Raw genomic sequence first — 70084 nt, forward strand, 5'->3', positions numbered from 1 at the left:
TGTAGCATCTGATGCCTTGCAATCTGTATTTAGTAATACCTTGTGAAGGTATCCAGCTCCTGGGGGCTGGACTAAACGATCTCCAGAGGTCCCTTCCAACCTCAACTAATCCGTGCTTCTAAGAAATAGAGAGATCCAAATTACAGGTAGCAAACCAAACCGTGGAAAATTCAAATGACTTGCCCATAGTAAAACCTGAAGTTTTTCCTGCCAGAACAGGAAAATTGCCCTGGCTGTGATTATTTCCAAGTCTTAAGTCTTACCTACTGGACCATCCCTCCCCTACCGCATAATGAAAGAGACATTAAAGACAGGAAATAACCAAAGCATGTGCACTTCAACTGAAGCTTTTTGGAGAAATAATGTGGTTAAAAATCATCAGAAGGCTGCTAATATCCTCTAAAATTTTCATTCAAATTGTTTGCACATTGTGAAATAAACACATATGCAACATGTCCATGTTTTGATATGTATTTTTATTTCCCTGCAGTTTTCACTTATCAAGAACAAGTAACAGGGAAAGTTGTCTGAACTAGTGCATAAACAAACATTCTGAAACACCACTACACGTATCTAATTTACAAGAACCGTATAAAAAAAGTCACTAAAACACTACACTACGAAGGTGTCCAACGCTTACAGTCAGACTTTTTCCAACCCGTTACTTGCCTTGTAGCCACAGGAAAACTCTCCAAAATTGAAAAGACAATCTTGCCACAACCCTCCCTCCCCCCCACCACCTGGGATGGCTCGATATCTAGACATCCAATAATTATTGCAATGATATATAATGCAATACATACCTGGTAAAATATCCTTTATGTGGTGTGTTACAGTTTTAAAGCCGGTTAAAATATGCAGTCTCCAGATAAAATGAAATCAGTTGAAAATTTTCTCATATCTGCACAACTTAATATGTGCTAGATGCATAATTTTCCTAGACAGTTTTTTCCTGTGTAATTATTTTTTATAAACTGGTATTATAAATAGAAATATACATTCAAAATATATGGAAAAGTGAGTTACTACATTAAATTTGCATGTATCGATCCATCCCTTTCCCCTGCACAGTAATAGAAAATACTATTTTGCCTTGAACTTCATATTTGACAGTGAAATGCCACTAAAGTATTTACCAAAAAGTCCATCTAGTCAAATTGTGAAACAAAATGAACCAAGTGAAAACTTTACATTTCCTTTAGAAAAAAATTACAAGAATTTTGTTTCCTAGCTATGAATCTTTAACTTTTCTTTTTAGACACAAAGTTGGATTTATTTGTACAAGATACAAAATGTAAACATGGCAAAATAAATAGTTAAAACAAGTGATGCAGGATCCCATTTCATGCTCATGATCCCATTAAAGAATTATTTTTTAATCCATTCAGTTGCAAATTCAAGTGCAAAAGCATGATGATGAATATCTACTATTCAAGTAACAGAAATAATATTGATGATACAAATAAACTATTTTACAAGGTAGTGATTTTCCCAATTTTACAAAATTTACATTATATATCGACTTAATATACGATATAATGATAGTCCATTTAGGTCCATTTTAGTTCTCTGTGATCCACAGAGTGCTGTATTTTGCATTCAGTTGGAATATAAATGACTACACCATTAGCACAGGTTGAGACTGGTTTGAGGTTATGTCACTTCCATCGCTACTGTTGTCTCTGCTATGCCATTTAAACCCAATCGTTCTGGTTCATGGTTCTCTCTGCAATAGAAAACAAATATTCAGTAATTACAGGTAGAACATTAGTATTTCCTTATGCAAGTTTAATTATTTCTTACAGGCACTATGTATTTTTTACACAGCTGTTACTTGGATCAGGGACAAACCTTAACATATACAACAAACAGGCAGAAATAGATTTTTTTTTCTTTAAAAGTGAATACTAGCATTCTGCCTTTACTGCACCAGTACTACAATCCTTTTTATAAAATTAATATAGTCAAATTTTATTGCACTTAACTGTAAATTAATCAGCTTAAGAGTACTAAAGTCTTTTGAAAGAGCAAAGCCAAGATACACTCCGACGACTCCGTATCAGTTACCAATCATTCTGTTGGTGAGCAAAGCACTGTTCTAGCATGATTTTTTTTTTGTCAGTTTTGTTGCAGCACTAGCACAAGAAATCTTAATTTCTTTCTAAATTTGTCATTACTGTCCTCTGTGCACAAGCATAAGACCTATTCAGCTAGGAGGAAGGTACTACTTCAGACAGTGACTTGAAATACCCCTCTAACCATTATATCATTAGTGTGATTAGCTCTTACTTCCCTTAGGTATGTTTCAAGACATGATTGCTATTTTAAAAATACCTTTCTCCCAATCCCCAAATACATAGCTATACATACAATCTTCCATCTCAAAAGCCTTTAACATCTCCAAAAAATCTTGTGAAACAATCCAAAAGCCCAACTGACTAATGTCCATTTTCTATTTTCTGATTCATTAACAAATGCGACTTTCATAACATAATACAGTCCAAAGACCATTAAGAAAGCCAAAACATTGGCACTGGCATTTTCAGACAATGTTATCTAAGTGCAAGCTCTTGCCACCCCTGTGTAATATCCATTAAGTATCCTGAAATGATAGTGCCTTGGCTGGTCAAAGGGAATAAACAAAAGTCTTTAATGGATGTGTGCCAGACGGCATCTTACAATATGGGTACACAGAGCTCTGGAGAGAACGTCTGCACAGCATGACAGAACCTACGGGAAAGTGCTCCATGAGAAGGGACAAATGAAAGTCCTTAAAATGAAACCAATTTAAATCACACTGAAGTTTACCAAAAGTAGTGTGCCCAGCGTAAGTATAAATTATTTGAATGTCAATCTGCAAAAAGATATCATCGCGTGAACTCTTTTGGTTTCTCATAGTCATTCTGAGGATGAGCTTCATCTTTTTGTGAGGCTGATGCTATACTAGAAATCTAAGAGGAAAACGCTTCAATTAAGTGCTCTACAGTGGAGTTGGACACGTCTATGGAGACGTTCGTGTAATGTAAAGGTTACTCAGCTTCTGCTGCAACTTGCTAGGTAGGCGCTTACCTTGCTATACTGCTGATAGCACTGCTCGGAGTTACCTTTGGCACCCTGTCCATACTGGCAGCAACTGTGGCGAGTTTTAAGGCTGTTGGCGACGGTGCTGAAGTCCTTGTATTGATATGCACATTGACTGGAGAAACAACACTGACATTGTTGAGATGCACTGCGTTGGTCAGGCAAGAATTGTTCATGGGAAGCGTTTGAGGGCTGCTTGTGCATAATGCTGGAATTAAGTGGTTTGTGGTGGTGTGGCCGACTGTCCTTACAAGCTGTACAGCTGAAATCCCTGGGCTGGATGATAAAGCCATGTTGGCGGAGTACAAAGTTCTAGAGGTTCCTGTTACAAAACAAAATGTTACCATTTAAAAAGAAAAAAAAAGAAAAAGCTGTTACTAATCCCAAAGCCAAAGATCCCCCTCAAGGGTAATGGTTTTAATTACATGCGTTACTGAAACTGTGCAAGAATCTGCTTTGTAAAGATTCAAAAAATGTGAAATTTTAAAAAGGTTTCTAGTTAACACCACAATTTTCATAGCTTTTTCATTCACAAAAATAGAAAAGAAATTGCTACTGTATCACAAAGAACTTTTGCACTGTCCAACTTAATGCACTTCATTTTAGGTGCCTTTAATTTAAGGGGCAATATATCCCATAAAAGAAAATCAACTGTGAAACACCCTAGCTAGCCAGCCTCAGGAGATGGAACGAGAAAGGAGCCAAATTCAGATGCCTGGAATCACTTTGAGTTCTGCAGATCAGTCTCTCTCAAAACACCAAAAATTAAGGGCATAAGACTAGGCAATGTAAAATAAAATAAAATAAATAAATAATAATAAAAAATCCCTCTCAGCTTACGTTCCAACATGCTTAGTTTTAAAAATTCCAAATTAAAATTCCAGCTTCAAATTGGACACAGCAAATATTTAAACCAGAGGGTCCCAAATTTCATCTTGGTATCCTAGCTATTTATCACTCTGGTTTTGACCACAATTAAATCAGAAAAGTTTTCCCCCATTTTTTTTCCCCCTGCAAGAATTTGTTTTCGGCTGACTTCTAAAAAATTCATTCTATCCTAAATAGCAATAGCTGTCCTACATCAACCCCGTTTACAGCTTTGGAACGGTCTAATTTTACATGCACAATATTGCAGTGGTTTTCATCAACTGTAAAGCTGTGTACCATGCGTCAACACGGCACACTAATGTACCACTGCCAAATTTTATACCCCTCAAAATACTACCCTCTCAGATATAAAACAATGGAGAGTTATATATAGTTTTCTTTTACTTTCCTGGACCTGTTCTAGCATATTGATTTCATTCAGTTGTGTTCCTCCCTCCCTCCCCCATTCATTCCTTTTTATCATTAAAACGCCCTGGCAAAAGGTCTGTAAAACTAATCACATTGTTAGCTGTTAAACAACAATTTACTGTAAAAGCATATTTGTGACAGCAGTCAAACTTCAAATAACACATATCTCAGTAAGATGGCAAATCTAATATAATGGTACATTAGCATGGCTGGCTTTACTGCCTTTTGGCAAAGGAGTTCCAAGAGGTGGCTGGGGAAAGGTAGCAAATACCCACGTGTATACTTTTGTTCTAATCCGGGAGGAATCTTAAATGCAATAAAATCTAATATATAGATATTAAAAGAATTGCTCTAAGCGCCTTATTTTTGTCTGAACACACAACTTAATAAGCAAATAATGCAATAACTTTGATAAAAGTATCTTTAAGCTTTTTTTTTTAAGCAATTGGTGTTTTTAATTACACATTCACACTACTTCTCACATGGTATCACTTACACTTTTCATTGTAGCACTATTATATTGAAATATAGAGCCTATCAAAAAAAGCCCAGAAACATTGCTCTTCCAAGTGTAAAAGAACACTCAGTAGTTTTATTATTGTATTAACCTGAAAGCCATTGCACAAAAATATGTTAAAAGGCTGTAATATACAAATAATAATATTTGAAACTATTACTAGTGAATAAAAAAATGAAAATATATTATTTTAGAAATCAGAAATAAGAACAGTTCACATTCTCAGCTTTGCATTAAACTATTAGTTTTAAGAAATCATCACCTGAAGGCTGGACAACACCATTAATATTGTTGTGGCTGGTGTTTTGTTCCTTCGCCACCTCACTGCGACTGGGAGCAGGTGCACTGACCACTGCCGATGCAGCAAAGTGGGCGCTGGCTGAATCAAGTGTTTTCGACATACAGTCGGAGGTGCTTGAGCCCTGTTGGGGGGAGAGGGAATGACAAAGTTTTTCTTTATAATTATGCAAGTACAAGACAAAATACCGTGCTAGAATCAACACAGTGCAAAACTACCAGCAATCAAATCAACAGATACCTCTTCTAGAGGAGAAATATTTCTAGGTCACAATACTTACTATACATATCCTTCCAAAAAGTTGAAAATTAGTCTCCAAATAAATGCAGAGCCCCAGTTCAACCAATCAATGCAAATGGTATCTTAGAAGGGTATATCAGTTTAATGCTGTGTTTGAGCAGTTTCCTCCAGGAAAATAACTGACACTAAGTTTCCTTCTATCCATCTCTTCTGTGCCTGCCCAGCAAATGTTCTGCAAGGCTAAAGTATTTTTAGCATTTACTGTATACTAGTACCCTATTGAGTAATTTTTGCCACAGCATAATGGCATACCTAATACTGGAAGTTTACATCTTCTAATAGTCCAGGTCCTCTGCACTGGTTTTAAAATTCAACCATACACCCCGCAAGGGCAAATCATCTAACTGTTTCATTCTGCAGTTCCAGTTTATATTAGCTGAGAAAATGACTTCACATAAATGTTCAAAGCCTCCTGAAAATTCAAGATTTATCCATTCTGCTTAAATATAGCAACTTTGTGTTTTATAGAAATAGAAATCAATAGGCACTAACACAGAAGTATTAAGCAAAGAAAATACTGGGGGGAGGGAGGAACACCCCTGGCAATCAGACACAGAACACTCACAGTATGTACAGAAAAAAAAAAAAAAAAAAAAAAAGCGTTCCTAGTAGTAGAAAATAGCTTCTAAATTTTACCAGTAGGAAAATACCAGGCAACTAAGTATGAGAAAAAATGTACGTTCTTCCCTCACTGGGTATTACAAAGGAAAAAAAAAATGCAATTCATTTAGAAGATGAAGCAGCACCGCTGGCCACTACAAGGGGAAGGGAAAAGAATCAAAATATGTAAGGCTACCTTTTTCCTCCCAGAAACTACCAACTTTCAGCACTCAAACTTTTGCTCATAACAGAGCATATTACTTCATAAAGTAATTTTAACAAAAAAGTCTTCTCCAGAGCATGTCTAAATAGGAGCATAAGAACAAGGATAATAGTATGTATCTACAGAGCACTGACTAACCCTGTGCACCACTAACATTAAAACATGAATTGTCTTACTCAACTTTAAGGTACGTCATGGCTACACATAAAAAATATTTTAAAAAAGTTTTAAAAAAAAAGTTTTGATGTTGAAACTTCTCATTCTGCAAAGAAAAATTAAAAAGAAAAAATATTCATAGTGGCCAGAGCATAAATTACCTTCCAAATACTATACATCAAACTGGAAAAAAAAACATTGTGACCAAAACTTGTTCTACACTCCCTATAAAATTCAATGTATTTATTGGAGTGTTACATTTAGCTTGTAATAGAGATGAACACAATAAGCAGAAAGAAAGGGAGCATTAACAACAAAGAAGATATGAGCACATGAAAACATTTTAAACGTGCAGTACCTGTGCTTTTGGATGCGTTTGTTGTGAGGAATGCTGAGATTGCTGTTTCTGCTGAAGCTGAGCAAGTTGTTGCTTCTGCATTTGAACTAACTGCTGTTGATGTGTCTGAAATTGCTCCTCTGTGATACCCCCTGTTACTATAAAAAAAGAAAGCAACACCATTGTTAAACGGGCCCGCACAAGACAAAAACATCTAAATAACAAGCATAGACCAATGTTGGGCAACAAGAGGGTGAAAACAAGATATATCAGTTGTGGTTTAGATGCTCAACAGCAAAAGCTTACTTGTTTCTGAAAATGTGGAAAAGAATTTGTGTATCCTAGAAATCATAGCTGAGAAAGTACACTGATGGGGGAATTCAGCTGGGTTTCTTCTCACTCCCACAGCAAGCACCCTCAGTTTATTCTGCACAGTGCTCCTTCCCATATAGTCTCCGATACCAGAACTGGCCTTGCAAAGGAAGCATAGGCCTGACATTCCCAAACCACCTATTTCAACAACACAATCAGATTGCATACTGTAGGTACTAGCATAAACGGAACACCATTCGACATATTTAAGCTGTAAATAGGGAGCTATAAACTAATCCTCACTTCAAAGGGAGAGAAATAAACATACAGTGGCAAAACTAATCTTCAGATCTAAAATGCAATACATTTGCAAGTAACCCAAAGCATTGCTTAGGTCTGCTTAGCAAATCCAGTTTGACCTTCCAACTCGAGCATTTCCTTCAAAAAAGGTCTGAAATTTCACCTGAACAGTATGTTCTACCCTATTAAATTTTTTTGAAACAAAGCAGTTTAAGAGTGACATAAGGCATTTGTCCATTTGTGAGACTGTTTGTTTGCAATCCCAGTAGTACCATACTCCCAAAAGTGAGGCAGAGAAGGTGAAGTCAGAAAAGTTCTTTGCAATTTATTATTATTATTTTTTTAAGAAACAGGACATAAGATGATAAATCAAAAATACTGTCAAATCTTTGATGTTAAACCTGAATTTTGTGCAGACTATGCTCATTTAAGAACAAAGTTCTTCTATGAGAAAGGAAAAAGAATTCACTTCTCAAAGATTCCCATTTTCCTAAAGATTCCCATTCCCAATGCCTTTTAGCAGAATATCTATATTCTGTAGGAATGAAGGAATATGTAAAAGGCATTTAGCCATAACTAGCTATTATTTGGCTGCAATGAAACAGTACCAATCTAAACTCAAAGTTACACTTTTCCACGAGCTACGCAGAGACAGAGGACAGCCTCCGTCTCAGACCCTCCTCTAGTTAAGCGCCAGCCTATGCACCAGTTCCATCTCTCCGCTCTCCCTTCCCTCTCAGTGCAACATGGACCGTGATGAAATCCCATTTCAGGGTACAAGGACAATCAGGGTAATACTTGTCTACTCTGCTTTTACATGTTGCAACAGCTCAGTACCTGGTAATTATTCAGTAGTCACACTGAACTCAACCGCAGCCTGTTACAATATTGTATTTAACTATTATTTGCTTCTCCCAAAGTAACATCTGGAGAGTCCTAGAGGAGCTCAAACTTCTACCACACCTCAAATTAGTCTTTAAGGCCACTGTTAAGTGCAAATGCTCTAGTGTTTTTTGCAAAAGGCTCTACTGACCAAAATTTTAGTTTCCAAATTCAGGCTCTTCCCAGCAGTATTTCAGTACAGTTAGCATAAAAAGTCAATGTGAAATTAACAGTCTTTTAGTCTCCACCCCTAGATAGCTTTGGTTTAGGTTATTATGTCATTTCTCTTAGGATCTGAAGGCTTTAATCAAAGCCTCAATAAGACTCAATAGTCTTATTACCTCTACATTGTATTTCACCCCCCCCCCCAAAAAAATACACATACCACCCCCCACCCCCAATAAAAGGCAAAAGCTCTCACGCCATAAGCAAAATTCCTCAACAGAGGTGGCCATCAGCTGCAGGTCTCCTCTGCCTGGAGGGACACAGAACCCAAACAGGTAACTGCGAGCGGGTTCCTGGCAAGGGCAGGGGAAGCTGACTGGAAGCCAAACACAACACGTGGACTGCAGTGGACCGTGCGAGAACTTTTGCCCGAAACCTGCTTTTGCCTTCAGTCCCAGAAGGGCCCCAAGCCGCATTCAGCATTCACCCTAGGAACTAAGCAAACAAATTAAGAACTGGCTCGCTGTCCTAAGCCGCAATATCCATCACATTCCTGAAAGCATCTTCCTCCACCATTCAGACTAATTTCCTCCTGCATCCCTATGGTTTATCTGATTTCAGCGTAAACAGAGAATCCTTCCAAAAATGTCATTGCTAAGGAGGTCATCTTGCTTTTCTAGATATAATGTACAAACATACAAAAAAAGCTTAAAGAGTCCAGCTGTGTTGCTGACCTCAGCTCTTAAGAGTTCCTCAAATTCAGCTCCCCCATTTGCACTTGTTATAACAAGGGCAAGAGCATAATTCAGTTTGGAATGGTGGCTCTTTATTCATGTGCTGATTTGACGCTCTCCAGAAAAGACCGGTCATACATTTATTTATTTTTAAATAAAGCTTACTTTCTGATAGTACAATGCCTAGCATCTGAGGAAACATCAACACACTCTCTTAATACAAGTGAAAATATAATGCAGAAGTTAAAGTATTCTTGTGCACTGAAAACTAAGGCAAGCTACTTCAAGTCTTCTCTAAGCTGAAGAAATAATCTTTCAAAAAAAAAAAAAATCAATTTACTTAACTATCATCATTCCCTCTAAAAATAGGCTACAGATAAATCTGTTACCAAACCAAGTGCTTTTAAGAATTTTCTCCCAAACAGAATAATGTTAGTAAGCAAAGTGACAGAACCTGCACTGATTTAATGCATAGCCAGCCTTCGACACCTCTTCTAAAACGTCCTCGCTATTTACCAAGAAGCAAATCTAGAATAGCAGTGTCTCTTGTTGGCTCACTTAGTACTTGGCGAATGATTTTGCTGGTATCGCATCTGATCCTTTCCCACAAGGACAGGATCTGCTCTAGAATCTAAATCTGAAGAGAGTCTTCTACAACCGTAGACTTCTTTGCATAATGCACTCTTTCATAAAATACTGAGTGAATTCTGTTCTCATCCAAATCTAATCTTCAGGGAGATTCCCAGAATTTATACAACAGACTCGCAGGGTTACATATCAAATGCATTTAATCTGTTTTTTTTTTTTCCTTATAGTCTCTCCCATCACTAAAACAGGTATTTCTCTACCTTTTCCTTTAGTTCTCTTTCCCTAACAGGGCAAATCCTAAAGTACCCGAGTGCTACCCCACATGTTATCACCTGTGGGAAACTTAACATGTAGCACCAGCAATCCAGTTTTTTTATTCTTGTTGTGTGTCATCTGTCCTCTACCTATGGAAGTTCCTTCCAGTGGAGTTTCACTTATTTGTACTAAAGCCAGGCACGGAGATTTCGTTAAGTGTCTTCAACTTTTCCTTCACTTAGTTAACATACTACTGTAGAACAAACACACCAGCTTCCATCCCAAGATATTCCCTGGAGTCTTTAGGTAGATGTCATGCTCAGGGAAAAAAAAAAAAAAAAAAAAAAAAAAAGTCTTTCTAATACAGCACAAGTTCTGAAGGCCAAAATTTTACATTTAATGAAGCATATCTCATTCATTCAAATAGAAATTCTGCCATATTACTTGATTATATAAAGAATTATCAGCAGCTTTTGTTCCTCACAGGTTTTCTCCCCATGTCTTCAACTCTGACAAATAGTATTCACTTCAATTTTCTGCATTTGCTCTAACAGCAGATCTCTTGACGCTTAAAAATAATCCCATCACACAGAACTGCTCCTCTGCTACAGATGCAGCTCTCCAGCCACTTACATTCCCCACAGAAACTTATAAAAGTGTCACAACTGCACATTGTCTGCTCCCCCAATACATTAGAAAGTGTTCTTGTGCAAAAGCTTTCATGAGCAGAAGAACAATATAGAGGTTGCAATGACTAGCTAAAAATAAATTGTTAAAAATATATTGCATAAGAAATATTAGGCAGTAAGAAATATTCTGTGCATATGTCAGTACTATACTGATGTTATGGAATGTTAATGATGAATCTTTTAAAACTATAATTCAAAGAAAATTGCTTTTATCTTTGGGAAGTTTAATTTCTATACATGAATTTCTACACAGGTTTGTTATTTAAAGCCAGTTGCAAGACTGGGAATTTAAGAGACAGCCCGTTATACATCCACATAAGTTAATTATAGGATTCAGAATCAGCCTATTATCTAATTATCCTGTTTTACAATATCAAGTTCTACACATGCAAGAGTGGGAGAATATTCAAATACTGTTGATACTTGGTAATAGATGTCTTTTGGCATATCCCCAGTTAATCAGCATTTAAAGCACTGTACATTCTTTTACTACTATAAAAAAGTTACAATGTTAAAAATTATATAATTAAAGCTCCTAATATGTGAAGCAAGTGATGTAAAATTGCTCACTTAAACTTCTCCGGTGCTGGGAGGTTTTATTCAGTGTAGCTTCTATATCCAAATCACAAAAAGTAAAAAGTAAAGGGAAGGTCTGCAAGGATTGCTCATCTGGAGCAATCGGTTCATAAATCTGAATGGTAAGAGACAGCTGAGCTTGCTTAAGACTTAAGAGATCACCTTTAAAAGGAACAAAATCTCCTATCACTCTTAATCTATGGTTGTTGATTTTATGCCAATCCTTACAGCATACCTGGCAAGATTTGCCTCTTACCTAAAAAGCACTGCCTTCGATTTCTACTGTTTATATTATACTTCCTAAACGCACAGCTGTGGTAGGCATACCACAGTTTTAGTGTGAGAGGATACAGAAACAAATGCAGAATAATTACCCAAGTGTAAACAGAAAAAGCATTATGCTTTTTAAATTATAATGTTTACAGTGGTTTAAGATACAGCCCACAAAAATCCCATCATATATTTTATACATATCAAATTGGAGTCTGACGAATAGCAGCATCTATTAAGATTATGCTTTATTACCTGCCTTTCCCTGTTCCCACAGGATGACTTGGTAAATGATTGCCTTGTCCAGTTCCACAACCCAACTGCACTGCTGGTGGCTCAGCCCATGAGTGTGGAGTGGAGATTACGGCACATACAGTAACCCACGGATGCCAAACACATGGCTTTCCTGGGGCAAGTAACTTCTTTAGTTTGAGTCATTGTGGAGCGTGTGGCTGACAAGCACTTTCTACTCTGGAAGTTAGATTTCATTTGTCAAATGCAAACTGAAAAGCTGTTCTTGCAGCTTGGACATCTGAGGTAGTTGCATGAGAGGTCGTGCTCAGCAGAAGTCAGAGGTTTACTCCATACGGCTATTTTACACATCCTCAATACTGGCAAAATTCCACAGCAGGCTTAGGACACTAACTGTGCTACGGTGGAACATGCCACAACATTTCAGGGCAACTGCTCACCAACTGTGCTACAAGACACATAATATGATCCACTTAAGAGAAACTCTAACAGGAAAGATCAGTTGTTTGGCACCTGGCTAAATGAAAAAGATGGGGAAATAGTGTCTTAAGTATTAGAGGAAGTTTCCGGAGAAGGTCAACAGGTGCCAAAGATAATTTCAGACAAGACTGGAAAAGTACACTTCAATGGAGTAAAACTAGGACCTGATTAGAATGACTTTAGAGAGCTGCTTTGGAATCCTTTTGCCCTGATTGTAAATAAATGACTGCATTATGCATATCAGAGAGAAGCCACCAAGACCTAACTGAGCACTGAGATAATGGGAAAGGAAGCCAACTCCGAGCCAAACGCCACATACACGCACTCACTCGTCAAGTGGTATTAATCCTACAGCTCCCCAAGCAACATCCCAGGCCTAAAAAAAAAACCACTGTACCAGAAATGGATCAAGGTTTGCATGTGTTTCAAAGAGCAGTTCAGGAATTTCACAGAAGGTGAATAAAAATTCTGATCGTGACAGGTATCAACAGCAAACGCCGTTCTCCAATTTCTTCACATCTGCTCAGTATGCTTACTAGCTCAGTACTAAGATATTTTGAGAAAAAAAACACAAACAACCCCCTCCCGCCAAACAAAACCAAAACACACTCTGATTTACTTTGCTTTTACATTTATGAAAAACATTCTTCTCTCCAATGAGGTTAGATCAATAAATGTCTTTAAGACTCAATGCTTACGCGTATGAACAATTCTTCAATAGAAACAAAACCTCTGTGTTATTCAACACAGTATCTGGCACTTTATCAAGGTTCAGTATTGAAGCTGAAATTAAAGCAGGGAGAAGCAGACTGCTTGTGGAAAAACTCTGTATCTTCTAAGAAAATCAAAAATAATTAGCTTGTATCTTGGGGCATCTTCATGCATCACTACTGAAGATGTTATCAGACCAGACCCAATTGGAATTTAATATTTTAAGTTCTATATGAATTCAAAACCTTGCCTACCTGATATGCCGTTCTTGCTGGTGTTCAATAAAGCTACAGATGCTGCAGAAACTCTTTTATTATTCACAGTCTGCCCTGGTTTCCTTGAGGTACATTCTTCACTATCACTGTCCTGTAGATTTAGTAGCCTTGGCTGAAAACACTGCAGTCGACATGATCTGATATTGCTTAGTATTTCAGAAAGGGACAGTCTGTTTTCACAATGTTTATTGGAAGCATTGGTCCGTGAAAAATTAGAAGTAAAGTCTAAAGTCTGGGAAGAGCTCGAAAAACTATTCAGCATTTCCGGGTCAATCTGTCTCAAGACAGGATCATGCTCGGTAGATATTCGGTCCATTAAAACCCTAATTAAAGTAGACAAAAAAAGAAAAGAAAAGAAAATTAGTTAAATTACCTCTTTTTAATACTCTTATGCTTTGAAAGGAACAAAGAGTAAAAATAATGCAACTTTACCTTCCACCCCGGCCAACTCGTCTTCTTGCAAATCCTATACATCTCCTTGGAATTGTAAGGGTTGTAAGGCAATGCCTGAACCTCAGCTTGTCCAACTCTGCCAACTCTGAATTTTCACAGGAAGAGTTAGTTTGGTCCAAACGAGGCTGCAGAGAAGAAAGAAAAGGCAATTTTGCACTAAATTTAGAGTGTATGCTTTGGCAAAGCTAGACTACCCATACTAAGTGACTTAATATGCATAGGCTACATTACAGTAATAAAAATGCTGAAAACGTGCAAATAAGTATCACTTGACTAATATACTCAGACCATAGAAGAACTTGGAAGTTTTGTGAAAAAAATAAGGTATGAATTTGTGCAGCAGAATACTCTCTTTGCTTGATTATACATGAATCAAAACAAAAAAAAACATGAATCAGCACAACCAAAACAAGTCAGAAATTAATTCAGGCTACTAATAAGCACGTGAAACTGTCCTACTCGGACAGACAAAGGTCCACCTGGCCTGGTATCTCTTGGCTATGCCATTTAACAAAAGATATAAAACACAAAGCCTATGGAGTGATTCTTTCCTTGTTCCAGCCTCTGAGCTCCAGGCGGTTAGCAGCCTACAAAATACCTCAACGAAAGGCTGCACACCCTGACCGCTTTGCAGCCAGCCTTCAGGAATCTGTCTATCCCCTTTAGCAAGGGTCAGTAGCGTAAGAGGTTTTGTCTATAAAAATAAGCTTGTGAAAAATAATGAGTAGAAATCTAAGAGTATCTGCACAAACTCTTCTGCTAAAAACGACAACGTAAAGTTTTTGGTGAAGTAAGGCAGTACTTTCAGTACTTAATTGTGACAAAGAAAGTAACAGGACGACCTGTCCATCCATTTGGCATCCCATCAAATTACCAGCTGTACAAAAGCAAAGTTTCCAGTTCAGAGCTTACAACCCAAGTGAATAAAGTATTATCAAAAGCAGTTTCAAAATTCGCAGTTTAGCTTTACTCACGAATCATGCATTGCCAAAGGTAACAGACGCCGATTTTAACAGCCTTTGTGCTGGTACACAGCGTTCAATTACAAGACCTTGAGAATGTGCTTGCTGGTGCACAGCTACATTAGGGCGTTTTTACTAGTCCATGAAAATATTCACTATTACAAACTCAAAACTGCATAATCTTCACAGGTGAAAATGCTCTGTATAATCCGGAATACTTTATAATTGGTATTTAATATTAATTAAAATAATCAATTCTCATGAACAGGTTAAACCTTTACAGTAACAGTAATGCTTTAGACTAAATCAATTTAGAGAGTTAAATGATTAAAACTCAAATGGCTTCAGGTGAGGGGGGGGAAAAAGGCACCCAAACCCAACCCAGATCCCACAAATTTCTGCAAAAAAAATGGCTAGTTCCCAAACCATTGGTAGCTGATAATTTTTATTCCTAACTAATCATGGAACAGCACACTGTGAAGAAACCAAATGCAGGAAGATGTTAAGTGCTGTGTATGCTGGAAAACGAACAGTTTTAAAATTTGACTGTATTTTGTTCACCTTGTTTTAAAGGCTAACATCAAGTCTGTTGAATAACTTGACTATAAACAAATAACTAGAATTTAGTATTTGATTCTTTTTCTCTGTTATCTCAACTTCTTTTGGTCAACGACTGAACTCTTACAAAGGGAAAAAAGCCCCATATGCATAAAGTCAAAGCAATCAAGTAGAAAGTTCAGCTAAACCTCTGGAACTAAGCAGAACAGATGACTAGATGAGCAATCAAAAGGCAACAACAGAAAAACTCCACTTCATGAACTAAAGGAATAAGCAAGCTGGGAAGCCACGCAAAAACTGCATGGTAAGCATACAAACTAGCATCTTAAATAACCTACTGGTAAGTCTCTAAGAAGAAGAATACTTAAGGCAATGATGTATTTTTGAAGAGATCTAGTAGAAAAGCAGAAATGCACACTATAATCTCGGTACTCTATAAAACATTTTGACTTCTGAAATAACTTACCTAGTAACTGACTTCTCTACTGAATTACAAACTGCCTTAATGACCATAAAATTAAAGTACGTTGTCACCTAACTTCAGCAGTTCTCCAATGAGGCAAAAAGAAGAAGACAAGCCCATTCTAACACTGCGGTCATCTTCGCTAGCTCTGTAACCAACAGCTCCCTATCTCCAAGCACGTGCTTGGTGAAAAGTTTCAGTGTGGTTCCGAGATAACGACAGGACATCTATAATGAGAGTCAGCACTCTGCTCACTGCTGCAATCTCACTCAAATGTTTTCCAATATACTTAACAGCTTGCATCAATTTCAAAATAAATTTTTGACAAAAAAAAAACTTGATGCCTTAAACCTCTCTACCTCGATAGCAGATTCTACTTAAGGTCCCAGTAGGTTCTCTCAACAGGTCTGGCACCTGAGAGAACTACTTGATAACAAGCTCTACAAGCTGGTGAAAAAGAATTTGTCCGTAAAAACTTGGGGCAGGTGGGGTGCTCTCCTTAATGGTGGCTGAACTGGACTGCTGCCACTGCATTATATTATTTTTAGGTAGCCACAAACAGACAGTATATGGAGAAAAACTCTTGTAGAAACTGAAAATGTTTTTCTTTGGATTCATCAAGTGATCCAAGCTTTGATGGTGAAAGCAGGAATAGGAGGAACCGTTACAGAATCATAGGATGGTTGAGGTTAGCAGGGACCTCTGGAGATCACCTAGTTCAATCCCCCTGCTCAAGCACAGTCACCTACAGCATGTTTCCAAGGATTGTGTCCAGGCACCTTTTGAGTATTTCCAAGGAACAAAACTCTACAACCTCTCTGGGCAACCTGCTCCAGAACTCTGCTACCCTCACAGTAAAGTTTTTTCTCATGTTCAGCTGGAATTTCTTGTGTTTCAGTTTGTGCCTGCAGCCTTTGTCCTATCACCTGGCACCACTGAAAAGAGTCCAGCCCCGTGCTCTTGACATCCTCTCTGGTAAGACCCGCCCCCCCCTCAGTCTTCTCTTCCCCAGGCTGAAGAGGCCCAGCTCTCGCAGCCGTTCCTCACAGGGCAGGTGCTCCAGTCCCCTGATCATCTTCACAGCCCTATGCTGGACTCTCTCCAGTAGCCCCATGTCTCTCTTGTTCTGGGGAGCCCAGAACTGGACACAGTACCCCAGATGTGGCCTCATCAGGGCTAAGTGAGTGGCAGGATCACCTCCCTTGACCTGCTGGCAACAGTCTTCCCAATGTACCCCAGGAGACCATTGGTCTTCCTGGCCAAAAGGGCACAAGTACACCAGAACCCCCAGGTCCTCCTCTGCAGAGCTGCTTTCCAGCAGGTCAGCCCCCAACCTGTACTGGTGCATGGGGTTATTCCTCCCTCAGAGCAGCACTCTGCACTTGCCCTTGTTGAACTTCATGAGGTTCCTCTCCGCCCAGCTGTACAACCTGTCCAGGTCCCTCTGAACGGTAGCACCGCCCTTAGCTGTGTCAGCCACTGCTCCCAGCTTGGTAACATCAGCAAACTTGCTGAGGAGGCACTCTGTCCCCTCATCCAGAACACTGATGAAGAGGTTAAATAATACTTGACCCAGTACTGATCCTTGGGGGAACACCACTACCTACAGGCCTCCAGCTAGACTGCACCACTGAGCACAACCCTCTGAGCTCTGCCTTTCAGCCAGTTCTCAATCCACCTCACTGTCTGGTTGTCTATACCCCACTTCCTGAACTTGCCTATAAGGATGTTATGGGAGAGGGTGTCAAAAGCCTTCCTGAGGTCAAGGTAGACCACAACCACTGCTCTCCTCTCATCTACCCAGCTAGTCAGTCCATTACATTAGCATTAGGTCAACTAGAACAAACAAGGAAAAAAAAAAAAAAACAAAAAACAGCCCATACAAAACAAAACAAACAACAGTAAATCCAACAACAGATAGTCTTACAGCATAATACTGGCATCCTGCTCTTCTCCTGAAAGCACAATGTCCATCAGGATCATTTTCTTCTTCTGCTTCTGAAACTGGTGAGGGTACCTAAACCAGAAAGCAAAGTCATTTGTCTAACTACTACATTTATATTTGAAATAAGTGTTTTAAAGGATTTTAAAGGCACTATTAATGAGGTACAGCTAGAAAGCTATTACTTTTTTGACTATACTTGATTTCACATTTTGTTTTAAAAAGCTAAGTAAGCTGACAAGTTTTTTCACTCATATTTAAAAGAGATCACAAAAGAAAAAAGGCAATATATATTAATGCAATCACCAAAAGACTAGTCATTTAACTCCCATGCTTTCAAGCAACAAGAGCATAACCATTGCAGAGAATCTGCAGATGCCCTTAAAAAAAAAGTATCAGAAGGTATTTACATATTTTAAAAGTACAAAATAGCTAGGAAGAAAGATTTTCTATTATATTTGATAACATCCTAATTTGCAGTCAGTATGCCTTGACATACAGTAGAAAAAAACTCTTAAAACGAAAGCTCCTCTGAAATGTAGTTTACAAAATAAGGGAAAAACTTGAATGGTTTATGCAAATATCTTGCAAATAAAAGTATCTAACACAGTTGCTCTCCACCCCCTATCAAAAGTTCAAATGAGAACTTCTCAAATTTGGCTAAGTTATAGGTAATTTAATTTTCCATCTTCTGTAAGTTAGAATTTTGTAACAAAACGTTACCTGTGGGAACTCATCTTCGTCTGAACTGTGGAAGTCATACTGTTTAATATCACTCTTATTGACGACAGGCAAGGGCTCAGTAGAAGGCTGTTGAGGAGTTACCACACACTCTAATTTAGGTTTCTTTAGATACTTCTTCTTTTGACGTACAACATCTGACACCTCCTCCTTTAGGGATGAATGATGAGGATGCTGTTTGCGAAAAAACAACAACAACAAAAAAATTGTACAAAACTAGTATGATTTAGTCTTGTTTCCTCTTTTCATGCCCTAGAAAGAGGGACTGTTTGTCTTTCAAAGCCTTTTAACATGCAGCAACTGCAAACTACTTCAGACAGATAAAAGTAGTTTATTCAAAGCATTTTAAAAACCCAACACTTTACTTGTGACTGCCTTTACAGCTACTTTCTAATAAACAACACACTATACTTTCAACTACATGACTACATAAAATAACTTCTATCCTTTGTAGTAAATGCAGTATATACTTTAGTGAGACACATCCTGTTCCAGTTATTTCTTGAAACCTCTATTTTGTAAGCCAAGGACTGGCAATTTTAACTGCTGAAATTTGTTCCTGCAGTTTTGAAAAATACATTTCCCCAATTGACATTTGTCAATAACTATCTGACCAAAACTAACTCAAGTAATAGAACTCAGCTTCCTAACAGGAAGTGTGCAAAGTAACAAACGCATCACAAAATCCCTGCAAGAGAATCAAGGCAATGGATTTGTTTTTACTTTAGTGACCACTAGGTGTCGCAGGTGTTAAATTAAAAACTTCAGAGGTCTTCAAACCTCCAGTCTTACTTCTAAGCATTTTGTAACAATAACTAATATTCCAAGTCACTTCTCAAAAACACATCTTAATTCAAATTTATGTGATTATACTACAATAGCCACCCAGTCACAAGGATACAAATGAAAACCAATAAACTTACAGCTCTCACAAACGATTCAAGTAATTTAAAAAGTCTAGGAAACCACTGAGTAAATACAAGCTATTTGTTTAACTGTTTTTGCTGCAGACATTTGATATGGCACACCTCTGCCTAGTCTTTCTCCTAAGAATCACTTCATTCGATGGTGTGCTTATAATCTGTACTACATACACATTAAACAAAAACACGCTCTCCAATCATCATGGACTAAGCAGTCTGACCACCCCGATACACGCTCCCCAACTAATCTGTTACATTCTTACGTATTTAAAATACAAGATGACACTGCAGCAGTTGTCTTTTCATGTTAAGTAATTTTCTTCCACAGTTCAACAACAGACATGTTTAAACGTTTGGGGTGGGGAGTTATTGCTTCTTAAAGTACAGCTCTTTGCTTTGCTACACCTGGAAATTGTATGGCCTGAAAGCATCCTCCTGTCTCTCCTCTCTTGTCTCAACTCCTCATTTTCCCCCTAACCTTTAGCTGAAGATCCTGCCAAAGGGAGGGCTGGCAGGAGAACTGTAGGCAGAATTTCAGGCTCAAACACAGAAGTGCAAGCAAGTTCCATCCTTCCTCTGGAGTATATTTTTCTTCCTGACACACCAACAATTGAACATCAAGCCTTAGCCTTTTTTCTTTTTTTTTCCTTTTTCTTTCCTTTTCTTTTTTCTTTTTTTTTTTTTTCCTAGTTAAGTGACCTCAACTACAACAACAACATTGAAATGACTCAGGATGAAAAAAAATTCTTATATAACCTGACTATCTACTGTATCACAGTGGCACATTTTAAAGCAAAAAGAAAGCTCCTGAAAAGAACAAAAGATACTTAAGGCTGAAGTGACAGTTAAAGGAAATGTGTTATGAAGAAGTAGAAAAAAATACAAGTATGCTAAGGATATGGTCATTAACTGTAAATCTAATTGCTTCTGTTAACTACAAACAACTCCCCCCCCCCGACTCTGAAATAGTAATTTCAAACTCCAAAACTAAGTTGGATGCATTTTTCAGTATAGAAAATCTTCTGTAAGCTGATTACAGCTATACTGATCTTTTTCACTTAACTCTATTTGAACTGCTGGCCACCAGAACCAACTAAGAGTCATAACCATGGTAACCTTCTGAAAAAAAGCACAGGTTATCCAGACTGTCGTCCCAGAAAGACAAGCGTACAAAAGCTTGCTGATCTGATTCAGTATTTAACTCAAGCAGTGACAGAAGTAGAGATGTACCCTTTGATGTACTTTTCTTGATTTTGAGCAGAATGTGTTTCCTTGTGAGACAAGAGCAGAACAAAAGAATACAAGCTAAAGTCACACAAAACACTTGGATAAGGTGCAAGAGATTCAAAACCCTTGTCTGGTGACTTGTCTGCATGTTTATAGATGGGGATTTTCCTTTTTTGATACATTTAAACAAGAAGTTCCATATATTTACGCAGTGAGTAGTCCTTTGGTGGAGATTCTCTTACTGACAACAGTAAGAGTGCTCAATGAAAGAGTAAAATAATATTTGCAATGTTACAAGTGTTGAACAGGTAAGCTATTGCACACCATAGCTAAACATGAAGGTTCATAGTTTCTAGTTATGAATTATTTTTATACTATTAGCTCTCCAGACACTACTAACAAGGCCAATTATAAAAATAAAGTTAGATCCACTGGGCTTCTGTACACAAGAGAAAAAAAAGATGTAGAGGAAGACTTTGTCAAATAGCATGACATTTTTAAAGTACAGCATCCCACAACTGTGGTAGTTTTAGAATGACAACAACTAGCATGTGGCACACTGCAATTCAAGTCTTAACCTTTCTGTGCTCTCTCTCTCTCTCTCTCAGCCTTCCATCCCTCTGCAGAAATAAAAGGTTCACAAACTTGTCCAGCTTTTTCTTCCCCGCTATTGCATGTGCTGCTTTCTTAACATGAAGGGCAAGTAGGGGTAGGTATAGAAACTCCTGCTTCTCTGTGTTACTGAGAAGTGTACAGCCTCAGTAATAACAAGTTACTGCTACAAATTCCAGCAAGTGTTTTTTAAAAAATATTAGCCACCTAAAGCTTTTTCAGCTGTTGACAAGACATAACAGCTGTATTCTTCTGCCTGGAAATGCTACTACTAGAGGATCACTTAAAACAGTTCAGAACAGTTTTCTAGAATCCCTTAGCATTCTAGCCAAATTTCAGTAAAATCCTTTATTTGCAGGACTTATGTGCACACTGAGGTTTAACCACTACTCCTGGAAAATGCTACTGAAGAAAACTCAGAGGTCATTCTCCCAGTGAAGGGAAAAGGAAAAATGGTTCACTACACTTCATAGTTTCACAACAGTCCTGATGTTCATGTAAAGTGTTCATATTTACGCCACCTTGCACAAAAGGGACAGAACTGTGAGAAGGAAAATGAAGACTACTACAATGTTGCTGTTTGAAGAAACAAATGATGATGTCAGCCAATCATTTTAAAACTTGGTGGGAAAGAAGTCAAACATTAAACTACAAGCTCTTGAAGTATGGCACGCTCCCTTTCCAGTTTTCCAATGCAGACATCTGCAGCAGTGTACATCCAGAGGAATGACGACACACGTAACACTAGTGAGTCCAAAAAACATGTTGAGAAGATTTGCAGCAGTAGAAAGCTTACCTTAACTTTACATTCTTGAACTTTGTGATGATTTCCATTATGAAGAGTGGATGGAGTTGTGCTCATCTCTTTTTCAGGTCTATTAAGTTTCACTTCATTGAGGATTTCACCTCCATAATCACCTAGATGATACCTTCAAAATACAAAAGCAAGAAAAGCCTGCGTTTCCACTGCCTATTCTGTATTTTTAAAATATTTGCCTACAAAAACCTCCTTTTTTTTAGCTTTCTGAACTTCTTCAAACATGCACATGTACAGAAGACCAGCATCCACAGAAAAATAAATTACAGGAAACACTGCCAAATCTATTACATGGAAATGAAAACCTTAACATTATAAGTTACTTTATACAGATTTAATTTGCCATTTTACCTTTTCTCTACAACTTCTAATGTTAAATGCAATAGCTCGCGTTTTGTTTTCTCTCTTCTCTTGATCATCTCCAAAATTGTTATGGCTCTGCTAAACTCTCTTCTTAATTTCAACATCTTCTCGTAAGAAGCTTCATCGTTCTTTCGATTCTATTGAAAGATTAAGTTTTAAGTCAAAAGCATAGTCTATGAAAAAGAAATAGCACCAATTTAGCAAAACAATATTACATAATGCTGCTGAAAAAATTGCATAAGCACACTTGGAATAAACTTGTAAGTTACTTGGAAGATGAAGTCATAAAAGCAAAAGAAAATAGATTTTTTTAAATTAAGGTCAAAAAGAACTCTTCAGTCATCTTCTCCATACTTTCTCTGCTCAGATTCCGTATCAGTCCAGTGAAAGTCTGTTTCAGGAACAAAATCATGAATACATTGCTCTGACACTTTTTTCCACCTGGATTCTGCACACAGTAAGTTTGAATGTGTATATGTACAAAGCTGATGTAAAATAATGAGTAATTACAGACTTCCTAGTTCAAAAAAAAAAAAAAAAAAAAATCAATTCACACTACAAATATAAAATTGAACAATTTACTTCATAGCAAATAGAAGAAAAATTTCCCTCCCTTTCACAGAAGAGGAAGTTTATAACCTAAAAAGTCTCTCAGTTACTTACTTGTTTGTGTGACAATATCTATAAATTGGCATTTGACTTTCAACTTTCTAGAAAAATGGATGGATAACAAAGCTGACTATATAGATATACTTAAAAAGGGAAAAAAGATTGATTATAAACTCATCATTTAACAAGTCTGAAGTTTAGCTGGGTCATCCAATATTGCAGCTATTAAGAAACAGAATGCTTTAGGCACTGCAGGCTTTAGAATGACAAGTGTAAAATGACAAGATTTAAACTAGAAAGCGACCTTGATAAGTTACCTTTCTTGTCTGCATCTTCTCAGTTCTCCTCCGAAAGGCAACGTAAGGGTCATTGTTAGTAGAGCCATCCCTCTTTTCCTGTTTGATTTGGGGGATGAGAGATGGCCCTCTGCAATTCTTACGCTTTCTTACCCAGTAGTCATATACAGCCTTAATAAGGTAATCATCTTCATTTAGCAGCAATTTAGCTTCTTGAAGTGTTACAAGCTAAAAGGAAAAATTCAAAAGATGCAACTGAGATGTGTGTATGGAGGTGGGGAGAGAAAAAGGTTATCCCACATCTATATTTCTTCTAAACTTTCCAGATAAACTTCATCCTTTTTCAGCACAAGAAAGCAAAGGGAAAAAAAAAAGTACTGATCTAAATCAAATCATTTAAGTCAGTTGTCTTTATATCTTAATAGAGTTGCCAACTTTTCTGCATTTTTCTCCTCCTTCAAACTCTGTTTTACTGAGCATGATAAGAGATTTTTTTAACCTAATCCTTTTAAAGTTTCTCCAAGATGTGGAGAATACAACATTTTTGCCTCCTAACACACAGCTTCAAACTAAATCAAGATAAGTAATCAAGGTAGAGCTACAGATCCTGCAAAGGATTTTTGACCACAAAATGTCTGTCTCATTCTGAGAAATAATTACACTCATTTCAAACCTGCCTTTCAGAACTCTATCCTTCAGGTATAAGTTTCTCAGCAACTACTCCAGAATACTATTTTACATAGTCCTTAAGACATCAAGTCAAGGCACAGGTTGACAGAACAAAAAGCACAGATGGTGTGCAAATACTTTGAACTAAAAGGCCAAGAGACAGTAGAACCATCTATTTTCAGCCCTTTACTTTTCTATCCTCACAAGATCCTTTTAAAAGTCTTCACAAACCAAATGGTTGCACTGAAAGATTCAGGTTTGATGAACAACCTTTGAAAAGGCATTCTGTCTAAGTTAAAACAGCACTTTTTCCAAAGAGTTATTTTTATAGCTTTAAGACTCTTCTCCAAACAAAGTTCTCCTGGAGCACCTCAGCAACTTACTATTAAAATACCAGTACTCTGATGAAATCAGGGAATAAATATATAGTACAGGTCTGCTCTTAAGGCAGGAAAACTAGCCTCTCAATCTTAACTACAGAGACTGGGGTAAATCTTCCCTCCTTGCACCAGTGGAAAGTGCAATGTTGCAAACTGTGAGGCTGCTGATTTGTGGGAATGACAGAAAATCTTTCTACGAGAAGAGCCCAATCTTAACAAATGCTTCGCCTCGCTGCCTATGCTTCCAAGTCTAAGCTTCGCACTGCAACTTCAGTCAATATCTACTAGTACCAAGTGGGGGGGGGGGGAAAAAAAAAAATTCACACAAACACACAAAGTGTGTTTACAGCCCAAACTGTACACTTACCAATCACAGTAAAGTTTTTTCATAGTAACACTGGTAAAACAAGACATTTTAAGTCATCTTCTTCTACTAATTGATTAGTTAGGAATCAGAATTTAGAACAACTCCCCCCCAAACCCGTCCCTCTATTACATCTATTTTCATAATGCTGACAATTAGACACAATGTTATTTCTGTATACCTGCAAACTCACAAATACATACTTACCCAGTTAGTAAGATATTAAAAACAAAAAACACACACACTTATAAACCCCCCCCCCCCCCCACACACACACCACACACACCAAAAAACCTTTCACCAGAAACTCAGAAATGAAAGAAAAGAAAACATCCATTTCTTAACCTAGTGTAGTACCTGACTAGAACTGGCTTTTTCAAGCCTGTCAACCATTATTTCAAACTGCAACGGCTTGATTTCCATCTTCCGATTTAGTCTGTTCAATAAGGTTTCATCCTCAGAGTCCATATCATAATCTGGCTGTTCGTTGTCCAGATTAAAGGCTGAAATAAACACACAAGAAGTAGTGAAACGTTAGGTAAATAACATACTATGAGAACACAGAAATGTGTAGTTTGATCAGAAAACAAGAACACCAATAAAACTTCAGCTTCATTTAAAAAATTCACAACAGGTGCAAACTTTAATAACTCTTTACAAAACACAACAGCAAAAATGCTTTTTAATGCCATTATACCACATTTCTTCTATAACACAGGGGAAGTTTCTGAACAGTTAAGATTTTCATTTTCAGTAAAATCCTAGACTTGGAAACAGGTGCTAAACTGAAGTTATAAAACACTTTCAATTGCCCACTTTTAAATGCTATACCAATCCGACAGGAATACGCTACTCATTCTCCAAAACCAGTTCAACAGTAGATGTGGAAATTGACTTCTCCATACTGTCCAAATAGCAAGTTTCTTTCTTTATATCAAAGGTCATTTCTTTTTTACAGACTGCATAATTCATTCTCCATACTTATGCCAAGTTTCTGGCCATTCTAACAGCAGAAAATTATCATTCATGTAACACAGCAAAACCTAAATTTTACAAGTAGTACAAGAAAATCCTGTACAACATCAAGAATTCTTATTACACGTAATTAATATTTCACATGAAAACCTTGACAAGGTGAAACACTAACTACAACCCTCAAAATAATTCTGTCAACGAATTACTGTATTAACAGCAGTGAAGGCTTGTTAAAATACATTCTATTTGTGTTAACCAACAAGTCAAAGCTCTACCACATTTGTGATTATGCTGCTAAGTCATGCATGTATCTAAGCATTAAATTAAAGAAAACTGCCTTTCCTGGTATGTTTTGAAGTGACTCATAAGGAAAGACCTAGAAAGACCAGGTCCAAAAAAAATAGGACTAAAAGAACAAGGTTAACAAATATCTTTAAAGCAAATTAAGAGTGTTTGCTCACAAAAACTCTGGACAGTCAACTAAAAAGGCAGTAATACCCTTCTTTCCACATCTCATAGCAGCTCAAGACCACTCTTTCTGTATACTGATGCAAAGTTAGTAAACTAGCTTAAAACACTGCCAGGATGTAAAACAGTCTACTTGACTTTGCATGGAAACAGATGAGACACTCACAGAGTCAGACACAACTGTGAAGTGCTAGGAAGCAATCCCTTACCATTTTCAGCTGTGAAAGAAGAGGCAGTGCTCAACTAGTTCAGACAACACCACTTCACAGAATCCCAGAGTGGCTGAGGTTGGAAGGGACCTCTGGAGATCACCTAGTACAACCCCCCTGCTCAGGCATGGTCACCTACAGCATGGTAGACAGGGTGGCATCCAGGCAGGCCTTGAACATCTCCAGAGAAGGAGACTCCACAACCTCTCGGGGCAACCTGCTCCAGGGCTCCGTCACTCTCACAGTAAAGAAATTCCCCCTCACGTTCAGGCAGAGCTTCCTGTGCTTCAATTTCTGCACACTGCCTCTTGTCCTGTCACACAGGACAACTGAAAAGAGTTTGTTCCTGTTCCCTTGACACCCTCCCTTCAGGTGCTTACACACATTGATAAGATCCCCCCTCAGGCTTCTCTTCCCCAGGCTGAAGAGGCCCAGCTCTCGCAGCCGTTCCTCATGGGGCAGATGCTCCAGCCCTCTGGTCATCTTCGTAGCCCTATGCTGGACTCTCTCCAGTAGCTCCATGTCTCTCTTGTACTGGGGAGCCCAGAACCGGACACCGTACTCCAGATGTGGCCTCACCAGGGCTGAGTAGAGGGGCAGGATCACCTCCCTCAGTCAGCTGGCAATACTCTTCCTAATGCACCCCAGGAGACCATCGGCCTTGTCGGCCAAAAGGGCACGTTGCTGGCTCATGTTTAAGCTAAAGGGCTTTTCTGGCTAAAGATACAATACCAACATATGCTAAAATATGTTTCAAAAAGAAATTAGGAATAATAAAATAATATATAATGGTATACTTGTGCATTAAGTGGAATTACTAACATCAGTAATTCAATAATGCAATTTACATGGCAAATTCAAGACATGTAACTTAATACCCAAGATACTAGACACTTAAGTCACATCCCCTTTGATGGGGCACATGATCCCCAGCACACACTAACAATCAACAGCCATATACCAGACTAAAACTGCATCTTGCAACATTGCCACTGAAGCAGAAGGACCCAATCTATACGAATCTAAAGTTTTGAGATAAAAATTCATATCAAACTGTGAATTTTAAAAAGTATTCTGGAAAACTGCATTAAAATGTCACCAGGCAGGACTATGCAACAGACAGAGACACTCTTACAGTACCTGGGGTGACAGTCATAAGAGCCTGTTCCAACAGCTGAACGGCCAGTGAGCAGCCAGACATCACTGTCAGGATCAAAGACGCCAAGCTGCTGTACAGTATCTTCTAGTCCAATAAACTGTGTTCCAATTTATCCTATGTGGCCCTGGCAGAGTCTATTGGCTCCACTCTCCAACACTCAAAAAACCTTCTCCCTCAGGCAGCTCTGACTACTGTTCACATATGGACTGTTTATGTTTCATTCCACCTGTTACGTGCCCAAATTTCAAAACTATTCATAGCTCTCCCAGCCAAGAGCTGACAAGCCTGTCAGTTCATACTTCCCCTGCTCCTAGGTAATGACGCCCTATGTGGCACTTCCCCTCCACTAAAATCTGTAATTCGATGATCTTATAAGCATAAACTGCCACTTTCGCCAAAAAGGAAATTGCAAAAGTTCCCCCATCCCCAAGACGATCTCCAGTGCACACAGAAACAACTGCAGTCCCAGCACGCACTGCAAAAATAACATTCGAGCAACTCCAGTCAAAGTAGATGGCCAAAGTTTTCTGGACAATATATCCACACCATTTTGGAGCACATCTCCAAACACAAAGGGAAATTTCCTTAATCAAAAAAATCAGATGTTCAACCATGTTCTCACAGACGATGTGAGAAGGCAAAGACATCCATGAAAAACCTGAGAAGGTATCAGTTATTTACCTTCAGACAGAAACTGATCTTACACAAAAACTGTCATCCTGTTAGCAGGCAATTCACCAATTCCTTGCAAACAAGGTGTTTCAAGTAAAGCTTCTTACACCAGAGTATTAGTGAACAGGAGGATCCCTATGATAGGGAACAGACGATACTAGTCACCTGTAGGCAGTGCCAGTAAACTTGCCTTAGTTTCTGCGATGTCTAAATGAAAAGAGTTGCTGAAAACTCTTGCACCAAGCACCTTTCAGAATCACCTCACAGAACAAAAGTAGACAAGCTGAGATGAGGTGCAACCAACAGGAGACATCAAGACTAGCTAGAGAAAAAGCCCAACCATTCCACTGATAAGCAAATTAAAAGATCAGTCTTTCTCAGGAACTCACTTTGAAAACTAGTGATTAGGAAGTGAGATCTCCATCTCGGGTAAAGAAGGAAGAATCAAATTTTCTTCTACACAAAGACACAGGTACCGTGAAAACAGCAGTAGTAGTACATATCACGTATTATGTTTTTCACAACTCTTTTGATAACTGCAGGTCACGACAAATAGGTATCAATAGCTCATTGCCAATGAAGGGCAGGTTATATGGAGGCTGTGTGACAACAGAGTGGAAGCAATAAGCAATTCTTGCAATCTACCTCCTGTCTCAATGCAGCCAGGAAGGCCACAGAGCCTCAGCAACCTCCTGGAAAGCTACAAGTCTGAAAAGGTAAGGTTATATATACAGTGTGTCGTCCCCCCCAAAAAAAAAAAAAAAAAAAAAAAAAAAGCTGCAGGAAATCAGAGAGTTAACTCATCGACACTGAGCCGGCTTGCCTCAGCTCTGGGGAGATACTCAGAGAAGTGTCCTCCTTTACTGAGGTCTGCTCTTCGAAACACTTTAGGTGACATCCTTAGCCACCATTCTGTGCTGTTTTCCCAAACACAGAGCAAACAGGCGAGCATCTGCAGCTAGCTCCAGAAAAGACCATTTTTTTAATCCTGGAGTTAGCCTTTAGTATGGCAGCTTGCTGGCTTCTACAGCCATCACAAGACACAGGTTGTTTATGCCTCCTGTGATAAAACCACCCATCACAACCTTCTTGTTTCTGCCCCTGCTGTAGCAACGGACACAACTGTTCATTCATGCCTGCAAGAATTAGTGAAGAACAAGACTAAGTCACAGAAAGCACTGTATTTTAAATGACCAGCTACTGGCCAGCACTTTAAGCCCACCCAAATTGCTAGTCCATGTAGTTAAAAGCAGACCATCTATATCCACTCCTCTTGGCAATTCTAGGCAATTTCTTATAGCTGACTAATAATCGTTCTACTCCAAAACTTCTGTCATTCTCCACATTACAGGTTTTCACAGTGCCCTGAAGGAAGAGGCCTTGATGATCCCAGCAGTACCATGGTCTCATGTGAACACTCAGAACTTGCTGGCTTGCTACTAGATGCTGCAAAACCAACAGCCTATTTTACCTCCCCCATCAGTTCAGCCACTCCTGATGGCAGGAGCTTTCACAAAGGGATTTCTTCTGGTTAACCAAACTCCCCTAGGAGCTTGGCTGATATTAACTTTACATTTAATTTAATGCAACTTTAAACCAAATTACATTAGAGTTAGCTTAACTAAGTTAACTAAATTTAGTTAATTAAGTTAAGACTGTGGTTCCGTAGTCCTTTTAAGCTGAAACAAATGTGGGTTACCATCAAAACAAGTGGCTCCACCAGCTTTCCCTCCTCAGCAAGCTACAGGTTCCTGCCATCTTGCTCATGCTGCCACTGGCAACCACACAGTGAGCTGAGTCAGAAAACTGGAAATGTGAAAGCTAACCAAAGATAGGTAAGTCTTCTGCCAGATCAGTTCCTTAACTTTGCTCACCAGAGAACCCAACTACCACCAGAAGCGAGATGGCAGTAAAAAAGTGAGTGGGCAGTAATGGTCCTGTTGGCAGCAGATACACCTGTGCCAACCAAAAGAAAAACTACTTAACAGTAATTATAATTAAAGTAAAAACAAACCAGAAAAGCTTAAAGTCATTCTTATTGCAGAGAAGAACTGAGCGACATATCTATTTCAATTTAACAATTTTCACAGAAGTTCTTAAATTTAATTCTATTAAAGATGCATGCAAATATTAAACTGTCTTTTTGTAAACAGTAAAATTCAGATTTATACAAATCTTACTTTCACTTCTAACATTCCCTTTTCTTCTCCTTCTATAATCTTCACTCAGTCACATTCAACACTACTATCTTCCATTGTAGCAACACTTATTACAGGCTTCCTGTCCCCCTCTCAGCATTTACTGTAGACATGATAACACTAGGGAAGTTTGTAGCAACTAACTGGAAAAGATTCTAAGGCTCTAGACAAGAATTAAATACCTTAGTAGGACAGGTATCATGCAATTACTCATTTTATACATCCAGGCTGAAAGCCCATGGTCTGAAGTGATTCTGCTACAACATTCTCTAAAAATGTGGCATATATAATAAATAATAAGAAAAAAGTGCAACACTAGATTATGTGAAATGCACACTTCACATTTTAATTTAAACAAAGTAACACAACTAAGTGAAGATTATTTGATGTAGGTTTGAAAATTCTGGCCGTGTAACTTACAATGAAATATCGTTTGGTATCATTGGCTTTTTTTCTTTTTCTTTCTTTCTTTCTTTCTCTCTCTTTTTTTTTTTTTTTTTTTTTTTTTTTAAGTCACTGATATGCAACAGTGCTCAGGGGGAGCTTTCTTTGTATATATGTAAACATAAAAGTGCACAAATACACCTATGAAATTATATATACATTATATATATACAGCAGTAAATATTTGCATCCAAACATATATTTTAGGTCCCATTTTTATTACTTCCATTAAGGAAAATAATTTGCAAAACCCAATTAGCTATAATTCTAGTATAGGTGCAAACACAGTAACTTACTCCCTTTGTTGCATATTAGTTATAATGCATCTCCATGCTACTGTAAATATATTAATTCTTGGAAAACAACTAATTATACTAGCATAATTAGAATAGTTCAAGGCTTTTACTTTATATTCAGCTTAAAGTCACCTGAATTAGTACTACCCAGGTTCTGTAATGCCTAGAATCCATGCCAATTCATGTATTTCATACCTCACCAAGAAATTACCTTTTCTCTGCTTGGAACCACTGGTTCAAATAAAATAATCCCCTTAATTATGCTGGTAAAGTTAAAAATAAAATCCTTAGCTACCACATGAACTCCAAAATTACTGAGGCTTACTCATAATTTGCTGGTAATAACCACAGTAGGTACAGAATACAGTACCTGACCTCTTGCTTTCTGTCAGTTTGCTTAACTTACATGACTGAAGCCAGTTCTTCTGTTCATGCTTTCAGCATTAAAACAGAATTTCTCAGCAGTTATCATAGCATGAAGTTGCCTTGTACCGCACATACTCCAACCAGGATATGTGGGGAAAAAAGTTACCTTAAAGTAGTATCTGGTATTTATCATCAGCTCAAATACATTCTGTAATTCTAGTCAGAAAGGCTGCTTGCCTTAACAAGGCAAGGAACACTTTGGCACAATGTTTAACGCTTTTAGACATGTTTGTTATCAATATTTACAGTGTTTCTGGCACTGTCCAACAAAGAAAGGAAGAAAGTACATTCCTCACTTAGAGAGCTCACGTCAGTCAACCTGCCTTACACATAGCTCCATTGTACCTACTAAAAAGAAGAATTTGACCAATTTCTTTTGGCTCATTTCTTACATTACTAGTATGAACTTTGAGTCTTATTCATGTTACTTCCTAACATGAATTTTGTAAATACATTAAAAAAAGGAGACTTCACTGTGTTAGTGGGGGAAAAAAAAAAAAAGGCTCTTCAATATACAGTTAATTTTGAGTTTCAGCATCATTTGCCTAACTTGAAGTTTAGTTGCCCCTATAAGAATAGCAGAAAACATTCCACCATAAAATGCTTTTTCTGTCCAAATCTGCATAGAGATCAACAGCCTCAACAAGAGTCAGCTGAGATGTGTGAACAACAAACAGATACGAACATACTCTCTACATACGGCAAAATGAAATTCAATAAAATCAATACTGTTTGCACAAAACTCAGAACTAATACAGCAGAGTATGGTATTCCAAGATGCTCTCGCATAACTCTGTTGATTAGTCTTTCCAGTATGATTAAGAAAAAACAGAAATTGTTGATGAGAAGCTTTCTTTGCAGAAACCCAACACCAACCTTGTGCTTCACCATAGAGTTGTACTCACAAACTACAGCAATAACTGACTCTAAAGTTTTGATACCAAAAGTAACTCCCAAGAGAACTCCAAGTCACAAAATAACCCTCCAGAATGACATTCAGCATAGGACAAAAGGTATTCACATGCCAAGGAAAAACTGACAGCTGGGATACAAACAAACTGAACAGCACCGAAGAAAACGTTAATGAATCGAGAGAATCATAGAATTGGTAAGGTTGGAAGGACCTTTGGAGATCATCCAGTCCAAACCTCAAACGAGTGGCATGTACAAGGATTGAACCCATGACCCTGGCATTATTAGCACCACGCTCTAACCAACTGAGCTAAACCTAACCCCAAACCCATTAATTTTCCTAAAGAGACTTTTTAACATATAGGGAGCCAAACAATACAAAAGAAACTTCCTTCTGTCTGTAAAATAAGCTAGGAGTTACTTGCATGAATACACAACTTTAGCAAAACTAAGAAAATCATTGTCACCCATAGCCCAGAACATATCTGGCCCCAAAAATGTCAGATATGCTATAGTGAATAGCTTAGACTTTGCTTTTATCCCAGCTCAAACCGAACCTTCAAGACCTTTGTTACAGTCAAGAGAAGCAAGGCTGATTTTCATTATAAAAAATCTTCTATTTACTTGATTTTTGTTCAGATATATCTCTTTTGAATTAACAGTCATTCCAGATTCAGTCAGTGAACAATTCCTTTCCTCTCCTCACATTAATATAAGCAACTAAAAGGCAGCTAGGGTCAGTTATTCCTTCCCATAAAAAGGAAAAATCTGAAGAATGGTTTGATCAACAACACCAGCTGACTAACAGAACACAAGGCTTGCTAGCTGCTATATATGAACATTAGCATAGAGCCCATAAATGAATACTGTAGGCAAAATCTCATGAGCCTTTATGCTAATCATCACTTTTTTCCAGAACTTTAAAAGAGAAACTGGAATTTAGGTATGTAAATCCACCTTGGATTTCTGAGTCTTCCCACTTTCTGAATACTGTGGCAACTTTGGCTTCAAGACTGACTATTAATTTAATTAAAGGGAGTGGAAAAGAAGAGATTGTGAACTTACGTTGAATGTGAATGAACTGCTTTGGTTGCTTAAACTCTCCTTTATACAAACGATTGTAATAGTTGACATTGCTCTCTGCTTCGGGAACTGGGATAACCATGCTCTCTTTTTTTTCTCTGAAAACTTGTTGTGCTGAGATAGCCCGTTGCAAATGGTGTTCCTGCAAGAGGAAAAGTTAGAATTTGATTATTCAAATACCAGCATATACAAGTGCATACAAGAAAGTCATCCTACTTTCCTACTGTTATCCTGATGTTGTACAGGAGAACCAGAGAAAGAGTTCAGGCTTGCATCACTACATTTTAGAGGAAAGCAGAATGTTTTCTTCCAGATGAATGTAAGAAGAGTAAGTCCTTCTATGTGTTATTATAATCAACAGATACAAATTAAAAGAATAGCCATTTCATCATTCCCATCTCCCCAGCTACTCTCACCCACTTTCTTTCTTCAGAAGTTCTGCCAGTTACAAGCAACAGAAGGAGTAGTCCTCACAATACCATGTAAAAAGCAGGGACTCTCTAAATAGATATGACCTATTTCATTTTATTCTTGCAGTACAGGAGTCAGAATCACCAGAGAATCACTTCAAGCAGAATAAGAATCATGGTCCAGGTATTAGTATACCAAGACTTTTTCTGTATCTATAATTTTATTAGTTAACTTGGTGAAACCCCTTTACTGCTGGAGACCTTTGACTCTCCTCTCTCAAAGATTTTCATAAATATTTGTGTTAAATTTAGGCAAAGAAAACCTGTATGGACAGAGCATTCTGATTCATATTGCTGCCTACATATTGTATCAGGGCAGTCTGGAGAATACCCGACACACACTGACTAGCAGCCAAAGGCTGGGGCTGATCAGCTGATTTCAAATGGTGCCCCTGTAGCTGTCTGCCCCTCCTTGAGCAGGAGACTGGTGGCAATAGAGAACACACATCTATGCTTCAAATCCCCCAGTTCAGTTAAGCTATTACAGAAACCAGTCACGCTAAGACTTCAAACTACTAAGAAGCTGGCACGCCTCCTTCTGTGCGCCCTGTAAAGAAGAGTGGTAATTTTCACCAGGAGATCTTAAATCACCATAGCCATTTACTCAGTGAAAGTTAACGCACGAGTTCTCCTTCACCTGCCTAAGTCAAACAAAATAAGCAAGCTACATTCTCCTATTATTTTGTAAAAGAATTTACCCCTTTTTAAAAAGGGGTAATGAATGAAAGCAAGTCTTTTAAGATATGTAAATGAAGTTATTCAATAAATGATAGCCTCTTAAATATTAAGATCTTGCAGGATGTAAATAATGCAGTTTCTGCAGTTAGAGTATAATCACAAGTCAGTAACTGGAAGAGTAGAATTGGGAACCTCATGTAGCAGATAAAATGACATTAAATCAAACTATCAGGCTCCCAAGAGAATGCTATTAGAATTAAGACAAGCGTGCAATCAAATATCTGGTGTGATCTGCCTGAGTTACCACACACTGAGTAATACTGTCACTCCACCACTAAAACGTCTTGTAGAGCTTCACAAAAGTGAGTATGTAACTAGACTTAAAAGAAAAATTGTTTCTTTTCCTGCCTTTTTTTTTTAAACTGCTGAAGTCCCTAGAGTTGCCTCCTAACAGTTAACACCACAGTGCACACAAGAATACCACCAAAATGCTATTAGGAAAGACCTCTGCAGGTTATTTGTCCAAGCTCCCACTCAAAGACCATTATCACCAATACCAAGATAGGTCAGCCATGACTTAGTACCAAGTCTTGAAAACTTCTGATGACAGAGATCCCACAGCCCCATTAAGTAACCTGCTCCAGTGATACACTAATCCTCCTAGGAAAGCTTTTTTCCCTAATGTCCAATCCAACCCTCTTAAGCCACAGGAGGTGCCGCCCCTTGTTTGCCATTTGCCACTATCAAGACTGGCTCGGCTCTGCCAGCTTTGCAACCACCCTGCAGTTGTTGGCTGCTATTTATTCTCGTCTTTGCTTCCCCAAAATTTTTCACACTGTGCTGAGAAACTGCAAGACACTGGAAAGAGCATTGCAACTGCAGCCTTGCCATCAAGGAGTGAATGAGCATAACTTCATGCTGTCTGGTAGTCATACTCCTCTTAAGAGCCCCATATAAAATCTGCCTTGCTTATAGTCCAGGCATACCACTGGCCCTTCTTCCACTTGGCAGCGACTGTGACACTCGGAGCTTTGCAGGAGGGTTGCTACTCAGCCAAGTGATTCCCAGCCTGTACTGATGCTCAGTGTTAGCCTGCCCCAGGGGAGGAGCTGTGCACTTCTCCTAACTGCAGGTCATGAAACTTCAGCTGGCCCTGTCCTCAAGTTTCTCAGCATCCACACAGAGGGAAGTTCTACCGCTTGACACACCAACACCACCTCATGTACGAGCATTCACAAATTTGCTTGGGTTCCACTTTTCCATGTCTTTCCTAGAAAGAAGGTGAAGTCGACCACCTTGTAGTTCCCAAATTCCCTTCCTCCTTGCCTTTTCTGAAGATAAGCATAATTTGTTAATCAAGCTGTTTTTTTCTAGTCACCATGGACCTCCCATAATTGTCATAGTTCTGATAACTGATAACCACCAGCCACATGGTCTGAACTGTCAGCTTTCCCATCAGCTTTTGGCTCACTTGCCTTCATGGATTTCATCCCTAAAAGCCCAAACTGCACTTCTATATACATCCTTCGTTGCCTGTATCTTGTTTCCATCTTTTGCATTCTCTCTCCTTATATTTAAAGTTTCTTAAGAAGCTCCTTGCTGTTCCACATCAATCATCCACCTCTCAGTGCAAAAGGTTCAACAATTTGTTTGCACCATTCTTGATACTTGCAAAAGACATTAAAAATTCCGTTCAAGCTATCCTTAATCCTTCTGTATTCTGTAGGACAATCCCTTCACCTCTTCAAAAAAAATCTTAATCTAGATGATTTTTTTTCAGTCTGCTCTATGTAGCTCTGTGCTATTTTCCTCTTCTCTCTCCCAGAAAAAGATTTTAATTTACATAAATTATGTCAGTTTACACTTTAAATAAAAATACAAGTACAGGCTGTAAAGAAGACAACCATGCACACAAAATGCACCACTGAGCACAAACATATAGATATGGGTCTCCAGGCACCAGGTCGTCACTGGGACATGCCTAGCAGGTACAGTCGCAACCAATAGGCATTTAAAACCCTCTACTGGGCTCCTTTAATCCCCAGTTTGAGTATTCCACATAGTTCGGGTTTCTGTTTCTTCTTCTCAACAGACATCCTCTTACCCTGATCAAAAATAACAGCTATATCTTCATTTACCCTCAGCACAATTCCTGCGCTTGCTATCTATGGTGACACTATACTTTTAGAGGCCACATGACCTGAAAGAATCTGCAAGGTTTTGTTATACATTTTGTTATACATTATTCTAGTTTGTCCTGACAAATTCCTTTCCACTTTTTTCAGGACACATTCCCAAAAGGTAAGCTTAGGGTGCTGTATCCAAGCGTACTTCCAAACAAAAGAATTCCTGTTCCATTTTCAGTTTTGACATTTTTATTCCAAGTCACTATTGCTCAAGTGATGGTTTTCTTAACAAAAATGAACTCTCTGAAAATGCCTGAAGGCCAAAGCTCAGAGCTGGTTTAAAGAATATTATGTTACAGACTAAATCACTTCTACCAATATCCCACTGCCTCCAAAACAAACACTGACACTTTTCTAAAAAGAGATTAAATAACTTACTCTTATGGAAGACACAAAACCATACTGGCCTAAGTAATTAATGAGTAAATACGGTTTAACTTTTGGAAAAAGAAACAAGACACATTGCAAGTGAGATTCAGAAAAGCTTTCTGGCCCAAGCATAGCTCCACAGCTTGCTAAACAATACAGATGAGTAATTCAGATTCTCAGTTGTTGTAACACTGTTAGTAAACGTTCCAAGAGTTCCCAAAGAAAATCTGACAATAGGTCACTTTAATATAAAAAGCTCTTACACATAACACAACTTTCGAACAAGCAAACTAAAAAAGCCCTCAAGAGTATTACTGAAACAGCCTGACTTCAAAAGACAGACAAATAAGCTATATATTTTTTTTTCAAGTTAGGATAAAACCAAAATCTTTCTACTGAATGTGAAGGACAGAATTTGACTCCTGAAATAGCTGTGCTTAAACAGAGTTTAGACAAAACTCTTAATATCCTTATATGAAAATGCATCTAAAAGAGCTAGATTAAACCTGAAATACATTCATTCCAAAGGCTTAAATATAGATTTAGTGAATAGTGTGTGAATACAACCTCTCATTTATATTTTCCCCTCTCACAGGGTTTTGAGACACACATACTGTGTACTTCACTCTGCAGTAAGCAAGATTAAAAAGCCCTACAAAACAACTGAACACAGAGGAAACGATGATAGCAGCATAGGAAGTACAGAAGATGCTGCCATGGGAAAAGAAAAGGAGCATCTGTTGAAGAGTTATTACACAAGGATTTATTAAAAAGAACTGAAACAAACCCTTCTCATTACCTAAAATACTTTAAAACAATTTAAAATGGTCTATTTCTTCAATTAACATCACGACTGAATTAGAAATAGCAGTGTTTAATAGAGGCAATATAGCTGCTTTAGCATATTTAAAACACTTTTTTCCCCCCTTCCACATGCAACATTTGTACATCTAGATTCATTCTAGCCATTTGGGTAATTCATTGTACAATAACACCAATGACAACAGATTACAGTGGTTTACTAAAGTCACTGACCTTAGTTAATCCAGTATTGCTTCCCTTCACGCGGGCAGCATGAATCCACTCGTTGTGCCCACGGAAGAGCACACTGCAGCCAGCGGTCTTGCTCTACCACTTCAGAGGCTCCTTGCCACATGACCATTAACATTAACAAGTTTGTCCGAGACTAAACATCAGCTTTAGTCCAGAATATGGCTTAAAGTCACACCTACAAACCCCTCATCAGTCTGGCTCCGTATGTTCAGAGCCCGGCTCAAACTCAAACCTCAGAAGCAGAGCAAGATACTTTCACTGTTGTGTCCTTTGTCAAAGATTTTCACGATCATTTTTTATCTGGAAATTTCTTCACTACGTAACAAATTTATCATTAAAGAAGAAATTTTAGGAGAACATTATCTAGTGACTTATTAAACTTCAAGGGAAATAGTGCTCAATACTGAAGCCTTTTGTTTGTTTGTTTGTTTGTTTTTTAAATACCTGTTAGAGCTGTATTTACCCAGATACCCTGCTTTGCTCTACCACAGCCATACAAAGCACCTGGATCCTACAGACAGGTTTCTTTCTTTCCTTCCTTAATCTGCAATTCCCAATGGCCATTCTACCCTGTACTCTCCTTCAGTTTCAAATACTTCTGCTCATTTCAAGTACATGTGCTAAGTTTCTGGATGTGTGTGCTTGGAAATCCCTACAGTTGAATATCATCCTCTTAATGAAAAGCTGATCTTTGCCTTAATTACGAAATTGCAGCAGGCAATTCCATACTGCATACAAACATCCTAGGAGAAGAAAGTTTAGGACATACTAGATACATCTGTCCCCTCCTCTATCCCTGAAAATTGTATTATACAAGAAGTGATATAATTTTTTTAAAAAAAGAAGGCTATTTCAACACCTTTAATCAAGTTTTCCAATTTTTGTAGTTTGTAGTTTCTTTGAGAAGAACTTGTTTTGTCAGTCCTTTCACAACAGAGCTTCAGGACACATGATTTAGATTAAAATTTGCAGCACTGCAAATACTGCTAATGAAAGAAGTTTCTGCACTGATGTTACCAAGATACAAGTGAAACAAAACATACCACAATGGAGTTGACACACTGATCCACTCAACAAGATAAATGGCTTGAACTGTGTAGAACTCCACTAAAAATATATAAAGTCTGAAGGTAAAAAAAGTTAGTAAGTCTGTTTATTAACAATTTATTTACTCAAAATAAGTTATTTCTAGGGTAGCCTAGAGTCAGCCTTGTATTCTACCTGCAATCCAAAACAGTACTAAAGCAAAAGAAGGAACGATGGAGAAACTAAAGCCTAGAGATCCTATCGCCTGAATTTTGTATTAGGTCATAGAAACCTATTAGTTGACTTTTTTATATTTAATACAGAGATTCAAAAACAAAAAAACTATAGAATTTCAATACAAGATGCACATCAGACTTACCTTTTAGTATCTCAACAGCAGCTAGCCCAAAGAAAGTTTTAGGTAATATCTGTCCACAGTACTTAAAACACCCTAGTGTCAGGAACCCCCAAAGTCACCTTCCCCCCCCACCCCCCAAGGCCTTGCCCCATCTACTTCTGTAGAAATTTCCAAGACGCAAGCTCAAACACGAAGACCACCCTTGTTTTCTTGTGTGGTTAATCTGTTCAGTTCCTAACTGCCTCAGAACACATAGCCGATGTATTGTTATCCTCCTCTATGCAGAGGACCTTTGTATTTTCTATTAGGAAGGATTCATCTGCTTCCATAGGATTATCTGAAGAACTCTTCTTGAGCTAACAGCAGCTCATTAGCAAAACTTTTTTTTTTTTTTTTTTTTTTTTTTTTTACTGACTCCTAGACATGTAGATTTATGTAGTAGGGTTAAAATGATGACGAATTATCTGAAGTATGGTTGACCTAGTAACCATAAGTGACAGTGGATCTGAGCAGCAGAAAGGCTCCTTAACCCCCCCCCCCCACACACACACACACAAAAAAAACCACCACAAACCTACAAACCTGTTTTCCTTCCTTTCCCCTTCTTCTCTGCTAGGATGGAAAGTGGTTAACTGAACTAGCTAGTCAAATATGCAGCAGGAAACCTGCCTGTGCACCACAAGTAGTTTTTATACTTGAGATGGAAGTCAGCATCTTAGAGGAGAATCTCACTGCTGCATTGCCATTTATTTTGAAAAGCAGACATTTTTGTGAAATAGCCATTTTTGTGAAATAGCTTGCAAGATAGATCACTCTCTTAGATCAGTTAAAAAAAAAAAAAAAAAAGAACATCCACTACGGAGAATATGCTCAGTAGCTAGTCCTGGCTGCTTTTGCTACATGGTCCTCTCAAACGTTGCATTAGATATGGAATAATGCAGAGAGCTGGGCAAACAACAAAAATTCGTATCCTAAATTCAAGCTAATGCACCCTGAACAAAGCTGCTCTATACAATAAATTTTTCTTTCAGTAGCAATAAAGGATTTCTGACTCTTCTAGAACGAAGCTCAAAATCCCTCAGGAAGCAGGAGACAGTATGGTGATTCCTCACTGTAAGTGGAAAGGACTCATGCAACAACCTCGCAATTTCACTTTTGGCTGTAACATATTTTTCCAATATAATTCCTCAATTAAAAAAAAAAAAACTAGTAAGATGACAGAGCATTCAGCCACTCAAATCAATCAGTTCTTCTGTTAATGACTCATGCGAACCATAATTAACCCCAAATGCACAAAACCAGGAACTCCTCAACAGGAAAATATATTTTAATAATCAAGCAACCTCCCCCACTCCAATCTTCCTTACTGCCACACTATTACTACAGGAAAATAAGTGGTGAACTAACAGGCAGCAGGCTGCTATTACAAACCACTCTATGAAGAAAGAGGTGGCAGAATTCAATCAAAATGTGCTACTCTACCCCAAAAATCCACAGAAGCCCTGTAGTGGGTAAGATACTAACATAAAATATACACTTCTCAATCCCTTTTTTCCTCTTTCCAGGTCTCAAACGGCTATAAGCTCACTAAACAATGCTAGTGCTATCTGAACACTGAGGAGAAACATTTCTGTTACTGTGAATACTTCACAGACAAAAATTACCTGAGAACACTGATGTAGGCTGAAATGATGCAGCAGAAAGGCAAAAAAAAAAAAAAAAAAAAAAAAAAAAAAAATCAAAATGATAACTGGATCTGACTTACTTGTACAATACTTGCTGTCTAGATGCAACAAGTCATCATGGGACCTGTGGACCTAAATGTAGAAAGTGCAACAAGGACTAACAAATGCCAAAAGCTTCCTTCATTTCTTCTCTGACAGTCTGACAAAAGCCAGTTTAAGTGCTGTAAAACATCTACCGGCAAGGTACACATTTGGAGTGAATTAGCCCATGAGACACCAATGGAGGTATAGAAGTAAGATGAATATAGAACACCACACTCATATTCATGTTTCTTTAGCTGACCCATCAGCGCAAAAGTCTTCAAATAAATTTAACGTAGAAAACAAAAATGTAATTATGTAATTTCCATCATCCTAAGTAATAAAGGACATGAAGTGATTGCACGATGTCCCAACTATTACCCCACCCAGTGCTATAAGCAGCAATATATGAGAATAAGACATCTCTCATACCTGTAAATGTGATTGTGTACCATTTATGAACACGTTAATGACAGTCACTGTTTACCAAATGTCAAAAAAAAAATCTCCTAGAGCATTATGTTTCAAAACCACATTTAATTATTCAAATATCCAAGGTGTCAAAACTTGGATAAATACAACTTCAGACTGAGCTATTAAAGAATTCCTTTTGGATAGGCTGAATACGGTACCTTGTGAAAAATATTTTATTTTCGCTGAAAAGCAGAGCATTTTGTTCTGGAATGCCTTTTTACAGCATTTTAAGAGAAAACTTAACAAATATGTAATATCTAATTAAAAATATTTATATATACATACAGAAGGTAAAGTCTTTATCTAGTTCCATTTAATACCTTTGTATGATTCATTACATAACAAATACCGTTTGTATACACAGAAAAGATAGATCACTGAACTGCCTCTCAGGAATTCCTTTGCTTTCTTTAAAGTTTGCTCCAATTAATGTAACTTTCCCAAGTCAAGCAAAACTTAGATGGAAAGACATATACTTACATGCATATATTCTCTCTCTGATTTTTATGTAATTAAGCCTGCAGTGGCATTTTTGAAGGCTTAGATTCCAGAACACCAATTTTCTTCTTTACTAGTAGCATTACACATAAAACCCTGTCCTCCTTGCAGAGCCAAGGGGACAGAGGACAGAATGCCTCAGCCAGAAGCTGGTAGCAGCCCCTGGCTCTGAGGGCACCTGGACAAGGCAGTCCTAGGAGCAGCTGCTGCCACCTCACTTCTCCCCCCAGCTCAGGGGGCATCCAGGTTTGCTCATCTTGGGCAAACCAAGAGTTTGGGTGCCAGAAGAAACAGTCAGTCCATCAGGGATGGACTTCACTGGAAAGTTTCAGATGCAATTTTTGAGTTCATGAAAGCATCAGTGGCAGTACCTCTCTCCTACCTAGGTATTAATTCCTTCAGCATATGTGAGAGAGTTTTTGTTTACTTGTTTTTTGATGAATAAGATACAAAGTTAACAGACACACATGCAGCACCTGGCAGGAAATCATAATAATTAAAAGTTAACTATATGATGCCATTTTAAGTCCATCAAGTAGAAATAGAACTGTATGTATGCAACTTATTGTATGTATCATTATACTAAAAATTTCATCATACCAACCACACGACACTGTTGCTAGACAGCCAGTATTTTGTTTACATCCAAGTTTCACACAGGTAAATCAGACAACACCAGGGTACTTACAAGTAGAAATATTTGTTTTGCAACTCAGCTTGGTTGAACAGTAATAAAGTGCAAGTCTCAGTTACGCAAATGGGAGAAAGCTAAGATGACCAAATTACAGATTAAAATGCAAACAGCAGAAAAAGAGACTAGGACAAAAGCAGTAGAAATATTTATAAATATGTTGGTTAAAAAAAAGATACATAAATGAATTACTTCATGTGTCATGAGGGACACTGAGATAAAAAGGAAAAAGAACAGTTTATTGATACAGAAAAGTGTAGAAAACTGACACCTAGCAAACTGGAGCACATTTTCACAAGGAAGTAGTTTAAATCCCAATTTCTTGCAATTTACAAGGATGCAGACATGCAAAAATACCTTACAGATAAGTGTCTACTGAAGCAGACAGACTGGTAAGGTACAAGTGCACACTCTGCATTTCAGAGCCTAGAAAAGTCAGTCCACTAGGTATCAGCAACCCAATTCTCTCCTCAAACACTTAACAATGGGGAATGGCACTTTTTCCTCAAGTAACTTACTTCAAAGGATATGGTTCTGATATCAGCTCACCTACTCTTCCCGCTCAGAAGTGACCATTTAAAATAGTAAAAGACCAAAAGTATATCTGTAACCAATAAAGTCCAAAATTCTTATGCCAGGTACTTCATTGCTGGCTTACTTCTGAAGAAATAAGACTTATGAAACAGCGAGAATCACATAGAGCATTCTCTCCTTTTACCTTACAGGATTAGGTATTCTATTAGAGCAAATGCACCAATCACTAACTAATTAGCACTGACTGCAATTACAATTACACCAACATAGGTTAAGAAAAATCTGAACTCAGATTTTTTTCTGTGAACTTGCCCTTTTGTGAACTTTACATTTACAGCAATTCTGCTGAGTAAAGAAATATTTTAAATCAATATCGTGAGTAACATTAGAAAGTGGTTATTGTATGTTAACAACTACGTACTTGAGAAGTGGATTAAAATCAAGACTTTAAAATAGTATATTACAACACTGTGCTTCCTTTTTGACTCAGGACTACTTAAAACTGAAAGTGAAATTATGAGAGTCTATACCGATATTACAGTTAGTTTCATCAAGTGATTACCTCCAGTTCTTGCTCCCTCTACATGCAATAATTCAGTTCTGGGTCAATTCTTCTCTAATCTGTTACAGATGTTTCAGTTCTACAATTTATCTTGACCAACAACAGTTTTCATGGCACCTCATATTAAACTGTTATCTTACTTATGTAAATATGTTCTTTATATTTGAAAAAGTTGAACAGTTAGCATCTGAAAAATATGCTAAGGCACAAAACTATTCAGATAAGTATAAGGCATAGTACATTAGCTCTGTTGGCAAAATAAATTACAAATAACCTTTGAATGCTTAGCAGCCCAAGTGATCTTTCTTATGAAAGAGAACTAAAACAGAGATTAACATAACCAAATTTAATGTTTGTTAATTTAAGTCATTAAAATAGGACATTTCAACTGACTTCAATCAACACATTTTATGAACCTGACTACTGCTCGGTTTTGCCTAGCATAAGTAATATGAAATCTGGCACCATATAATTCAAAACATAACTGAAACTGCCTGAGGTATTTCTTTCCTATGCTTTCTTAAATTGAAGGAAAAGTTACTACCTACATTTGAGAAGTTCCAGAGCTCAGCCACAGAGCACTAGATGTCAAAATGTTTCCTAAGCTTTCATCATGGCATTACACCTCGTCCAGAGGAAAGGTACCTATAAGGGAAAGTTCCTGCATGATGAATGGACTCCGAATTAACTTCCAAGCGGATACCATTGCTCTCCATTAAGGACTCAGGCACCTAAACAAGTTAAGACAGATTCCACAGAGACTAGAGTTGAATGACCCTATGCATATTGCTCTAGCCTGCAGCAAAATGCAGCTTTATCTAAATTAAGGGCGTAGTTTTAAGATACAGCTTGAACCCATCTAACCTGAGGATAAGCCTAACAGGACAGTCTCACACTCTCCCACTCCCAATCCTTTTATCTCCTCATGCTCCTGCCATTTCCCATACAAGTAGAGGATGCTCATCTTATCCGTGGTGGGCTTTCACCTCTCACTATCCAGTCAGGTGGGCCACAGTACTCAGAAAAACACAAGCAAGCAAGAGCAATCACAAGGGACAAGACAGAAAAGACATCTCACCCCTACTAGCACAGACCACAGACTGGCTCAACCATATCTTAAAAGCACATTCCAAGATTAAGTTACTTGACATTTGTCATAGGGTAAGCTCATGCTCACAAGCAGTTGTCATAGATTAGCTAATAAGTGTTAATGTGATAAGCTCTAATAAACTGATCATGAGTTTGAGTCTCAAGAGCAAACCTTCCCATTGTTTAGGTTCATCCACATAACTACACCCAAAGCAAATTAAAGAACCTACTCAACAATTCCCGTTAACTCACCAGTTAAGTCACTCAGCTATTCTACCATTTAGACTGGTCCAAATTCAACAGAGGTGCTTTCATCCCCACTGCTCTGTCAAGTTCTTGCAATCCAAACTGCTTAGTTTTAAGGGTAAAATACCCTAATCAAATGGAATATCACAAGTGGTGGACTGAAAGAAAACTCTCCATCCACAAAAATATTTTGCAGGTGAAAGAAAAGGAAGGACAGAGGAAGACAGCTGAAAACTGAAATAATTGCTGGGAAATGGAGTTAAAACATGTACTTGTGAGGAATGCACAGCATGATGCAATGGGTCTCTAATGGAGGGGAAAAGTACAGAATCTGAAGGCAGGGAGAGAGCGCTTAAACAGAACTGAAGTTGAAAATTCTGTGAATAAAGCTTCCTATTACCAATAGGACTGAGGACAAAATTACTACAGAGCACTACGTTACTTGATCCCAACCAGACTTTAGTAAATCCAGCAGTCTCAGAACATACACAAAAAAAAGTGCTGAACTCAAACCAAGTAGCAAATGTCTAATGGGAGTTATTCCCCCCACCCCCATATAGCCAGTCCACTCCAACAAAATGAAAGCTATTTCTTTCCTAAAGGTAGTCTGCTGTCTTTGCATGGCAGTGTAATTTTTTGAGGTTCTGTATTTGGACTTTTGTAAGAAGATTTCTCTTTGCAGGATTTTTACTTTACAGAATATTTGCCACTTAACTTTAACCTCCTCTGTTTACCTTTTATTTTACCCTGTGGTGTCCTGGCTTCTTCTTTGTAGAACAAAGTCCCCCAATTGTAAGCAACTTTGAGGGTTCAACCACAGGTCATGTAAGTATTTCCAACATACAGAACCTGTTCTAATTTGAGATTTGTATCAGTGAGTCCACACAAGGAACCGTTTTATTTGTACAGGTCCATTTTGCTCTAATATTCCTGAACTACATGCACATTATTTGCATGGAAGAATAGTATCTGCAAGTGTTTATCTCACAAGTGACACTTGTTTAATCACTCATTAATAACTCAGCTGTTTTAAATTTGAAAATATCCAAATATAATGCAGCTTTTAGAGTACTAACCACCCAAAAAGTTATTAATAAATGTATGAGACAGATGCTGATTGCTTTTTCTAAAAAGTCTGAAGCAGTGAAAAAATATGCCAACAGCCACATTAAGACAGTAACAGTTTTAAAAAAAATAGTAAGAATTTTGTTATTCTTGAAATTGTACAACTACTCTGGAATGCTAATAGGTCCATTTGCTGTCCATTCAGAGCCCTCCCTCAGCAGATATGTATACTTATTACTAGAAGATTGTGCCTTTAAACAGTGTAACACTACTACATACAGATCCACAGCATTCAGGCTAGCTAAGAAATAAATAGAAAAGGGAGCCTATAACTTCATAGGAAAAAAGGTACTTCAGCAGCAGCTTGAAAGGGTAATATCTAGCATTTCCATTCAAATATGAACAGAAAACTTAACACTTAAATGGAAGAGCAAACAGAATTCTTAGACCTCTCTTCCCTACAAGCGATAGAAAGGGACAAAAATGGTATGGAGTTGTGAGACCACAGTTTCACAAGTTAAGCGGTGGAAAAAAACTGCTATACAAGACAGATTCTTCGCTTAATTATTTCAACATAAATTTATTACAGCATTTCTCTCATAATGTTCATTAATATAGTATCCATCTAATTTTCTTCAAGTGCTTTTTAAACCTAAATCTGAGTGCCTCAGAAGGTACCAGATAGCTACTTCTAATCAACACCTTAAATAATACTTGACTGTATTTCTTTAATAACTTGTTTAAAACTGTATGTGCCAACTGTAGGACTTGCAACAGAACCTAGTCTCTTAAAGAAGATACCATCATCATGATGTTAAAGCTATCTAAGCATTTTAAGGCTCCCACTGATCAACAAGTATAATTTAGTATAAATAATTATGTTAAGTTGGGGGGAGGGAAGAGAGAAAAAAAAACAATTAATGCAGTGAAAGTCACTATCTACAACACTTCCACATGCAAATAAGCTTTAGAAGAGGTAAGCTGCCCAGAAAGAAGTGAAAGTATCTCCCAAATGGGGAAAGACACAAGGAGAAGAGAAGCCGTTAAATGACCTCCAAGCTCAGACTTCATTGCAGAAATCAAACCAGTAGTATTGAAGTAATCAACACATTTCCAAGGAGTAGAATATGCATGAAAAACAAGGCTGCTTGCTTTTATGCTGACAAGTAACTGTAATATGTTAACATCTCCATTCATTTCCATGTATCAAAAACGACACTCTCTATTAATAATTTAATTGTAGAAAAAATACATAATCTGGAAAATGTGTATGCAAAGTTTTAAACAATGAGCAGAAAGGCCAAAAAGCTTGGCTGACAGGGTTCCTCTTGTTAAGTGATTTTCCTTTCAGAAGCCTGAGCAATAAGCAAACCTGAGTATCTTTTCTCTGCAGTGCTGTTCACTACAGCACTACTATCAACTGGAAACCTGGTCATTTCAGAACCGAAAGAAAACAGAGCACTGCTGAAGTCTCCACCCAACACGTTTATTCTCACACATACAGGATGAAACTACTCCATGAAAAAAATTAAAAGCTGATTACTTGCTCATTTTGCAACCAGAAATCAGGGAAAAACTGTTCAGACACAAAGGTATGTTCAGGAGAATGTGACTGTAGGACAGGCTCATTGTTAAATGCTTGGGGGAGTACTACCAGAAAAATAAAGTTAGTTCCTGACTGAACTCTTCCAGTTCATTTTATCAGTAAAAATATTTAGTATGCTACTCTGCGTCAGCAGAAGGATTCAAACAAAAGCGGTATTTGTGCAAAAGTAATGCTTCCTGCCTTAAATGGGGAATGAATATGCTACGTTAGAAGCACCACTAACTCCATGATGCCTGGAAAGCCAAATAATGAACTCAAGTTTCCAGTGTTACAATGGAAACGGAATGAACTAAGGGATGGAGAGTGAGTGTGAGCAGAGACAAAGCAAGAAAAAGAAATCTTACATTTAACTATTTCCAGCCTTTCAAAAATACTCAAAAATTGAACATTACATCAAATGAAAGATTATCCTGAGGTGATTACTCAAGGATTGAGAATGAAATGCACTCCTTTTCATTCTAAGTCAGCATTTTAATAACCTTAAACCACGTCCTTAACTTGCTATTCATGCACTTTTTCCTATATAACCTTATCATTTCATGCCAAATCTAGCTATAAATGAACGTATTTTCAAACAAGAATTTTCAAGTGTCGCTTCATATGGCTCTGACTGGGCAATCTATGTAACTTCCATTACCACCATGCTTTTAACTTTGTAACAACTCAAAGAAAGTTAAATCCACTTCCGAATGCCTTCCGCCTGAATTTGTCTCCTTAAACATGTTTCACCCCTGAAACCTGCAACACAACAGCAATATGTATTCAAACAAAAAAACCCAGATACTTATGGGATAAGAAACAAACCTATAAATTAGATATTCTGCAATTTTTCCCCCTTCTAGCAACAGCAATTCTTCAGCATTATGAAGTAAAACTCCTACTCATCAGGAAAACCCAAAATAAAAATGCTCCTGCTGAGCTTTAAAACTAACAAAAGGACATCTTTCTACTTTTGCTTAATTGTAACTCTCCTCTTACACGAAATGAAATTAAAATAAAAACCACACAAAGAGTTTAAATTTGGTTAAATTATAAATGCTTGCTAACATAAACACTACATACCAGAAACCTAAACTTTTCAGAGCTGGAATCTCCACGCAAGTTAAAATACAAAAGCAAGCTGCTGATCTCTAAAAGGTTGTATGAATGGATACAAATCTCTAAGATACTGAAATGGGAAATAACTCCAGAATATTCATCAAGATCAAATCAGAAGAAAAGCCAGATGAAGATGCTCACACACACACACTGAGCAGCAGCGTTGCTTGTAATGGGGTGACTGGTGGTTTATATTTTGCTTCTGGGACAACAGTGGTTGTATGTCATTTTAATACAAATAACCTTAGTAGTAGTATAAGAAATGGGTGACAAAAAATGAAATGCCCCAAACTGTAAACCTTTTCCATGTTCCAAATACAAAAATGCAGATTTTAGTCCATTTGTTTTTAATGTGGTTTATTTTTGGTGAAAAAGCTTTATTGAAGTAGTAGTATTGTATATACAAAATATTAATCATGAACAAAGCAGCTCATATGCCTGTACTGGCAAGATCAGGTTGTAAAGAACAGCAGGTCAGACAAACAGATCAACTTTAGCTATTTTAAAACTTGTAAATATAATTATTTCCTGTTAGAAAACAGACCTGGAAGACAACACTCAACCCCCAATCCACTGTACTACATGATTCTTCCAATTTCACTGAGGGTTCACATAGAGATAGTGGCACACCAAGGACAGAGGTATACTAGGGCCACAGTAACACGAACTTTGCATCTTTGTACAGCAAGTTTAAATCATGAGCTACCCTAACGGTTCAGCTGACTTTTACAAGATATATCCCTGGCAGAAGTCTGAGTTTAAAAGGGTTCTGAAGCACCTAAGTAATTCAGTTGCCAGAAAGAAGTATGCGTATACAACCCTCCCTCAAAAAGCCCCTCTCAAAATAGTAAGGTGTCACTCGGCTGTGATTTGGTCTATGATAAAAGTTGTTTAAGTGATTTTTTTTAAATATTTAACAACTGTCATCTATAACAGCCTTTCCCAGAGGTGCTTCACATGCCACTAACAAAAATCCACACGAAAAAAAATTGTGTAATATAGAGAAAGGCCTATCCCCTAAGTGAAACCATCATTACATGGCAAAAATATAAACAATCTATTAGAGTTAACAATCTTGTTTGGCTGATGTATCTAGCACTATGCTTATGTATTGCTTCAACAACCATTTCATTTGCGGCAGATTGTGGCATAATATATCAAATACAGCCACACTTCAGTGCAGAAGAAAACACCTCAATTTTACCAAAAGATAAATACTTTAGTACAACACTGAAGTAGTTTTAAAGTGTAAATCTAATCTTCTTGACAATCATTTAAGCAGCCCTTAAGCAGCTTGCTTGCGTTAACTCCTAAAGAAAATTTCAATCAACAAATGTAAAAGAGTATTAAGAAAAAAAACATTTTAAAAAATAAGTCACACTTTATAAATATCAAATGCTAACAGAGCAAGCTAGACTTCACAGAAATCTAAGAAAAACAAATTACCCTCCAAGACTGCTTCATCAGTACCACATCGTTGTGCACTTCAAATAAGTTCTCAGGTTCTAGAGCAAATTTATTCTTTTGAAGTGCTGGAAGTTTTGATCACTGTGTATTACAAATTGCAATACGATGAAATAAGCAGCAGAAGAAACCAGCGGTAAGAGAGAGGATGACTTCTTTTAATATCAATAGTCAAGTGAGAAAAACCAATCGGGAAAGCACAAAGCTTCCTCTGACAGCTGTAACCTCTGAAAAGCCAATCCACACGCGCAGAGGTTTGGCTGAGGCGGAGACAGGGATTCATTGAAGAAATTCTTGAGGGTGCCTTTACTATCAGCTTTACATGCAGACCCAGACAGACAACAGCCTAAAGCTAAGCTAGACACAACTTGGACGAGCACGAGTCAATATTAAAAGCAAATAAAAAAAAACAGTAATACAAAATAGCACATGCAAACAACGGAGCTGAGGGCATGCATTTCCAAAGTGCTGCGCGCCCTATGCTTTGAAAACCCCGAGAAACTTATCTTTACCTCAGGGGCCAAAACTTATTTCTTCCTATCACACTTTGAAAAGCAGAATAAGTATCATGTACACGTTTTTAAAGCTTACTGCTTAATTAAAAAAAAAAAAATTAAGTGCTTAATAGCATAACGCAACACGTCTTGCTGATGTGCCTGACAGCTGGTGTACGCTCTGCAGCAGGACACGCTTGGTTTGTGTGCGTGTTGTTGATTTCTTTTTTTTTTTTTTTTTTTTTTTAAGTATGAGAAGAAAGCACTCTTATAAAAACTACCGAGAATTTACAACAGAGCATCTGCCGCGGCCAACGTGCTTTCCCGCGGCGGCTCACGCCGCTGCCGGCGCCGCCGGGCTCGGCCCCCCCCGCCGCCCGGCCCGGCCCCGGCAAGCGGCGGCAGACCCAGGCGCGCTACGCCAGCGGCGGCCGCCGCGCTCGCCCGCTCATTCAGAGACGCCTCCTGCGCCTTCCTCCTTCTTACGCTAGCGTAAAGGCCTCCCCCCCCCACCGCCGCCACTAATCAAAACACTCGCGAGTCGGGACGCAAAGAAGATGGCGGAGCAGGGCCCGCTTACGGCGCCGGACAGCAGTTTACGCTGCGCTCTTTGCGCAGGGCCCCATAAGAACCGTGCAGCGCCGCGGCGGGGAGCGTGCGTAGTGCGCTTGGTGAATGCCAATGGCCTATTTCCCGTGAGGGGAGGGGGGTGTCTGATAAACAATGGTGCCCCCCCTGCGCGGCTCCCTTACCGATTCCTCCTCTTTCTCCATGCCCGTGGGCATCTGCGGCACAGCCCGGTTGATGGAGACGCAGTCGTTGAGGTCGGGCATGTCCTTGCCGCGGTAGATGGGCAGCGGTTTGGCGGCGTCTAGCGCCCGGGCTCGGAAGGAGAGTTTGCTCATTGTCTCCCCCTCACAATAACACCCCGGGGCCGGGCGGGCGGGCGGGGGGGGAACCCCTCACTGCGGCCGCGCCGCCGCCTCCCAGCCGCTCCCGCACCCGGCCCGCAACACCATGGAGGGTCCCGCCGCCCCGGAACAGCTCTCCGCGGGGCCGCCCGTAGCTCACAGCGCACGCCCCGCAGCCCTAGATCCGCGCCGGGCTCACTCGATCCGCTCCCTGCGCCATGGCAAACATGGCGGACATTAACCAAAGCGGCCAGCGATCCCGACAGCCAACGCGAGAGCTCCGAACGGGGGGGGGGAAGGAGGCAGAAGAAGGGAGGGGGGGGGGGGAGGCGCGGTGCGCGCGCAGCCTGAGGCGGGCGGCGGCGCGGTGAGGGGAGGGTGGGTGAGGCGGATCGGGACGGCGGCGGGGGGTTGTGGAGCGGCAGCGGCGACGGCGGGGGGAGCGGGCGGACACCGGCCGCCTTGTCATCCCCCCCCCCCACCCGCTCGGGCGGCGGGATAGAGCGCGCCGGCAGGGGGAGGGGGGACCGCGCGCGCGCCGGCCGTTGGGACCGTTAAACCGCGCGGCTTCACCACAGGGCAGCTGCGCTCGCCGCCCTCCCGACGGCTCAAGCCCCGGAGCTGGCGGTCGCCCCTTCGGCCAGGTAACTCACGCCTCTGCAGCCTCACTCTTCGGGTGTTTTATTCCCGAAACCATCAGCCAGAAGGAGAGGCTCGTCCGGAAACCGGCCGGGCACCGGCAAGGCGTAAGACACACACCGTGCAGTCCCCTGCTCGTATAATACACACCGTGCAGCCCCCTACTCACATAACACATTTTAAGCGTATTCCCAACTGCTCCTCCCAGGGACAAAACTACCTCCTTCTCAGAGAATAATCTCAGGTGCTTCAGCATATTCAGATCGTGGCTTCCTGGCAGCAGCTCTGAGTCCCCTGTCAGAGTGCAGTCATAGCAAATTTTGCTGGCAGTGAAATTTAAAGTCTTTATCCTTCTTTGTATTTTTATTTGGGATTATTCAGGCTCATCGGTTACTTTGGGATTAAAACAGATTTTAGCAATAAAAATGAATGGAGAAGCGAATTCACTTAGGTTGACATGAGTTAACTGGGTAACTACCCACAGATTTGCTTTGTATGAGGGATGATCAAGCGTTGTATGAGAGACAGCGTTCGTGCTGTGAAATGACGCTGATGCTTCAGCTACGCAGAATCACACCGGCCTTGCTATACTCCAAGTTCCCCCGTTACCTTTTGGACTTCAACATGTCTGTGTAAGGCAGCGTTGGTCACTGTTTAAGCATTGCTTGAATTAGAAGGGTGTGCTATGCAAAACAAGATGGGGTAAAGGCCACAGACTTCAGTTATGTCACAAACTAACAGTGCAGAAATAAGCTCATACTTAGCCTGAGTTTTTTTTGTTTTGTTTTTTTTCCTTCAGGAATTATTTCCTGTATTACTCTTTTTGTGGACTTAGCCTTGAAGAGAAGCAGAAGTTCCATAGGTACAAAATTTCTCACGTATGAAATTTTGTACTGAAGTTTTGTCGATGTATGGAGTTACTTAAAGATAGCTGTGGTATGTGTTGACACTGTTCTACTATGAAAGTGCCTTATTCCTATTTGGTTTAGCCTACTTTCAAAGTATACTAAGCTAAAAAAGAATAAGGTATCCAATTTTCAGAAGGAGAGCACCGTCAACATGGAAAGAATAATCCTGAGCTGCACATGTGAACAAGGCCACAGCCCTCTGCCACCCCAGAGCTTCCCACATCTTTTTAGTGTATTGGCTTTAGTCTACAAAGCCCTTTGTAAAAGGTCTTCAGTACTTCAAATATCTCATCACTTGCATATTATCTTGATATCTTGAGATCAGGTCATCTCTTCCTTGGAGCTCTTACAGGAGATGTCATACAATCTTCTGTCTCTGGAACTAGCTTGAACTGTTAGTCAAATAAAACTTGACCATGTTAACTTTTGGAGCTCAGTGCCAACTGTATTTAAAACTCAATTTTTTGATTTAAAAAAAGGCTGACTAAACCAATCTCTGATTTGTAGAGTGTTTGGAATTTGTTACCTGATGCATTTGTTACTTCTATAGTTTTATGTAGTAAATGCAACTACTGTTCGTGATAAACGCACAATTTACAAAATGAAGAGTAAAGAATTGCATCAACTAGAGAAAGAAGCAAGGGAGATGGAACAAGTGCAATAATGCACAAGATGAAAAAGTAAACAACAATAACTTTACATACATAGCCCATAGACCTACATTAACTTGGGAAAGAGATCTTGAAATTATGCTAGCTACTCTATGAAAGCATCAGATTAGTGTTCAATAATAGTCATATGAACAAATGAAGCATTAAAAATTAGGAGAAAAGGAACAGAGAACAAAACTGTGATACACTGCCCTTATTTATAATTTCCTTTAAATATTTTTATTCATAAAGAGACAATTTTTGACTTGGATTATAATTAACAGCCGTCATGCAGAAGCATATCATAAACCAGAGAGATAATTACCAATCTTGTGTACTTATAGCTGCTCAAACTGTGTAGGAGTTGGGCAGCTGCACTCTTCATCAGCTGAAAATTTGGAGCATATTTCAAGAGTTATGCCATGTGCTAACAGTAGAAAATGTGTAGAACTTGCCTCTGCACTGAGTATTCAAGCCAGGCAAGGAGATCTACAGCAACACCTCTCAATCTCCCATTACTGTGAATCAGGAGCAATTCTGTTATGGGAATTACTGCACAAAGATTCAGGTTCTGAACCTCTTTCTGCAGCAGAGATTTGATTAATTTTTGACAGCTGCTTCCAACAATGTTTCTGCACAAATGCTTAAAGTTGTGTTATTTACAATTTTGAATTTATAGTTTATTTAAGTATCATTTCAGAAGCAGCTAAATTTCCACCACTCAAAATTGATTTGATATCCCCAGATTGATTCACAGTTGTTTGGTAGGAGCTGAAGGTTGCCATTTTTCAAAGAGTAATTACAATGTGCTTCTGCATGAGCTTTGGATTTTCAGCCTTACTATGGAACCCTGAAAGATCAATATTCAAATCTTCAGTCAAATTCAATACAGCCTTTTCCTGAGTGGAAAACTGCATCTTGTTCATCTGCTCAGGTCTGTATAGCAATGTAGTCTCACCACCTATAGCTGAAAAAGTAGAAGTTGAAATAAGGATAAGGCAGTTGGTAAAGTATTAGAGGAGTGTGAACTCCAGTGTCAGTAAATAAAATAGATTTTCAGTTAATGGTTTGTGAATTTTCTGTAGAAACACCCATTATATAGATTCCTTACTTGTCAATTACATAGTTGCAGCTTGCTGTGCAAATAATATGCACTTTTAAAGATTAGCCTAGCTGCATGGGACAGGCAGTTCCTCCTGAAATACTTCCTCAAGTAGTTAAATGATAAGAAGAACTTTACTTTTTCTGCTTCCTTTCTAGCAAGAAAGACATGTTTTATACACTGCCATAAGATTTTTTTTTTGCTTTTTCAGTTAGCAAATTGAACCATAGCTTCTAATAACCTTAGTCCCTTTGTGTGCATATTTTGTTCTTTTTTCAGTGCTTAAACCAAAACAGAAAAAATGTAGCGTATTTAATCTCAAGGTGGCTCTTGATCCTAAACTTATGTCATTATTTTATTTTTATACACAATGCACTTTTTTTAAAAAAAGAAAAGATGCCCTGTAGTGTACTGAGGCTTTTTATATAGTAAAAAAAAAAAAAAAAATCTGTTGCACATAGCTGAGAACATGAGTAAAACTAAAGTTTCAACTTACGTTAATACTTTATGTAGCTTAACTTTAAGCCAGAACTGTACATCTTTTTAGTACTTACTCTTATTTCTTCATCTTGTAAAATATTACAGATTTTCTAAAGAATTTCAGTGGTAAGAATAATTGCCAGCTATACTTGACCTATAGATAAAATAGCTTACTTTTGATGCATGAATCAAGGAAACAATGTCTCAAACAAAATCATTTTGTTCAAATTATCTTCATGTTTTCTATATAAAATAAATATACTAGATAGACCAAAAATACCAAATTTCGTATGAATGCATATATCAGTGGAAATCTGGAAGTCTGCTAGAGTCAGGATGAAAAAGAAATCCAGGAAGAACTGGTGGTCTGGCTCACAGCAAGTACAGTAATATTTGCTCTAGCCTTTAATATTTTTTCAGATTTCCCAGACACTTGGTCTGTATGCTAAAAGATACCCAAGTATACGGTTAACAATATGACAGACAATAATGTCTATCATGTATAGTATAATGGCGTAGAACTTATAGGATACAGTTATAAGACAGTAGGAAAAGTATGTATCATATCTGAGATACAGGCTATGGTGCTTTGTTAGCTCTAACACAGCACACCCTTCTTTTTTTATTTATCTATAATGATGTTTAACACAAGGAATGCTTGGTCACACTGTAGTTGGTTAGACTGGATCATGTCTGGAGGTCTTTTTGCAAGATTTTTTCTGTTTCTTTTGCTAGTAATTTACAGCTCTCTGTATTAATCTTACATGAAGTAGAAGCATTGTTTATGGATGATTATGTTAAGAATTCTCAGTGTGCTTTACTGCAGTATGACTTATCATAAGCATTTAATAGTTCTTTGTTTTATATGTGCTGTTTCCTTATAAGTACAAGGTGGAAAGAAGTATAAAATACTGCACAGACAATATAGAAATACAGATTCCAGAAGTGATTAATGGCCTCTGAAAAAGCATGGTATAGTTCAATCTTGTGAGGTGTTTGAAACTTTAATTAATTGTATTATATTAAAAGTTAACTAGAATTTTAGGATGCTAATGACTTGACTGTAAATGCACAGAAATAATAATCTAGATACAAAATGTATAGAAGAATTATCTTTGAATGTTAGTCTTCTGCAAAATGACAAATATATAGTGTGTGAAGGTTTGAGGATAAGATTATGAAAGTAATGATGGTGATTCTGTGCTCAGAAAGCAAATGTTTCCAATGTCATTGACACAACTATTGTGTATTCAGCGGTTCCTGTCTTGGTAGCAGAAGCAGCAGCCTCATTATAAGAGATTTTTGATCTCATGTTTAAGCAGAGCTTCGCTAGAAGAGAGCCTAAATGTAGTCAGGAGGCTGTCTGAGTGACTTCAGCACAAGGAAAAGTGCTGAGCATTCTAGGAGATACATGAATGGACTAGGAGTCTTTTTAAAGGTTATGAAGTCCTTCTTTCTCCCTGTGTCTGAAAACTCCTATTGAAGTGAAAGGAACCTCTGTCCTATTCATTTCAAAGGGGGTTTTGTCAGGAAAAAGAGCTTGATCAAAGTAGCTACTAAGCATGCTTAGTGGCTAATGTTTGCAGTTAAATGTATCAGCTGTTCCAAACCATTTCTATTACAAATGTATTTAAAGGGTTTAGGGGACTGACTGCCTGCACATTTTCCTCTTTCAGGTCACCGAAGCCCATTAGCGAAAACCTAAAATCTGCTATGGAATAGCTCCTTGGGAGGCTATTAGATTTAAAACATAGAATCAGAATTAGGAGATCGAAAATTAAGTTAAAACCTTGAGTTCAACAGCAATAGGCACCATATAAAACTAATAAAAAGGCAACTATGAAAATAGCTTGATTGCCAAAATTATAGCAGGAAGATCCAATGATGAAAGATTCTTGAGCCTAGGAGGTGTTAGGAAGTTCTTGATTTAGGAATCATATACCAAAAATATCTGTGTCAAGAATTAGGTTTAAATTGGTAGGCAAGCATGCTTTATATCTGAAGGTTATCAAAGGTATTGGGGAGGTCACCAATTCTTGAAAGGAACCTAGTACAGCTGTTTCCTATTGTATATGATTTTGGATTTCTAGTCAAAAATCCACTTGGCTGTGCTATTTTATTACAGCATTTAACAAGTTTACAGTAGTACAATTATGAAACCAAATGAATTTGTCTTAGAATTATACTTCATAAACCTCTGCACTTATGTGACACACTACTTCCTTAAATGACGCAAACTACACAGACTGGAACAACTAGTCTGCCCAACGGATAGCAAAAACTAAGGTAGCAGAATTTTTCAAAAGGTCATTTTAGGTGCTTATAAAGACATTAAGTTTTTACCTTGTAGGCTGAAATTTGGTCTTCATCACTCTGAAAGTGCATACACATCTATATTAATCTCTCTCACATAGTTACAAACTTACTGAGTATGCATAGAGCACGAAGTAAAACCATTAGCCACCCTTAGAAGCGCAGCTCAGAAACACAAGAATGTAAGACTGATATTTAAAATGTGTAAGGAGGGGGTAGAATATGAGGCAAAAATGATGCATTTGAAAAGAAAAGGTTGTTTCAAAACAGCCATATTTTCCTCTAGAGAGTTTGTAATAGTAAAGGTATTCATAGATCAGATTATCATGCATCAGATTACAGAAATCACCATGTCTAAAGAGATAAGCCCACTGAAAAAGGTAAACATTAAAAAGCATTTTGAAACCATTTGTTATCATTTAATCTTGAAAATGATAAGCATTGAAGGAATTGATAGTTCTTTTGATATTTGACTTTATAAGAGATTCCAGTGTGGCATCGTTGATATCGTATGGCGTAATCTAGCAGATACTTCAGCGAAAGTGTAAAGGGAAATCACTTAAGTCAACTCTTTAAGTTACTCACATGCAGATTTGGAAGACTAGCTAATATATGAAAATGAACATAAGGAGGTAACAAAACAAAACAAAAAAAATCCCTCCTATATATTAGGAAAATGTCTGTATAGATTTTTATTATTTCCCTTAAAATAAACAACATCTCTTTCCCAATTTTTCTCCTTCCCCTCTCAACCAAAAAAAGGAAAAGCTCCTCACACTGAACAAGGCATATGATGTACTAGAGTGACTTCCTGGTCATTCTGAATAGCAGTGCAGCTTTCACTACTCGCAAGGGATGTATGACTCATGTAAATATTGCATTTTAACTTGTTTCACCACTAGGAAAAAGGCAACTATACAATGGAATGACTAGCAAAGAGGAAAACTGCTGTTATAATTGGTGCATAATAAGTGCACAGTATATGCTGTCAAGTATACTATCAAAATTTGGAAAGAAACATTTGGCTTAAAAACAGAGATTTACACAATTTTTATTTAGAAGAAACTAACAGAGAAAAACTTCCACGCAACTGCCTCTCTCCAAGTATATCAATGCATTTATAAGTCTTGTCAATAAACAGGAATCATGGATTTTGAAAAATTGTCATAATTTTTATTCAGATCTCAGAACCCAGGATGTTTTTTAGGAACATTTAGGAATGTTCCTAAAATGAAACAGATTCTGAAAAATTCTGCTCCAGCACTAATTGATACTGCCTTTCCGCTTAAAAGCTTCATAATTCTGCTGAAGTTTAACATAAGGGTGGAAGTGGGCCTGCTTTCTAAAAATATATTGCAGGCATCTGTAAAAAGAAGGAATCAGGAAATACACAAATCATAACTTTTATAATTAACCTAAAAGCCACATCCTTACCTAAATAATCTTGAAAATTGCCATCTCCTGGGTTACTGGCCCAGATACAACAGTTTTTCTTCCTGCTCTTCCTGCTTAAAATGGTAACTTTTCCTCTGCCCAGCTATTTCTCCCAGGACTGATACAGAATTACAGAATTGGTAAGGTTGGAAGGGACCTCTGGAGATCATCTAGTCCAAAACCCCTGCTCATGGTCACCTAGAGCATGTTAGACAGGGTTGCATCCAGGCAGGCCTTGAAGATCTCCAGAGAAGGAGACTCCACAACCTCTCTGGGCAACCTGGTCCAGGGCTCTGTCACTCTCACAGGGAAGAAATTCCCCCTCACATTCAGGCAGAGCTTCCTGTGCTTCAATTTCTGCCCACTGCCTCTTGTCCTGTCACCTGGGACAACTGAAAAGAGTTTGTTCCCATCCCCTTGACACCCTCCCTTCAGGTACTTATACACATTGATAAGACCCCCCCCCCCCCAGCCTTTTCTTCCCCAGGCTGAAGAGGCTCAGCTCTCGCAGCCGTTCCTCATGGGGCAGATGCTCCAGCCCTCTGATCATCTTTGTAACCCTACGCTGGACTCTTTCCAGTAGCTCCATGTCTCTCTTGTCCTGGGGAGTACAATAAGGTACAATCCATGGCTTCTAGAGCTATACTGGAAGAAAGCCTCTAGTGTGAATGCTATTTCACCGTTTGCTTCAGATTGAGCTGAACTAGCAGTCCTTGCTGGTGTGGGAAAGTAGTATTTAATGATTTAATACAGTGAAAATCAGAACTATGGTGTAGCTTGCACCAAAGTGTCAAGCCATAGAAAGACACTTATGGCTGTGTGAACTACCTTTTTTTTTTCTGCTGTGGCAGAACAGCCTCACGGGGAGCTTGATGTTAGCCAGATTGTTTGCAGCCAGCCTGACATCAAGGTACCTTGGCAAATCACAGTGACACAGTCTGGCTACTGGTGTAGCCTGTGGATACCGTGAATTCAGGCTGAGCAGGACAGGGTACAATCCATGGCTTCTAGAGGTATGCTGGAAGAAAGCCTCTAGTGCGAATGCTGTTGTACCAGCAAAACAATACCTTTTTAGTATTGCTTGTTTTCCTTTTCAGAGAAGTGGGATGGAAAACACTACTGTGTCAGTACGAAGTCCCACATTATATTTGCTTTTATACTAGCAATAGTGTATTATTAGCCCTTTAGTGTATAGACCATCAGTTCTCTCTCTCTCTTTTTTCTTTTCCTTCCAAGACTCTTACATTCTTCGCTGATCTTTTAAAAAATAAAATATATCTAGTTTTTCTCTGCAACTGGGATAGCAAAGCAGTTCACCACTAGAGCAGTGAGATGCTCATGGTTGCTGTTCTTCCACATACCGAAAGGAGCTTCTTTTCTTGCTGCTACTCTGATGCCTTCTCTTCCTGCATCACTCTGTTCCTCTGAAAGGAATTGCTCTAGCGCTTGCCACCAGTTCTGGGTCTCAGCAGCTGTCCTCAGCAGCGGAGGCCACCCATGCTCCCTGTCATGGCTTGCCAGGCTCAGACAATAACAGGATGGCAAGGCATCCTTTAACCAGTGCTTTCAAAACACCACTTTGAGAGAACAAGTTGCTGTGATTCCATCCACTTTTGTGGATGATAGCCACTGTGTAGAAATAACACAGCTCTAGCACTTTGCAGTGATTCCCCTGTCCCAAATCTCTGTTGTGAATTGTGGTCTAGAGGCTTTTCCCTAGGAAGAAAGATTGCAGTTGCATTTTACTGTACCACTAATTAGAGGGTAGTTTAACATTGTTTGTAGTCAGAGCAGTGTCATTGTATGTTCTGCGCTTCAACCATCATCTGTGGAAAATGAGACCTGAGAACAATCATCAGAGAAAAATAAGCAAGTGTGTCGCTCAGTGAATTTGCTATACATCAAGAAACAATCTTAGCTAGATTCTAAGAAAAGTCAAAAGGAAAATGAAAGTGTTAAGCTGACAATGAACAGTGCAGTGGCAATACTCTTTGTAGTATTCCCTCAGTGAATAAATTCCCACTTTTTATGAAAGATGCACACAAAATTTTCAGTTTTCTGTGATAATTTATGCAGTGAACACAGATTTATAAATCTGGTTCCAATTGAAGATTCACATTTTTGTAGTGCTTTGCAAAAGAGGTTAAGAAAATAATGTAAAAATACTTTCATTAGGCAGATGTCAATCATAGCAAATCTGATACAGTATGTCCTCTTCCAAATTGCTGTTAATCATTGTTCGTTGACCAGTTCAGAAATACCTTGAACTTATTGCCTAACAAATACTATAGATAATTTACTTCCAGGAAATTCATAGATTTATACCAGCTACTGCATCCTTTGAAACAGTAGTGCAGGACTGAGAAAAGGCCAGTTTGTAAATTCACCAAACCAATACTAAGAGAAAGTTGAACAATCAGGAACAGGAAACTTTGGTGCATATTAGACAAGCGCTGTCACTATATGAATAATGCCATTCACAACTCTCAGAGCATTTGTATCAGTTTAAATTAATCTTTAGGGGATTTTTTTTTATACGGCTCAGTCTAGCTACTTATTTCTCTATGGCTGAACTTGAAGCTGGATGTATAGCGCCTCTTCCTTGTGTCCTGTGCTCAGGTTTGCAATACAGACAAAGCCGTAGCTGTTGATAACATTTCTCTAAACTTCACTAAGATAGAAATGAAGAAAAAGAACTGAATTATGGGCATGGGATAGAGTAGGCAGGGATAAGAGGACACTTGTGAAGTGTGATGCCTTCAGGTTTGAATTTTCACACTTCACATTTAAGCAAATTATGAATAACTCAATATTTATGAAACTACAAGTAAAGATATATAGTGCAATAAGAATTGAAAACCCCCAGAAAAAATTGTTTTGACATAAATATTTTATTCTAAATAAAAATGTCACTCTGTAGAGATACGCAGTGAGATCATCTTCCTTTAGGTGAATTAAATAATTGAGGAGGCTCAGAATTATACAGGTGGGCACCCAGTGTCTCTTAAGGTAGCTCATAGATGGGACACATCTTTGTGCATATATTCACTTTGACAAGTCTGAGCAATTATACAGCAACCACAGCAAGCATGTACCTATGGCAAGCATGTAAATGCATCAGCAGTGTTATTTCCATTAGATAATTGCAAGCTGAAATACTATAATTCTTGACACTTTGGTGCTACCTGATTTGAGGTGGACTAGGACAGTGCTTCCATACAAAATACTTCCTCCACTGGGAGTGGGGCATTGCAAATATCTTGCTTCCAGCACAAGTCATTGGGGAAGAGGGAGGATTTGTACGTGTAATTATCACTGTTTGAAAAAAGCAGGTTATTCTGTTTAGTCTTTTATTTTCAGGTAAACCATTCATATTATTTTTCAGTGTACTCAGAAAATTGATTAGTAAAAATAAATGGTATTTGTTTTCATAAAAAATTCTTTTGTTACAAGGTAAATATTAGTGGTGCATGCATGGCAACCAACAGGTCAGAAGAGCCAGTGCACAAAGGACCAGGAAGAGCTGAAAAGAAGAACAGAAAGGGCAAGCCTCATGAAAAAATGTCTAAAGTGAGTGCCCAGGCATTGATAATAAGCAATTGCAAGTGTTTCACTTTCTGTCTACACTGCCGCACAGTGAGGCACGGCAATTCAATGTGAGACAGTGCCGGCAAGTTTGCCTCTATGCAACTGAAACTTTGAAGGCTCTAGTAACATTTGTGCAATACCTTATGCATTTGTTCACAGAAAACTCAAGCAGTGTTGCAGGCTTGACGAGAGTTTCTAACTCTGAAATTTCTAATCCTAAGTAATGCCTATGACATTCAAAATCCAGACTCCAGGTGTTTCACTTTGCAGATTTTACTTTATATATGCTCATGTAGTTTCCTACAATGAAAACACATATAACAAAAATCTTGTAAGACACTAAGCAAGGGCTGGATTTTGTAATGTTTCAGTAAATACATAGATAATATCACTAATTATTCTTAGAAACAAAGGAGAAATACAGAAGTGGGAAATACTGCCATTATATAAAATAAACAATGACATCAGAATTTTACTATAGATCTTCAACTGAAAAAGATACCAGTGCAATAGTTACAGTTCTCAGGAGCCTAAATTTATCCATTCCGTTTTTCAGTCCTGTTTTCAGTGGTTGTTTACTAATGAATTTCTTTGCCGAGTTCTTTCTTGATTTTAAACATAGATATTTTTGTGAGCTTTCCTTGAAGTCACAGACAGGTTAATCTTTTATAGGAAAATGACCAATAGAGCATAGGAGTTTCAAGGAGCAGTGATTCCAACCTGTAAAATCATCCAGAATATATTTCTTAACTACTAAGCTTTTTTCCTCCCAGTGTAATTATAATGCATTGTGGGTTTTTCTTTGATTAGAAAAGACTGGCAGATTTAAGCTCTCCTTAAATGCAAAATATGGTGAAGATAGAGATGTCTCCTCTTGCCTTAACTACCAAACAGTACTCTGTTATAATAACAGGCACAGGAAATATAAACAAACATTTCTTTGTAGAGAGTTTATCTATTCTTCTAAGAAGTTACCCATTCAAGGAACTTGATGAACAACAGATAGTACTCAAAATGCAAACAATAAATGCACACCGAGTAATGTCCACCGCTGACCCATAGTGACCTATAAAACAAAACAATCTCTAGTATATTTCTTGTTACATTCAACACTGAGCCTTTAAAAATTTCTTATGGTAGTTTTATCAGGAAAAAGTATATTACTGTCAAAGTGGAAAAAAAATACACAGATTTAGTCCAATAGCAAAATCTTTTTCTAAAACCTCCAGCTTATTGAAATGAGCAGCCTCCCAAGTTTATGAGGGCATTCTCAAGCTTTTCCTATACTGTTCTAGCATCTTCCAGTAAAATGTAATACCATATGGCAAAATCAGGGAAAAATAATTTGGAAAACAAAGCAAAACAGTTATTCTAAATTACTATTAACAAAAGAAGAGACATAGCACTGTGCAAGTGAAATAACAATATAGAAACAACAGTTTGATACTTAAAATCACCACCAATGAAAAAAAAAAAAATCTCAGAATGTGATGGCAGTCAGTGAAATTAATATACTTATCTATGTATTTTGTCTGAGCTACATTGTCCTTGTGACTTAAGAACCAATAGTTATGGAGTCTGTTAGGAAGGTTGCACATTTATGAGAACTCAACAAGCCCTTTCTTGTTGCTTTAAAATGGCTTCTCTGGTGGCTCTCTTCCCTTGAGAAATTTATTTTGGCAGGAAATGTTGTATTTATGAATCTTATAAGAGAGAATATTTGATGGATGAAGGGACCAGATGGTTCCACTCTTCAAACCATGAGCTATGTCCTAGGGGAAATATTTTAATGCAGAAACAGGAGCAATGTATCTCCAGGAATATCCCAGTGAGCCTAGCAGCTTTAACTCATCATCTGCAAAGTTTAGATACCAACTGTGTATTGTAACTCCCCTTCTCCCATTAGCCACAAGCTGAATGTTGAAATATAGTAAGGTGACCTAAGTCACATAAGTTCCAGGTCAGAGATACTTTGCTTGAGTGGGACAAGATGAAATGCAGCTAGTGCAGAGCTTCCAGGAACTGATACCTGCATACTATTTAAGGAATAATTCTTCTGCTATGCTGGGCCTCCTGTTGTCCTTCCAGAAATAGCTGCTGAGCTACTGCATGGATCTGCTGATAGTCATGTCAGATCCTCCATGGAAGGATACGTGACATAGAAGGAGGCGTGGAAAATCCCACTTCTCATTCAGAATCATCACGCAAACATCATGTGAGTGAAACTGGAGGAGCAAACTCTTCTCTTAGTTTGTTAATAACAAATGGACAGTAAATTGAAAGACTGAACATGTGTGTATTTGGCATAGAAGTATTCTTCAGTTTGATATTTTGTTTGGAGACCTGTGTCCATCTTTAGGCTCTTCAGTAGAAGAAAGACTTTGACATGATGGAGCAAGTCCTGCAGAGCACTGCCAAGATGACTGGGGGGTTGCAGCACATGACACATGAGGAAAGCCTAAGAGAACTAGGGTTGTTCTGTTTGGAGAAGAAAAGGCTACAGAGGGATCTAATTGCTGTCTAAAGCTCGCTAATGGATATTTATGTGAGGACAGAACCAGGCTCTTCTTGGAGATGCACCAGAAAAGGATGAGGGGAACAGTTACAAGTGGCAACAACAAAATTCTGATTAAATATAAGGAAAAAATTACAGTAAGTTTAGTTAAATACTGAAACAATTTCCCAGAGGATCTGGCGAATCCATCATTGGAGATATTTAAAAACCCACTGGACAAAGTCTGGAGCAACTTAATGCAAGTTGAAAGTTGGTCTTGCTTGGAATGGGGGTTGGACTGGATGACCTCCAAAGTCCCTTCCAACCTAATTAGTCTGTGATTCTAAAATGGGAGTAATAGGTCAAATGCATCAGTCTAAAGGGCTTTCCTATGAAACTCGATGAAAGATTAGAAAGCGTGCAGCCATTGCTAGTTCCAAACGTGCTGCTATAGTATCTCTGAGTATGCTGTCTCATTCTGTCAAGGGATGTTTCTATCAAAAAAAAAAAAAAAAAAAAAAAACCTGAAAAATTAAGCTTGAAAAAATGAAGGTACGTATCTAGTTTTAAAGACTCAATATACAGTAGCTTTACATTGAAAGCTGAAGCTTCACCTCTTTCTCCAGCTCCTCATCCCCGCAAAATCAAACTAGTGGTGAGATGATCAACTTGTTGATCATCTTGCAAGTATGATCTTTCTAAAGGAATAAAAAAAATTTTCAAAAGTTACTAAGTTGAATCCTCATTCAAGCTGATCTTCAGGGATTAGGATCTGTAGCTCATAATGTGTAAAACAGCTTGTACAATTTTATCTATTTCAAGTGTCTTTACCTGTGATGATTTAGCTACCTGTTTAGTTCTTATTAGCATTGGCCCCACTAATGTCAAATCAGCAAAAGACAGTCCAGGACCATAGTTATGCACTTCTCAGACAGAATTGTATCAACAAGAAATCAGGCATAAAGATCAAACCAGTTAATAATTTAGTCTATGAGTTTCCCTAATTTCATTTGGAAAAGTGAAAAATACAATAAAAATGTTTCCACATAGTCTTTTTATCAACTTTGTGATATTTCTGATGCAAAAACCCTTAGCTTTCTACCTGAAAACTCTGGATCTTATCTGAGTTGAACAGAATTTTCTTATGATCTATTTTTAACAAAAGACTATCCAGAACTATTAGATTTTTAATAGACTATCATTTTAAAAGATACATGCATAATAGTAAGATCTGAAATAAGAAGTATACATAACAAAAAAAAAAAAAACAGACAAACAAGTAACATTAAAAAAAATTCATTCTCTTATATGGCAAATTTGAAGAGGAAGACAGAAAGATTAATTGCTGTTTTGGTTTTGAAGGATTCTAAGTCTTCTCCTAATTTTAGACTAACCCTCTTTCATTCAAACACTCAGCAATTTCAGATTGTCAGAAAATTCAGCATTATTCAAATTCCAGATAACACTCTGTTTATATACACATGCTAGTTGCATATAGAAGTGCAACAAGCACTGTACAGTTGAAATAAACAAACTAACTTCTCAAAGAAAGAGCCATTAAAAGAGTTCTTGCCTTTATCTTAAACATTTCCTTTTTGTTTTCTATCTTATTTTGCTTCAGCAGTATCTGTGATTGACTATGGTAAGAATTCATGCTGAAGCAGCACTGAAGAGTTATGTGGCTAGAATCTCCAGAATCCTGACCATCAGGAGTTTCTATGAATATACTCTTTTGTGGAGAAGATTGGGACTTTTGTATTAATGTAGCAATATTTGTATTACTTGACTTGTTTATCCTTGATTTTTTTTTTCTTTTTTTTTGGTGCTGATAAGTTTCAGACTTGTGATTTTCACTCTAACTTCAGATATCTAGATGATGGACTCAAAAGATTATTCTTTATTAATAAAACAGTGACTCCATGTCGCCAGGAGCATACTACGGTACTCCAAAATAGGAAACTATGGCTCTGTTGTATGCAGCTTGCATTTTGTGCTTGCACCCATTAAATAATATGTTTTGCTCTTCTCTGATTACCAATTAGAAAGGGAATAGTTTCTATATATGACAAGACAGTCATAAAAGAAATCATAAGCCTTTGCATACTATTGAGATTATTACTTTTTTGATGAACTGTTCTTCTGGTATTCATTACACTGCAGGCAAATATTTTGTAATGCTTAACAATCATTGTGAAAGTTTTTGCATTTCTCAGTTTTTCCAGCTCAGAACAAGAGTGGAACCATTGTCTGCTACAGCATCAAAAGATTTCATGACATTTTTCCCAATGGATCATGACGTGTTTTGAGGCACCAAGGATTATCTAAGAAGCCCCCTCTGTTTGTGAGTCCTTAGATTTTAACACAACATGCTGTACATCACATAGGCATTGTAAAATTAATTTTTTTATCCACCTCATGCTAGCCAAAATACCAGATCCATGGTAACTGGTACCCACTATCTCTTGAATTAATGACCTCCCAATGATTTTCTCTATAAAATTATGTTATTAACTGTGAAACTATGGTATTTCCCCTCAAAGGGCTGCTAATAATGCTAGCTCTTCTTACTGTCCAAGATCCTGTCATTCACATTAGACAGAAATGCTTCTCTTTTAGCCAACCAATAGTGGTAACTTCGAAAATGTTGGTATTCAAGTATCTTTTTTTTAGTTATAATCCTGAGGTCTGCCGATTTCATTTCCAAAACTGGTAACTTTGACAGTTCTGAATTCAGTGGGTTTTACTGTTCTGCATTTGTCCTATTCCCAGGGACACTTCATCATTCACAATATACTTTGAATAAATTAAATCATTTAAAATATTTCCCTTTCTCAAATATACCTTTAATATGTTAGAAAAATAAATTTTAAGAAGTCCTTTCAACATTCATGTTTGTGTAGCCAGCACCTAAGAGCCATAGCCATGGATGTATGAAGCAAAAACCCATTTGTCTGCCCTGCGATTTATAATCTAAATGTTGTAAACTGAGTTTTTGCATTTCCTTTGAATAAAGTTTCATAGGTACTCAGTTCTGTGATGTGTATTTTTAGAACTGTTTTTATTTACGTTACCTAGTTTATGTGTTTATCATATCTTTAGGTAAATTCCTGCCCCGAGAGGTTGTGTAGTCTCCTTCTCTGGAGACATTCAAGGCCCGCCAGGATGCAACCCTGTCTAACATGCTAACAGCATGTCTAACAGCAGGTGACCCTGCTGAGCAGGGGGGGTGGACTAGATCTCTGGAGGTCCCTTCCAACCTTACCGATTCTGTGATTCTATGACTGGATATGGCCATGTTAATGTAAACAGCCATTTGGTGATAGTTTAAAACATTCTGTGCAAATTTGATATTTTTATAGGGATAAGAGCAAGCAACATAAAAAAAATCTTTTAAAAAGTCATTTTTTTATCAGTAGTAACAGAGCACAGGATGTGGGGATACAGAGAAAACTCTTCTCCTCATAGGTGTGGTTAGTGACAGGCAGCCAAAGTGGCATCACCACACCCAGGGTGTTTTTTTGATAGTTACCAAACACTCCCGAAAAAACAATGTTTGAAATAAGTTTATAAATGGATTTAACAAAACAAGTTTAATTTCAGGATGTCCCACAGTCTAAGTATGTTGCTAATAACATCTATTTTCAACTTTAATATTTTAATCCACAAACTGTTCTTTCCTTTTGCTCCTTACATTTTCTTTGCTAGGTGTGCGAGAGTTTGCCTGAGAATTGTTCTCTCCTGCCGCTGGCACGAGGCTTTGCAGGTTCTTTGTGGCTCTGACTTCATGCTTTTGTACTTCAGCATGATGGCTCCTATCCTCAGTGTGCTGCTAAAAATCATCTATGTATAGATTAATGCAACAGGCAACAAACAGTAAAGGACAGAGGATTATTTTACTTAATATGAAAGAGCCTAGAATAGGTTATTTTATTTGCAATTCATATTTTTCAGCAGCTAAAGCTGTTACGGTCAGTAGTTTTAACTCCAGTCTGAGTAATAAAAGATAAACTGGTGTGTTTGGGGGATAAAGACTGGGCCTATACCTTGGATAGAAATTTTAGCTCTGTAGTTTTGCTTTGAGAATTTTTCAATATAAATCTTAAATATACAAAGTTTTGTAAACCTTCTTGTATGCAAACTTTCCAGCATGTATTCAAAAAGTGACTACTTTAAGCATGTGCTTAATTTAAGCATGACAAGTGATTTGATAAACCGACTTACTTGTATGACTAAACTAACACATAGTTTGTTCAGAGGGACCAACATTTGTTCCAGGATGATTCATCAATGAGTAAGAATGATGCTATCCAGAGTTTTAAT

General features: G+C 38.1%; 1 protein-coding gene across 1 annotated transcript; it reads right to left on the reverse strand.

Moving 5' to 3' along the window:
- Nucleotides 1-455: 455 nt before the first annotated feature.
- EPC2 (enhancer of polycomb homolog 2) lies at nucleotides 456-52372 on the reverse strand. Its single transcript, XM_062579145.1, has 14 exons — nucleotides 51998-52372; nucleotides 33501-33660; nucleotides 25034-25179; nucleotides 23285-23491; nucleotides 22347-22495; nucleotides 21975-22107; nucleotides 18399-18590; nucleotides 17661-17750; nucleotides 13730-13875; nucleotides 13277-13620; nucleotides 6830-6966; nucleotides 5157-5316; nucleotides 3070-3403; nucleotides 456-1726 (listed from the first exon to the last, which is right to left on the reverse strand). The coding sequence occupies exons 1-14, from the start codon at nucleotides 52148-52150 to the stop codon at nucleotides 1654-1656; spliced, it is 2424 nt and encodes an 807-aa protein (XP_062435129.1). The 5' UTR covers nucleotides 52151-52372; the 3' UTR covers nucleotides 456-1653.
- Between the last annotated feature and the right edge of the window lie 17712 nt (nucleotides 52373-70084).

The sequence above is a fragment of the Rhea pennata genome, chromosome 6, assembly GCF_028389875.1.
Source record: "Rhea pennata isolate bPtePen1 chromosome 6, bPtePen1.pri, whole genome shotgun sequence".
NCBI classification, from domain to species: Eukaryota; Metazoa; Chordata; class Aves; order Rheiformes; family Rheidae; genus Rhea; species Rhea pennata.

Excerpts from the sequence above, each read along its gene's own strand:
- EPC2 (XM_062579145.1), bottom strand. The coding sequence starts at position 52,150 with ATGAGCAAACTCTCCTTCCGAGCCCGGGCGCTAGACGCCGCCAAACCG. Across the intron at positions 25,180-33,500 it reads GCAGTTCATTCACATTCAAC|CCTTTAATCTGGACAACGAA; the intron begins GTAAGTTCACAA and ends TGTTTATTTCAG. Across the intron at positions 18,591-21,974 it reads TTCAAGAATGTAAAGTTAAG|CATCCTCATCATTCATCCCT; the intron begins GTAAGCTTTCTA and ends TTTCGCAAACAG.